This window comes from Xenopus tropicalis, chromosome 8 (genome assembly GCF_000004195.4).
Source record: "Xenopus tropicalis strain Nigerian chromosome 8, UCB_Xtro_10.0, whole genome shotgun sequence".
NCBI lineage: Eukaryota > Metazoa > Chordata > Amphibia > Anura > Pipidae > Xenopus > Xenopus tropicalis.
In genome coordinates, this window is record NC_030684.2 from 143,495,777 (window position 1) to 143,555,699 (window position 59,923).

General features: G+C 53.8%; 4 protein-coding genes across 13 annotated transcripts in view; 3 read left to right on the forward strand and 1 right to left on the reverse strand.

Annotated features, from left to right (window-relative positions):
• The first annotated feature begins 5,924 nt into the window (after positions 1-5,924).
• On the forward strand, positions 5,925-8,160 carry LOC116406865 (tropomyosin alpha-3 chain-like). Its single transcript, XM_031891854.1, has 3 exons — positions 5,925-6,106; positions 7,624-7,774; positions 8,135-8,160. Exons 1-3 carry the CDS (start codon positions 5,993-5,995, stop codon positions 8,158-8,160), a joined length of 291 nt encoding a protein of 96 aa, XP_031747714.1. The 5' UTR covers positions 5,925-5,992.
• A 2,444-nt stretch (positions 8,161-10,604) lies between these two features.
• MGC76092 (uncharacterized protein) lies at positions 10,605-38,364 on the forward strand. Of its 9 annotated transcripts, none has more exons than XM_031890287.1 (10): positions 10,605-10,820; positions 15,637-15,770; positions 16,910-17,027; positions 17,985-18,055; positions 20,180-20,255; positions 21,394-21,456; positions 21,568-21,637; positions 24,870-24,948; positions 25,499-25,581; positions 37,490-38,364. In XM_031890287.1, exons 1-9 carry the CDS (start codon positions 10,683-10,685, stop codon positions 25,563-25,565), a joined length of 816 nt encoding a protein of 271 aa, XP_031746147.1. In that variant the 5' UTR covers positions 10,605-10,682; the 3' UTR covers positions 25,566-25,581; positions 37,490-38,364. The 9 variants fall into 9 exon arrangements, with proteins under 9 accessions (XP_031746147.1, XP_031746151.1, XP_031746153.1 ...); XM_031890286.1 differs by lacking the exon at positions 20,180-20,255 and adding an exon at positions 19,314-19,389 and having other exon boundaries at positions 10,609-10,820; XM_031890291.1 differs by lacking the exons at positions 25,499-25,581; positions 37,490-38,364 and adding an exon at positions 25,288-25,477 and having other exon boundaries at positions 10,606-10,820.
• A 3,940-nt stretch (positions 38,365-42,304) lies between these two features.
• Positions 42,305-49,825, reverse strand: rps27 (ribosomal protein S27.1). 2 transcript variants are annotated; one of them, XM_031890263.1, is made up of 4 exons: positions 49,770-49,825; positions 43,292-43,400; positions 43,050-43,160; positions 42,305-42,493 (listed from the first exon to the last, which is right to left on the reverse strand). In XM_031890263.1, the coding sequence occupies exons 1-4, from the start codon at positions 49,770-49,772 to the stop codon at positions 42,465-42,467; spliced, it is 252 nt and encodes an 83-aa protein (XP_031746123.1). In that variant the 5' UTR covers positions 49,773-49,825; the 3' UTR covers positions 42,305-42,464. The 2 variants fall into 2 exon arrangements, with proteins under 2 accessions (XP_031746123.1, NP_001165122.1); NM_001171651.1 differs by lacking the exon at positions 49,770-49,825 and adding an exon at positions 44,476-44,497 and having other exon boundaries at positions 42,309-42,493.
• A 6,366-nt stretch (positions 49,826-56,191) lies between these two features.
• rab13 (RAB13, member RAS oncogene family) overlaps positions 56,192-59,923 on the forward strand; it is a 10,286-nt gene continuing 6,554 nt past the window's right edge. The window contains exons 1-2 of the mRNA NM_001030508.1: positions 56,192-56,317; positions 59,847-59,907. Of these exons, the coding sequence (NP_001025679.1) occupies positions 56,194-56,317; positions 59,847-59,907 (185 nt within the window). The 5' untranslated portion in view covers positions 56,192-56,193. The remainder of the gene's footprint in view (positions 56,318-59,846; positions 59,908-59,923) is intronic.

Below are 59,923 nucleotides of genomic sequence, written 5' to 3' on the forward strand. Positions count from 1 at the left end.
AAGAGCGACACGGACCCCCCCCCGACCCGCCGTGGTTCTGTCTGATATGTTTGATATTAGGTTGTTTTACTAAAACTCGACTAAATATCATACATATTGCTACAGCGCCCTGGCCACGCCCCCTGCAGCTTCTACGCACTCTGATTGGCTGAGATGTACATGACTATCTATGGTTATTGCCCGCCATGTATATTTGTGTTGCTACATAGAGGGGGGAGCAGACCCCCCCACCTGTGGATTATTCTACTGGTACTGTACGGGGGGTGCCCTGTAATAATAATAATAATAATAATAAAAGTATTCAGCCACTTGAGTTCTGTGTCCAAAGTGCCTGCGCCTGTAGCACCCATAGGCCACCCTGTGCCTATAACTATTAGTATGTTATAGAACAGCCAACACTTAGCAACTTCAACATTGGTCTTCATTATTTATTTTTGATCGTTTTTTAATTATTTCCGTTCTTCTTCTGCCTCTTTGCAAATGGGGGTCACTGACCCGGCCAGCCAAACCCTATTGCTCTGTGAGGCTCCAGTTTTATTGTTTTTGTTACTTTTTATTCCTTATCTTTTCTTTCACGCCCTCCCCTATTCATCGCCTCTCATTCAAACCACTCCCTGGTTGCTAAGGTAATTTTGACCCTAGCAACCAGATATCTGCTATAAATCAAAACAGGAAAAGAGCTGAAGAAAAAGCAAAATAAGCAAGAAAACACTCAAAATAAAAAGTGAAGACCAATTGCAAACTGACTCAATGCGGGTGCCAGGGTGGGTGCCACGGCGGGTGCCACGGCCGGGATGACAGTTAGAGGGAGGTTTGAGAGACTGATGGCTGGAAGCTGAGTCTGAAGGTCATTGAAGATGAGACTTGAGGTGAGTGGGGGGGGGGGGGGGGGGCTTGAACCAAAATAAGTACAGAATAGCCAGACTTATAGTCCACACAACTGTCCATACCTGGAATGTTCGTATGGGGGGGGGCACATTGTGTGACTGTAACAAAAGAAGGGACAACAGGGCTCACACTGCGACATGATAATCCCACAGGTAGGCCCCCCCCCCGGCACCATCATCATCCCAAGTATCTGGCAGCTCAGGGGCCCCACGGCTTCTGTCACCAGCCCCCCCCCCCCCCCCGGGGAGTGCGGCTGGCACAATGGGCAGCTGGGGAACTAGCCTGAACCAGGGCAGGGAGGCCCTAATCTGCCCTATACTGGGGGGGTGGGACTACTCTGCCCCAAGACAATCATGGGGTACCCTACTCAGCACCAGGACAGACAGGGGACACCCTACACTGCCCCATAAAGGGGGGGGGGGGGGCTACTCTGCACTGGGACAGACAGGGGACACCCTACTCAGCCCCATAATGGGGGGGGGCTATTCTGCACTGGGACAGACAGGGGACACCTATCAGCCCATAATGGGTGGGGGGGGGCTATTCTGGCACTGGGACAGACAGGGGACACCTACAGCCCTATAATGGGGGGGGGCTACCCTTACAGCGGGACAGACAGGGAACCCTACTCAGCCCATAATGGGGGGGGTATGGGCCCATATGGGGGGGGCTATTCTGCACTGGGACAGACAGGGGACACCCTACTCAGCCCTATAATGGGGGGGGGCTACCCTACAGCGGGACAGACAGGGGACACCTCTACTTCAGCCTCTAATGGGGGGGGGGGGCTAACCTGCAGCGGGACAGACGGGGGCCCTACTTGCTCAGCCCATATGGGGGGGCTACCCTGCAGTGGGACAGACAGGGGACCCCCTACTCTGCTTATGGAATTAAAGGCTGCACAAGGGCAAAGCTGGGGGGAACTAGCCTGAACCAGGGCAGGGAGGCCCTAATCTGCCCTATACTGGGGGGGTGGGACTACTCTGCCCCAAGACAATCATGGGGTACCCTACTCAGCACCAGGACAGACAGGGGACACCCTACACTGCCCCATAAGGGGGGGGGCTCTCTGCACTGGACAGACAGGGGACAGACCTACTCAGCCATAATGGGGGGCTATTCTGCACTGGACAGACAGGGGACCTACTACAGCCATAATGGGGGGGGGGGGGCTATTCTGCACTGGGACAGACAGGGGACACCCTAACTCAGCCTATAATTGGGGGGGGTCTACCTCTACAGCGGGACGACAGGGGACACCTACTCAGCTATAATGGGGGGGGGGGGGCTACCTCTGGCAGCGGGACAGACGGGGGCACCCAACTCAGTCCATATGGGGGGGAGGGGCTATTCTGCTACTGGGACAGAGCAGGGGACACCCTAACTCAGGCGCCTATAATGGGGGGGGGCTTACCGTATCAGCGGTGAGCTATGACAGGGGACCACATTCTAGCGTCAGCTAATAATGGGATGGTAGGGGGGGCTACCTGCAGCGGGACAGACAGGGGACCCTACTCAGCCCCCTAAATGGGAGGGGCTATTCTGCACTGGACAGGACGGGACGGCCTACTCTGCCCATAATGGGGGGTACCCGCATGGTGGGGGACGACAGGGAACATTGCTCCATAATAGGGTGGGCAGCGCTACAGTTGGAAAGACAGGGGACACCTGGTATCTGCCATAGATTGGTGGGGGCGTAGTCTGTCTCAGTGGACAGACAGGGGACTACATGGCTGCGTGGTGATGGGCGTGGGATTCGGTCTGCGCTCATGATATGGGGAGGGGGGTCAACCCTACAGTGGGAAAGACGGGGACACCTATTCTGCCCATCATGGGGGGTACCCTGCAGTGGAAATAGACAGGAAACCTACTCTGCCATAATGGGGGCTACCTGCAGTGGGACAGACAGGGGACCCCTACCTGTTTTATGGAATTAAAAGGTACTGGTTACTTTGCTCAATATCACATATACGCTTTTATTAATCAGACTGTTTATCTCAATAATATTGTTAGTGATAGATTTTACATCCGGCCACTAGGGGGAGCAGCACTAAAAGTTAGGGGTTAAAGTTACTTTTAGGTGACTCCTGATACTTTATTGCCTCACGAGATACCCCTAACAATAACTGTCCCGGGTTGACCTGCACATCACTGTACAACAGGGGGGTGGGTGCCCAGTCCATATGAGCTGTCAGAGGTGTACTTAGGGCCCTATGCTGTCAGTAGTGTTTAGGGCCATGCTGTCAGTAGGTGTCCTTAGGGTCCGTGGTGTCAGTAGGTATTACTGGGGCTCCGTGGCTGTCAGTAGTAGTGGGGGCCCCATTTTGGCTGTCAGTTAGGTGTCCTTAGGCCCCGTGTGGCTGTCGTAGGGTATTACTGGGCTCCGTGCTGTCAGTAGATTGTAAATTGCGGGCCCCATGGCTGTCAGTAGGTATCACTGGGGGCCCCGTGGAGCTGCCAGTAGGTATCATTGGGCCCCGTGGTTGTCAGTAGCGTGTCCTTAGGGCCCATGGCTTAGTTAGGTTATTACTGGGGCCCCGTGGCTGTCAGTTAGATGTTAATTTGGGGCCCGTTGGCAGTCAGGCTATCCACTTGGGGCCCCGTGGCTGTCAGTAGTATCATTGGGCCCCGTGGCTGTCAGTATGTATCATGGGTGCTTCGTGGCTGTCAGTAGATTGTAATGGGGCCCGTGGCTGTCAGTAGGTATCACTTGGGGCCCCGTGGCTGTCAGTAGGTATCACTGGGGCTTCGTGGCTGTCAGTAGATGTAATTGGGGCCCCGTGGCTGTCAGTAGGTATCACTGGGGCCCCGTGGCTGTCAGTAGGTATCACTGGGGCCCCGTGGCTGTCAGTAGGTATCACTGGGGCCCCGTGGCTGTCAGTAGGTATCACTGGGGCCCCGTGGCTGTCAGTAGGTATCACTGGGGCCCCGTGGCTGTCAGTAGGTATCACTGGGGCCCCGTGGCTGTCAGTAGGTATCACTGGGGCCCCGTGGCTGTCAGTAGGTATTTCACTGGGGCCCTTGTGGCTGATCAGTAGAGTACTCAGTTGGGCCCGTGGCTGTCAGGTAGGTATCCACTGTGCGCCCCGTGAGCTGTCAGTAGGTATCACTGGGGCCCCGTGCTGTCAGTAGGTATCTTTGGGGCCCCGTGGCTGTCAGTAGGATCACTGGAGGCCCGTGGCCTGTCATTAAGTATCACTGCGGGGCCCCGTTGGGCTGTCAGTAGGTATCCCTGGGACCCGTGGCTGTCTGAGTATATCACTGGGCCCCGTGGCTGTCAGTAGGTATCACTGGGGCCCCGTGGCTGTCAGTAGGTATCCCTGGGGCCCCGTGGCTGTCAGTAGGTATCACTGGGGCCCCGTGGCTGTCAGTAGGTATCACTGGGGCCCCGTGGCTGTCAGTAGGTATCCCTGGGGCCCCGTGGCTGTCAGTAGGTATCCCTGGGGCCCCGTGGCTGTCAGTAGGTATCCCTGGGGCCCCGTGGCTGTCAGTAGGTATCGCTGGGGCCCGTGGCTGTCATGTAGGTATCCCTGGGGGCCCGTGGCTGATCAGTAGGTATCCCTGGGCCCCGTGGCTTGTCAGTAGGTATACTGGCGGCCCCGTGGGTCGAGTAGGTATCACTGGGGCCCCGTGGATGTCAGTTAGTATCACTGGGGCCCCGTGGCTGCTCAGTAGTTATCCCTGGGCCCCGTGGCTGTTCAGTAGCGTATCACTGGGTCCCCGTGGCGTCAGTAGGCTTATCCCTGGGGCCCTGCGCTTGTCAGTAGGTATCCCTGGGGCCCCGTGGCTGCAGTAGGTATCCCTGGCGGCTCCCGTGGCTGTCAGCAGTATCCCTGGGCCCCGTGGTTCAGTAGGTATCATGGGCCCCGCTGGCTGTCAGTAGAGTATCACTGGCGGCCCCGTTGGCTGTCATGAGGATTCTCCTGGGTCCCCGGGCTGTCAGTAAGGTATCACTGGGCCATGGCTGTCAGCTAGGTTATCACTGGGCCCCGTGGCTTGTCAGTAGGTATACTGGGGCCCCGTGGCTGTCAGTAGGTTCAACTGGGCCCCGTGGGCTGTCAGTAGGTTCACTGGCCCCGTGGCTGTCAGTAGGTATCACTGGGGCCCCGTGGCTGTCAGTAGGTATCCCTGGGGCCCCGTGGCTGTCAGTAGGTATCCCTGGGGCCCCGTGAGCTGTCAGTAGGTATTCCCTGCGGGCCCCGTGGCTGTCAGTAGGTTATCGACTGGGGCCCGGCTTGTCAGTAGGATCACTGAGGGCCCACGTGGCTGTCAGATAGGTATTCACTGGGGCCGTGGCTGTCAGTAGGTATCCCTGGGGGGCCCTGTGGGCTGTAGTAGGTACCCTGCGGGCCCCCGTGGCTTATGTCAGTAAGGTAATCCCCTGGGCCCCGTGGCTGTCAGTAGGTATCCCTGGGGCCCCGTGGCTGTCAGTAGGTATCCCTGGGGCCCCGTGGCTGTCAGTAGGTATCCCTGGGGCCCTGTGGCTGTCAGTAGGTATCCCTGGGGCCCCGTGGCTGTCAGTAGGTATCCCTGGGGCCCCGTGGCTGTCAGTAGGTATCCCTGGGGCCCCGTGGCTGTCAGTATGTAATCCCTGGCGGCCCCGTGGCTGTATAGGATATCCCCTGGGGCCCTGTGGCTGTCAGTAGGTATCCCTGGGGCCCTGTGGCTGTCAGTAGGTATCCCTGGGGCCCCGTGGCTGTCAGTAGGTATCACTGGGGCCCTGTGGCTGTCAGTAGGTATCCCTGGGGCCGTACCTAGGGGCTAAATAAAGCCACGTTGCCAGCTTTGGGCTCAGTGTGTGGGTTTCAGGTTCTGGCCCATCACTGGGGGGATTAGCGGCTCCGGCCAATGGCACAGCTGGGAATCACTGCCCCCGGGGGGGTATTTTGGGCAGGAATGGGGGGGGGGGGATTTAACAAGAGATTTATGACAATGATGGAACATCCCATCCCTGCAGTTGTCCCTATTGGCCCAAATATGGAGCTGCCCCCCCGGGGGGAGGTGGGGCCACAAAGCTCACAGGGGCCGGGGCCCAAGGGCCGGCATATAACCGAGCAACCGGAGGGCCACCATCCCCACAGCTCCCCCTGCTCATTGCTCCAACATGGAGGCCATAAAGAAGAAGATGCAGATGCTGAAGTTGGACAAGGAGAACGCGCTGGACCGGGCGGAGCAGGCAGAGGCGGAGCAGAAGCAGGTGGAGGAGAAAAGCAAACAGGTATTGGGGTACCGGGCAACTAACGGGGGTCCCCTTAATATTAACTGTCTGTATGATGTCCCCCCATCCCTCCCCGAAGCCTCCGCTTCTTACCCCCCATCCCTCCCCGAAGCCTCCGCTTCTTACCCCCCATCCCTCCCCGAAGCCTCCGCTTCTTACCCCCCATCCCTCCCCGAAGCCTCCGCTTCTTACCCCCCATCCCTCCCCGAAGCCTCCGCTTCTTACCCCCCATCCCTCCCCGAAGCCTCCGCTTCTTACCCCCCATCCCTCCCCGAAAGGCCTCCGCTTCTTACCCCCCATCCCTCCCCGAAGCCCTCCGCTTCTTACCCCCCCATCCCTCCCCGAAGCCTCCGCTTCTTACCCCCCATCCCTCCCCGAAGCCTCCGCTTCTTACCCCCCATCCCTCCCCGAAGCCTCCGCTTCTTACCCCCCATCCCTCCCCGAAGCCTCCGCTTTCTTACCCCCCATCCCTCCCCGAAGGCCTCCGCTTCTTACCCCCATCCCTCCCCGAAGCCTCCGCCTTCTTACCCCCATCCCTCCCGAAGCCTCCGCTTCTTACCCCCATCCCTCCCCGAAGCCTCCGCTTCTTACCCCCCATCCCTCCCCGAAGCCTCCGCTTCTTACCCCCCATCCCTCCCCGAAGCCTCCGCTTCTTACCCCCCATCCCTCCCCGAAAGCCTCCGCTTTCTTACCCCCATCCCTCCCCGAAGCCTCCGCTTCTTACCCCCCATCCCTCCCCGAAGCCTCGCTTCTTACCCCCATCCCTCCCCGAAGCCTCCGCTTCTTACCCCCCATCCCTCCCCGAAGCCTCCGCTTCTTACCCCCCATCCCCTCCCCGAAGCCTCCGCTTCTTACCCCCCATCCCTCCCCGAAGCCTCCGCTTCTTACCCCCCATCCCTCCCGAAGCCTCCGCTTCTTACCCCCCATCCCTCCCCGAAGCCTCCGCTTCTTACCCCCCATCCCTCCCCGAAGCCTCCGCTTCTACCCCCCATCCCTCCCCTAAGTCTCCGCTTCTTACCCCCCATCCCTCCCCTAAGCCTCCGCTTCTTACCCCCCATCCCTCCCCGAAGTCACTGCTTCTTTCCCCCCATTCTATCCCCGAAGTCACCTCTTTACCCCCCATCCCTCCCCGAGCCTCCGCTTCTTACCCCCCCATCCCTCCCCGAAGTCACTGCTTCTTTCCCCCCATCTATCCCCGAAGTCACCTCTTTACCCCCCATCCCTCCCCTAAGCCACCTCCTCTTACCTTGAAGCCCCTTAGCCTGACCCCACTCTCGCTTGACCCCCTACCTGCATTACTATGAGTTTTCTCCCCTCTGAACTTTACCTGTAACCCTTTGTTACCTGCTACCTGACTATCTACCCCCGTGCCCCTCTGGCATCTCACCTGCCTCTCTATGGCTTCTCACCTGACCCTTCTGAGTCCTCCATTACCCCGCTTTCCCTCCCCTGTGTCCCGGGGCCCCTTACCCCCAGGCATTGCCATTGCCCCCCAGTAACCCAGTTGCCCCTCTCAGCTGGAGGATGAGCTGCTGGGGATGCAGAAGAAGCTGAAGGGGACCGAGGACGAGCTGGATAAGTACCTGGAGGCGCTGAAGGACGCGCAGGAGAAGCTGGAGGTGGCGGAGAAGAAGGCAGCGGATGTGAGTATCTCTTACTGCCCCTGGGGTAGAACTGCCCCTCAACTACAACTCCCAGCAGCCGCCATCAGGGAGCAGGAAATGTGTCTGTGCGGCTGCCTCCCTATCAGCCGGGGGTTTATACCCCCCCCCCCTGTGCCCCAATGAGATAGAGAGGGGCACCTGTGGGGTCCCAGCAATGGGGTGTGGGTAACTGGCAGATAGGGTCTCCTAAATGCCCCCAATAATCCTCAGCTGTCACCCCTTCCCAGGGGTGTCACCCCCTCCCTTAGGGACACTGACCTACTATAGGGCCCCAGGGCCCCAATAGGCTGAGCCAAAGCTACACAAACCAAATCAGCCAATCAGACTGTGCCGATAAACTATAAATCCTTTCCCTGTGTCACAGCCGCTGAGCCCAAAACCATAGGCTGACCCCAAAACCATAGGGTGACCCCAAAACCATAGGCTGACCCCAAAACCATAGGCTGACCCCAAAACCATAGGCTGACCCCAAAACCATAGGCTGACCCCAAAACCATAGGCTGAGCCCAAAACCATAGGGTGACCCCAAAACCATAGGGTGACCCCAAAACCATAGGCTGACCCCAAAACCATAGGGTGACCCCAAAACCAGAGGCTGAGCCCAACACCACAGGGTAGAACAAGCTGTGGGGCTGGGGGGCTCCTGGGGTAGAACAAGCTGTGGGGCTGGGGGGGGGGGTAGAAACAAGCTGTGGGGCTGGGGGGCTCCTGGGGTTAGAACAAGCTGTGGTGGGTGGGGGGCTCCTGGGGTAGAACAAGCTGTGGGCTTGGGGGGGGGGGTAGAACAAGCTGTGGGGCTGGGGGGCTCCTGGGGTAGAACAAGCTGTGGGGCTGGGGGCTCCTGGGGTAGAACAAGCTGTGGGGCTGGGGGGCTCCTGGGGTAGAACAAGCTGTGGGGCTGGGGGGCTCCTGGGGTAGAACAAGCTGTGGGCTGGGGGGCTCCTGGGGTAGAACAAGCTGTGGGGCTGGGGGGGGGCTCCTGGGGTAGAACAAGCTGTGCGGCTGGGGGCTCCTGGGGTAGAACAAGCTGTGCGGCTGGAGGGCTCCTGGGGTCGAACAAGCTGTGGGGCTGGGGGGGGGGCTCCTGGGGTAGAACAAGCTGTGGGGCTGGGGGGCTCCTGGGGTAGAACAAGCTGTGTGGGCTGGAGGGCTCCTGGGGCAGAACAAGCTGTGGGGCTGGGGGGGGGGGGTAGAACAAGCTGTGGGGCTGGGGGGCTCCTGGGTAGAACAAGCTGTGGGGCTGGGGGGGGGCTCCTGGGGTAGAACAAGCTGTGGGGCTGGGGGGCTCCTGGGGCAGAACAAGCTGTGGGCTGGGGGGCTCCTGGGTGAACAAGCTGTGGGGCTGGGGGCTCCTGGGGTAGAACAAGCTGTGGGGCTGGAGGGCTCCTGGGGCAGAACAAGCTGTGGGGCTGGAGGGCTCCTGGGGTTTAGAACAAGCTGTGGGGCTGGGGGGCTCCTGGGGTAGAACAAGCTGTGGGGCTGGGGGGGGGCTCCTGGGGTAGTAGAACAAGCTGTGGGGCTGGGGGGGGCTTCCTGGGGCAGGAACAAGCTTGGGGCTGGGGGGGGGGGGGGCTCCTGGGGTAGAACAAGCTGTGGGGGCTGGGGGCTCCTGGGGTAGAACAAGCTGTGGGGCTGGAGGGCTCCTGGGGCAGAACAAGCTGTGGGGCTGGGGGGCTCCTGGGCAGAACAAGCTGTGGGGCTGGGGGGGGTAGAAACAAGCTGTGGGGCTGGAGGGCTCCTGGGGTAGAACAAGCTGTGGGGCTGGGGGGCTCCTGGGGTAGAACAAGCTGTGGGGCTGTGGGGGGTTAGAACAAGCTGTGGGGCTGGGGGGTATTAGAACAAGCTGTGGGGCTGGGGGGGGTAGAACAAGCTGTGGGGCTGGGGGGGGGGTAGAACAAGCTGTGGGGCTGGGGGGGGGGTAGAACAAGCGTGGGGCTGGGGGGGTTAGAACAAGCTGTGGGGGCTAGGGGGGGGTAGAACAAGCTGTGGGGCTGGGGGGGGGGTAGAACAAGCTGTGGGGCTGGGGGGGGGGTAGAACAAGCTGTGGGGCTGGGGGGGGTAGAACAAGCTGTGGGGCTGGGGGGGGGGTAGAACAAACTGTGGGGCTGGGGGGGGTAGAACAAGCTGTGGGCTGGGGGGGTAGAACAAACTGTGGGGCTGGGGGGGGGGGTAGAACAAGCTGTGGGGCTGGGGGGGGGTAGAACAAACTGTGGGGCTGGGGGGGGGGTAGAACAAGCTGTGGGGCTGGGGGGGGTAGAACAAGCTGTGGGGCTGGGGGGGGGTAGAACAAACTGTGGGGCTGGGGGGGGGGTAGAACAAGCTGTGGGGCTGGGGGGGGGTAGAACAGCTGTGGGGGCTGGGGGGGGGGGCTCCTGGGGTAGAACAAGCTGTGGGGCTGGGGGGGGGGGTAGAACAAGCTGTGGGGCTGGGGGGGGTAGAACAAGCTGTGGGGCTGGGGGGGGGGTAGAACAAACTGTGGGGCTGGGGGGGTAGAACAAACTGTGGGGCTGGGGGGGGGTAGAACAAGCTGTGGGGCTGGGGGGGGGGGCTCCTGGGGTAGAACAAGCTGTGGGGCTGGGGGGGGGGTAGAACAAGCTGTGGGGCTGGGGGGTAGAACAAGCTGTGGGGCTGGGGGGGGGGTAGAACAAGCTGTGGGGCTGGGGGGGGGTAGAACAAGCTGTGGGGCTGGGGGGGTAAACAAGCTGTGGGGCTGGGGGGGTAGAACAAGCTGTGGGGCTGGGGGGGGGGCAGGTTGTACAGAAGCAGTCGGGGCTGCAGTCCCACCCTCAGACACCAGGGGGCGCACCTCCCTCCCCGCTTCCTGGATTTAAGGGAGTGGCAACCGGAAGTGCGGGGAGAGCGGGAGCGGAAGGGAGTCAGTCAGTCTCTGAGAGAGAGAGAGAGAGAGGGAAATGTCGGGCGGAGGGATGAGCAGTATCGAGGCGGTGAAACGTAAGATCCAGGTGCTGCAGCAGCAGGCGGATGAGGCGGAGGAGAAATCCGAGCGGCTCTGCCGGGATCTGGAGGGAGAGAAACGGGCCCGGGAGACGGTCAGTACCGGGAGGGGAAGGGGGGGCTGGTATGGGGGGTAATTCCGGGTAGGGTTGGCCGGGTACATGGGGGGGTATGGGGGGGGGTACTGGCCGGGGTACATGGGGAGAGTATGGGGGGGGTACTGGCCGGGGTACATGGGGACAGTATTGGGGGTACATGGGGAGAGTATGGGGGGGTACTGGCCGGGGTACATGGGGACAGTATGGGGGGTACATGGGGAGAGTATGGGGGGGGTACTGGCCGGGGTACATGGGGAGAGTATGGGGGGGTACTGGCCGGGGTACATGGGGACAGTATGGGGGGGTACTGGCCGGGGTACATGGGGACAGTATGGGGGGGTACATGGGGAGAGTATGGGGGGGGTACTGGCCGGGGTACATGGGGAGAGTATGGGGGGTACTGGCCGGGGTACATGGGGACAGTATGGGGGGGTACATGGGGTGAGTATGGGGGTACTGGCCGGGGTACATGGGGAGAGTATGGGGGGGTACATGGGGAGAGTATGGGGGGGTACTGGCCGGGGTACATGGGGAGAGTATGGGGGGGTACTGGCCGGGGTACATGGGGACAGTATGGGGGGGTACTGGCCGGGGTACATGGGGACAGTATGGGGGGTACATGGGGGAAGTATGGGGGGGTACTGGCCGGGGTACATGGGGAGAGTATGGGGGGTACTGGCCGGGGTACATGGGGACAGTATGGGGGGGGTACATGGGGTGAGTATGGGGGGGTACTGGCCGGGGTACATGGGGACAGTATGGGGGGGTACATGGGGAGAGTATGGGGGGGTACTGGCCGGGGTACATGGGGACAGTATGGGGGGGTACATGGGGAGAGTATGGGGGGGGTACTGGCCGGGGTACATGGGGAGAGTATGGGGGGGTACTGGCCGGGGTACATGGGGACAGTATGGGGGGGTACATGGGGTGAGTATGGGGTGGCCGGGGTACATGGGGAGGATGGGGTACTGGCCGGGTACATGGGGAGAGTATGGGGGTACTGGCCGGGGTACATGGGGAGAGTATGGGGGGTACTGGCCGGGGTACATGGGGAGAGTATGGGGGGTACTGGCCGGGGTACATGGGGAGAGTATGGGGGTACTGGCCGGGGTACATGGGGAGAGTATGGGGGGGTACTGGCCGGGGGTACATGGGAGAGTATGGGGGGGTACATGGGGAGAGTATGGGGGGGGTACTGGCCGGGGTACATGGGGACAGTATGGGGGGGTACATGGGGGGTACTGGCCGGGGTACATGGGGTGAGTAGGGGGGGTACTGGCCGGGGTACATGGGGAGAGTATGGGGGTACTGGCCGGGGTACATTGGGGGGAGTACATGGGGAGAGTATGGGGGTACTGGCCGGGGTACATGGAGAGTATGGGTACTGGCCGGGGTACATGGGGAGAGTATGGGGGGTACTGGCGGGGGTACATGGAGAGAGTATGGGGGGGTACGGGGTACATGGGGAGAGTATGGGGGGGTACTGGCCGGGGTACATGGAGAGAGTATGGGGGTACCGGCCGGGGTACATGGGGAGAGTATGGGGGGTACTGGCCGGGGTACATGGGAGAGAGTATGGGGGGGGTACTGGGTCCGCCGGGGTACATGGGGGACTAGTATGGGGGGTACATGGGGAGAGTATGGGGGGGTACTGGCCAGGGTACATGGGAGAGTATGGGGGGGGGGGAGGGGGGGTCACTGTTTAAATTCTGGGATGGGGGTCGGTTTAGAAGAGGTAATGGGGCTGCTGTCTTCTTAAGAAAATGGGGGAGGGGGGTAGGATTGAGGGCAGGTCTGACTCCCCTTTTTTTAATTGCCCCAGTCTAGTGATATAATGGCAAATATCGTCTCAGCCAACCAGTCACTGCCCCAAGGAGCTTACACTCTAGTGGTATAATGGGAGGCCCTGCCCCAAGGAGCTTACACTCTAGTGGTATAATGGGAGACCCTGTCCCGAGGAGCTTACACTCTAGTGATGGGAGACTGTTTCTAAGGAGCTTACACTCTAGTGGTATAATGGGAGACCCTGTCCCAAGGAGCTTACACTCTAGTGGTATAATGGGAGGCCCTGCCCCAAGGAGCTTACACTCTAGTGATATAATGGGAGGCCCTGTCCCAAGGAGCTTACACTCTAGTGGTATAATGGGAGGCCCTGCCCCAAGGAGCTTACACTCTAGTGGTATAATGGGAGGCCCTGTCCCAAGGAGCTTACACTCTAGTGATATAATGGGAGACCCTGCCCCAAGGAGCTTACACTCTAGTGATATAATGGGAGACCCTGCCCCAAGGAGCTTACACTCTAGTGATATAATGGGAGACCCTGCCCCAAGGAGCTTACACTCTAGTGGTATAATGGGAGACCCTGCCTCAAGGAGCTTACACTCTAGTGGTATAATGGGAGGCCCTGTCCCAAGGAGCTTACACTCTAGTGGTATAATGGGAGGCCCTGTCCCAAGGAGCTTACACTCTAGTGGTATAATGGGAGGCCCTGTCCCAAGGAGCTTACACTCTAGTGATATAATGGGAGGTCCTGCCCCAAGGAGCTTACACTCTAGTGGTATAATGGGAGACCCTGCCCCAAGGAGCTTACACTCTAGTGATATAATGGGAGACCCTGCCCCAAGGAGCTTACACTCTAGTGGTATAATGGGAGGCCCTGCCTCAAGGAGCTTACACTCTAGTGGTATAATGGGAGGCCCTGTCCCAAGGAGCTTACACTCTAGTGGTATAATGGGAGGCCCTGTCCCAAGGAGCTTACACTCTAGTGGTATAATGGGAGGCCCTGCCCCAAGGAGCTTACACTCTAGTGGTATAATGGGAGACCCTGCCCCAAGGAGCTTACACTCTAGTGGTATAATGGGAGACCCTGCCCCAAGGGGACAACAGAGGTGTGCCAGTGCCTGCAGTACCCAGAGAAGGTGTATGCCAGTGCCGTGGGGAGCTCGGGTGCATATACACAGGCCTGGCATTCAGACTGCGGGTACAGGAGGAGTCATAGCTGTTTGGGTTGTTGGAGGAGGCTGAAGTGGCGTATGGAGTGCAGCAGGGCCCGTGGGTAGGGGAGTGGGAGGAGTCTGGCAGCCCATTCGGGCACATAGCTGTTTGGGTTGTTGGAGGAGGCTGAAGTGGCGTATGGAGTGCAGCAGGGCCCGTGGGTAGGGGAGTGGGAGGAGCCTGGGTCCCTGCCTAACCGGCTCTGGGCTCGGTATCAGTGGCAGCGCTGCCAACATTTCTGGGCCTCTCCCCGCACCCTGGCGCTGCCGGAGCACAATGGGCCCAGTGATAGGCCAGCGGCCCCGCTGCTTTATATCCCGGCCCCTTCCCTTTTATAGCAGCGCCGGCGCTTTATCCCGCTCCCTTGTTTGCACTAATTGTCTATTAGGGATAATGGATGGGATTGTGCCTTCCCGACCTTGTATGGGCACGAGCCGCTCTGTTCCTTGGCACTGCCCGCTCTTCTGCCCCACGGCCTGCAGCCTTCCCTGCCCCACGGCCTTCCCTGCCCCGCAGCCTACCCTGCCCCGCGGCCCGCAGCCTACCCTGCCCCACTGTCACGCAGCTAGCACTCCAGCCCAGGGTACCCATAGGGGAAGGCATTTCCTTTGCACTCATAATGTGGCTTGATTTTCCCTTTAATCTGCCCACACACCCGCAGATTAGATTGTTTGATTAATGTAAGTGTGATTATTCAGTAGCGGCAAGGGTAACCGCAAAGGTCACATGTAGGGAAATTCAGTTGGCCGCCCAATCATGCATGAATCCCTAACATGCAGGGAACCAATCGGGAACACCGGTTGCGCTCACCTGGTATTTAGTCTGACTGGGTGTGAACTGTTACCCACAGCCTCTGTCTCCTTTTCCCCTGTACTGAGAGATACCGTAGCACTATCCCAGCATAGGGACTCCCCTGTACTAAGCACAATTCAGCAGGAACAGCCTCCTAAGTTTGCTCATAGCCTGTACAGAGAGATACCATAAAACTATGGCACATAGGGATTCCCCTGTACTAAGCACAATTCAGCAGGAACAGCCCCCTAAGTTTGTCTTGGTACCCCAATGTTTCTATATATCTGTAACCTTGTTATGGGCTAAGGGGGCCCAGCCTGAAGGCCAGTTAGGGGGGGATTTGGGGTGAGTGCTTATTTGTGCCCTGGGTACCCCTGGAACTATAGCGGGGTGACTGTTACCCCAATGTTTCTATATATCTGTAACCTTGTTATGGGCTAAGGGGGCCCAGCCTGAAGGCCAGTTAGGGGGGGATTTGGGGTGAGTGCTTATTTGTGCCCTGGGTACCCCTGGAACTATAGCGGGGTGACTGTTACCCCAATGTTTCTATATATCTGTAACCTTGTTATGGGCTAAGGGGCCCAGCCTGAAGGCCAGTTAGGGGGGGATTTGGGGTGAGTGCTTATTTGTGCCCTGGGTACCCCTGGAACTATAGCAGGATGACTGTTACCCCAATGTTTCTATATATCTGTAACCTTGTTATGGGCTAAGGGGGCCCAGCCTGAAGGCCAGTTAGGGGGGGATTTGGGGTGCTTATTTGTGCCCTGGGTACCCCTGGAACTATAGCGGGGTGACTGTTACCCCAATGTTTCTATATATCTGTAACCTTGTTATGGGCTAAGGGGGCCCAGCCTGAAGGCCAGTTGGGGATTTGGGGTACAGTGGAGGGAAGCATGGTCTCCCTCATATGGATATTATATAGTTGCAGTGATCCAAGATGGATGAAGGGTTCTGGGAGTTGTTTCTGGGTAAGTGGCAGAATGGCCAGTGAGTGTTCCTTATTGCCCCCTGCTTCTCTCCTGCCCAGGCTGAAGCCGAGGTTGCCTCTCTGAACCGCCGTATCCAGTTAGTAGAGGAAGAACTGGACCGGGCCCAAGAGCGCCTCTCTACTGCACTACAGAAACTGGAGGAGGCAGAGAAGACGGCTGATGAAAGCGAGAGGTGAGTGATATTGGGGCCCGTTGCAAGGCATGATGGGACTTCCCCTATGGTGCCAGGCACACACTTTGCTGCTGGCCAATCCCAGGAGAAGGCTTTTACCCCTTGTGTCAGTACTCGCCCTGTTTCATGTTGGTTCCTCCTTCCTGCTCGGACAGGAAATGCCTGCTCCCCTGCTGCTTCCTGTTCTCCAGGAAGCTGTCAGACCGGGAAGTTCTGTTTATACTGGGTTGTCCCCTTATCAGTAGTGCCAGAGCCTCGCTAAAGGGATCCGTGTCAGCACTGCTGCTCATTTATTGGGGGGGGGGGGGGGTCACCTTTAAGTTAACTGTCAGTGTGTTATAGAATGGCCAATTCTAAGCAACTTTTCAATTGGTCTTCATTATTTATTTTGTACAGTTTTTGAATTGTTTGCCTCCTTCAGACTCTTTACAGCTTTCAAATGGGGGTCACTGACCCCGGCAGCCAATTTATTGCTCTGTGAGGCTCCAGTTTTATTGTTATTGTTACTTTTTTTTTTTACTTATCTTTCTATTCAGCCCCTCCCCTATTCATTTTCCAGTCTCTCATTGCAGTTGTACCTTTGCAAGTCCCTGGTTGCTAAGGTAATTTGAACCCTAGCAATCAGATAACCGCTAAAACTTCAAACGGAGCTGCTGAACAAGAACTGAAATAATGAAAAAATTAGAAATAATCAAAAATGAAGACCAATTGCAAATTGTCTCAGAATATCACCCTCTACATCATACTAAAGGCTTCAAAGACTTCATAGCTCAGTGAACCAATGGGTGTCCACTCTGTATCCTGTCCCTAGGCCTCGCCCCCACACCTTCCAACCTTGGGGCATTATACGGAGAGCGGAGTAGTATCTGCCCCACCCAAATGTGAATTGCCAGGCAAACAGGCTTTGAGCCCTCGGGTCGGCACTAGCCTGGGGCGAGTATAGTACATACCACAAGCACTCATTAGGCTTTTATGACTGCTCTACACAGGGAGGCATACAGCAGCCTTTATATACATGAAATAAAGCAGATTTGCAGTGAGATACTGGGTGCCCTCCAGCCTGTCTGTGTGTGAATCTGCCATGTTTGTATGCATTGGGGGTTATAGTGACGGCTCCTCTTCTATTCTCTGTCTCACAGGGGGATGAAGGTGATTGAAAACAGAGCCCTGAAAGATGAGGAGAAAATGGAGCTGCAGGAAATCCAGCTGAAAGAAGCCAAACATATAGCAGAAGAAGCAGACAGGAAATATGAGGAGGTGAGGGGTCTCCTGCGAGAGACATACATTAGCCTGGTATAATATAGCTGCACTGTCGCTTTAAATCTATAGGGCGGCCCTGGTATAATATAGCTGCACTGTCGCTTTAAATCTATAGGGTAGCCCTGGTATAATATAGCTGCACTGTCGCTTTAAATCTATAGGGCAGCCCTGGTATAATATAGCTGCACTGTCGCTTTAAATCTATAGGGCAGCCCTGGTATAATATAGCTGCACTGTCGCTTTAAATCTATAGGGCAGCCCTGGTATAATATAGCTGCACTGTCGCTTTAAATCTATATGGCGGCCCTGGTATAATATAGCTGCACTGTCGCTTTAAATCTATAGGGCAGCCCTGGTATAATATAGCTGCACTGTCGCTTTAAATCTATAGGGCAGCCCTGGTATAATATAGCTGCACTGTCGCTTTAAATCTATAGGGCAGCCCTGGTATAATATAGCTGCACTGTCGCTTTAAATCTATATGGCGGCCCTGGTATAATATAGCTGCACTGTCGCTTTAAATCTATAGGGCGGCCCTGGTATAATATAGCTGCACTGTCGCTTTAAATCTATAGGGCGGCCCTGGTATAATGTAGCTGCACTGTCGCTTTAAATCTATAGGGCGGCCCTGGTATAATATAGCTGCACTGTCGCTTTAAATCTATAGGGCGGCCCTGGTATAATATAGCTGCACTGTCGCTTTAAATCTATAGGGCGGCCCTGGTATAATATAGCTGCACTGTCGCTTTAAATCTATAGGGTGGCCCTGGTATAATATAGCTGCACTGTCACTTTAAATCTATAGGCTAGCCCTGGTATAATATAGCTGCACTGTCGCTTTAAGAGAGATGCCCATACAGTAGCGCAGCTGCATCATGTGACTACTTACTTGCCCTTTCCTGCTTACCAATGTACCAACCTGTATTTCCCCCCCCCCCCCCCCCCCCCCCCCAGGTGGCCCGGAAGCTGGTCATTATCGAGGGGGACCTCGAACGCACGGAGGAGCGGGCAGAACTGGCCGAGTCGTGAGTATCCGCGCCCCCCCCCTTGTGCCCAAGTACCCCCTGTTTGTTTGTGTGTGCGCTACACAAGGCCTGAAAGTTTGGGGGAGGGGCTCTGAGCAGGGGGCGGGGTTTGAATTTGTATCTGAATGGCTGACTGACAGGTGTGCAGAGAAGCATATACCCACCCACATATATATATACAGTATAAGTATAGCAGGAAGGGACTCTGAGGGGGGGGCAGGCGTGGGTGGTAGTTTCCGTAGCAGGGCTGGGGCAATATTGTATGTATTGCATAGACACAGTACATTCCCCCCCCCAGTAGGAAATGTAGCTGTATAACAAGGTTCCTGGCTATAAGGGAATATTGGTGCTAATGGGAAAGTGGGGGTGCAATGAGGGTGTGACCCTGTGACCCCCCCCTACATACATACACCCCCCCCCCCCATGGGACAGACAATATCTGGAGGGCGGGGGGCAGACGAGGGTGGTAGCTTCCGTAACAGGGCTGGGGCAATATTGTATGTATTGCATAGGCACAGTACATACAACACCCCCCCCCCCCCCAGTAGGAAATGTAGCTGTATAACAAGGTTCCTGGGTGTGACCCCTACATACATACAACCCCCCCCCCCCCCCCCCCATGGGACAGACAATATATGGAGGGCGGGGGGCAGACGAGGGTGGTAGCTTCCGTAACAGGGCTGGGGCAATATTGTATGTATTGCATAGGCACAGTACATACAACCCCCCCCCCCAGTAGGAAATGTAGCTGTATAACAAGGTTCCTGGGTGTGACCCCTACATACATACAACCCCCCCCCCCCCCCATGGGACAGACAATATATGGAGGGCGGGGGGCAGACGAGGGTGGTAGCTTCCGTAACAGGGCTGGGGCAATATTGTATGTATTGCATAGGCACAGTACATACAACCCCCCCCCCCCCCCCCCCCCAGTAGGAAATGTAGCTGTATAACAAGGTTCCTGGCTATAAGGGAATATTGGTGCTAATGGGAAAGTAGGGGGTGCAATGAGGGTGTGACCCCCCCCTACATACATACAACCCCCCCCCCCCATGGGACAGACTATATACAGGCAGGGGGGCTATTTCAGGCCTTGTTTACATTACATCCTCACTTGCATGACATGAATTTTGATTTTTGTTTTTGCCCTTCCTTCCTCTCCCGTTCATCCCGGCTTTCTGTATTGTGCCGCTGGCCCCTCCGACCCCCCCAAACCCCCCCCTCTCCCACGTGACCCCCCCGCCGGCCACTAACCCAGCCGATGCCGAGACCTGGAGGAGCAGATCCGCATGTTGGACCACAGCCTGAAGTGCCTGAATGCCACAGAGGAAAAGGTACTAACCGTGCCCCCCCCCCCCCCGGATATCCTGCTGTCTCCTCCCGGCTGCTCCCTCTCTATCTCCATCCACTCGGAGTCCCAGATGGCTGCCCCCCGGCCTCTCGCACTCTCGCCCAATCCAAACAGCAGCTTCCTGCTCCGCCCATTTAGCCTCAGCCTCTCACTGCTGAGAAACCCTCTATATGGGGCTTCCTGAATGGCTCAATTAAAGGTGTACTTCACCTTTAACTCTTCGTATGTTATAGAGTGGCTAAGCAACGTTTCCATTGGTCTTCATTTGCCATTTTTAAATGGGGGTCACTGACCCCGGCAGCCAAACCCTATTGCTCTGTGAGGCTCCAGTTTTATTGTTATTGTTACTTTTTATTCCTTATCTTTCTATTTAGCCCCTCCCCTATTCATATATCAGCCTCTCATTCAAACAGCTCCCTGGTTGCTAAGGTAACTTGGACCCTAGCAACCAAATAGCTGCTAAAATGAATTAACTAAAAAACTACGAATAATATTAAATGAAGACCAATTGCAAATTGTCTCAGAATATCTGTCTCTGCATCATACGAGCAGTTAACTCAAAGGTGAGCAAGTGGGTTGTGCTGGGGCCAATCAGAACGTGCCCCAGTAGTATCGGGCCAAGCGGCGCAGGCTGAGGGGGCCTCTGGGAAGCCCCTCCATGTTCCTGTCCCTCGTTAGGACTGAGCCGGTCTCATCTCCTGCTGCTTTTTTCTCCTTTTTTTCTTTCTTTTCTCTCTCGCTCACCCCCTGCCTCGGCTCCCGTCCCTCCCCAGCAAATGTGCCGAGCTGGAGGAGGAGCTGAAAAATGTCACCAACAACCTGAAGTCCTTAGAGGCTCAGGCTGAGAAGGTAAGGACCCCACAGTGCATTATGGGCCTCCTGAGCGCGTGGGACTGGGGGCTGCATGTTGGGCTCGGACACGTTGGCCCACAGCATTCCCACCACTGCCCAGGTTCTACCACCATAATGGGGATTCTCTTAAAGTCCCGGTGTCTCCATTTTTAGCTCCCCCTTTCTACGTTTTATAATGGAACTGGTTGGAGATATATCCCCCTCAGTGGGGGGGTCAGTGCCCCCCGTGTATCTATACATCTGTAAGCAACGCTTATCGTTTAAAGGGGCAGTTCACCTTTAACTGTTAGCATGTTATAGAAAATCCAGTTCTAAGCAACTTTTCAATTGGTCTTCATTTATTTTTCATAATTACAGCTGTCAAACGGGGGGTCACTGACCCCGGTAGCCCACAACGACTGCTCCGTAAGGCTCCGGTTTCATTATTCTTATAATATCTCTCTATTCAGCCCCTCTCCTATTCATATACCGGTCTCTCGTTCTAACCACTCCCTGGTTGCTAAGGTCATTGTGATCCTAGCAACCAGATAGCAGCTGAAACTCCAAACTGCAGAGCTGCTGAACAAAAACTAAAATGATAAAAAAAAAAAAAAACTTAAATGAAGACCAATTGAAAATCGTCTCAGAATATATCTATCTATACATCATACTGAAAGTTAACTCCTAGGTGGGCAACCGCTTTAAGCACCCTGCCATTGTGCCCATGCTGCCCAGCCCTCCTGTTGTGTTATTAGCGCCCCCCCCAGTAAGAAGAATCCAGAAATGAGCGCTCAGCTAGGGTGATGTTAGGGGCGTGGCCATAACAACGTGACTGCAAAAGAAGGCTGGGCTTCTGATTATTACCCCTGCATTATTTGCCCCCTCCTATTTGCTACTGAGACACAACGGCTGCCACAGGCCTCCATTTATACAGCATTAAAGGGGAAGTTCACCTTAAATTAACCTTTAATATGATGTAGACATTGATATTCTGAGAATTTGCAATTGGTCTTCGTTTTTTTTAATTGATGATAATGAAAACCAATTGCAAAGTTTCTAGGGCATTCAGGTTTCCGCTCTCTGTCCCGGCGCCGGGGCTGCGGCTTCTGCTCGAACGTTTATCGGTAAATGCTGATAGGTTTCCCTTCCCTTGCAGTACTCCAAAAAGGAAGATAAATATGAGGAGGAAATCAAGATTCTGACTGACAAGCTCAAAGAGGTATTAGCTCCTTTTTTTTTTTTTCTGGCAAATATTTTGCCCCCCCTATCCTGATTGGCTACCTCTCTAACCAGTCAGCTGCTTACCATGTAGTTTCTCCTCTCTCCATAGGCTGAGACCAGAGCGGAGTTTGCCGAGCGGTCCGTGGCCAAGCTTGAGAAGACCATCGATGATTTGGAAGGTAATTTCCTCATCTGTTGCACAGCCATTGACTCCATTCTGCTTATACACCTTGCCTTAAAGGGACAGTAACACCAAAAAATGATGTGTTATAAAGTAATTAAAAAAACACCCCAGCTGTACCAGTGCAGGAATGGCTGCCCCCGGGGCTACACAGCGGGGTATTTATATAAACTATAGTAGGGTTTCTGTAGCAAACACCCCAGCTGTACCAGTGCAGGAATGGCTGCCCCCGGGGCTACACAGCGGGGTGTTTATATAAACTATAGTAGGGTTTCTGTAGCAAACACCCCAGCTGTACCAGTGCAGGAATGGCTGCCCCCGGGGCTACACAGCGGGGTATTTATATAAACTATAGTAGGGTTTCTGTAGCAAACACCCCAGCTGTACCGGTGCAGGAATGGCTGCCCCGGGGCTACACAGCGGGGTATTTATATAAACTATAGTAGGGTTTCTGTAGCAAACACCCCAGCTGTACCAGTGCAGGAATGGCTGCCCCCCGGGGCTACACAGCGGGGTATTTATATAAACTATAGTAGGGTTTCTGTAGCAAACACCCCAGCTGTACCAGTGCAGGAATGGCTGCCCCCGGGGCTACACAGCGGGGTATTTATATAAACTATAGTAGGGTTTCTGTAGCAAACACCCCAGCTGTACCGGTGCAGGAATGGCTGCCCCGGGGCTACACAGCGGGGTATTTATATAAACTATAGTAGGGTTTCTGTAGCAAACACCCCAGCTGTACCGGTGCAGGAATGGCTGCCCCCGGGGCTACACAGCGGGGTATTTATATAAACTATAGTAGGGTTTCTGTAGCAAACACCCCAGCTGTACCGGTGCAGGAACGGCTGCCCCCGGGGCTACACAGCAGGGTATTTATATAAACTATAGTAGGGTTTCTGTAGCAAACACCCCAGCTGTACCAGTGCAGGAATGGCTGCCCCCGGGGCTACACAGCAGGGTATTTATATAAACTATAGTAGGGTTTCTGTAGCAAACACCCCAGCTGTACCAGTGCAGGAACGGCTGCCCCCGGGGCTACACAGCGGGGTATTTATATAAACTATAGTAGGGTTTCTGTAGCAAACACCCCAGCTGTACTAGTGCAGGAATGGCTGCCCCCGGGGCTACACAGCGGGGTATTTATATAAACTATAGTAGGGTTTCTGTAGCAAACACCCCAGCTGTACCAGTGCAGGAACGGCTGCCCCCGGGGCTACACAGCGGGGTATTTATATAAACTATAGTAGGGTTTCTGTAGCAAACACCCCAGCTGTACCAGTGCAGGAATAGCTGCCCCCGGGGCTACACAGCGGGGTATTTATATAAACTATAGTAGGGTTTCTGTAGCAAACACCCCAGCTGTACCGGTGCAGGAATGGCTGCCCCCGGGGCTACACAGCGGGGTATTTATATAAACTATAGTAGGGTTTCTGTAGCAAACACCCCAGCTGTACCAGTGCAGGAATGGCTGCCCCCGGGGCTACACAGCGGGGTATTTATATAAACTATAGTAGGGTTTCTGTAGCAAACACCCCAGCTGTACCAGTGCAGGAACGGCTGCCCCCGGGGCTACACAGCGGGGTATTTATATAAACTATAGTAGGGTTTCTGTAGCAAACACCCCAGCTGTACCAGTGCAGGAATGGCTGCCCCCGGGGCTACACAGCGGGGTATTTATATAAACTATAGTAGGGTTTCTGTAGCAAACACCCCAGTGCAGGGCAACAGTACATTATATTGTATTTTGATGCATTCTCATTTTTTGTTACTGTTCCTTTAAAGCGGTAATGGGCTGCCTCAAAAGGAACTGCAACTCCCAGCATCCCAGCAGGAGCCCAGTATATGGGATGGTAGGATTGGCAGTGCCCCCAACCTTTATACCCCAGGGAGTATTTAGAAGAGACAGCGAATGTCCGTGATCCTTATGGCAGTGCCTGGGGGTTTGGCTTTGGTAGCTGCCGGGGGTTAGTCCCAAATAGCCGTAGGATTTCCTGCTTTTCCAGGTCGCTCATATCCTGTTGAACAGTTTGGGGGTCGTTTATCAGTGAGAGAGAAGAGAAGTCGCTGTGGGCAGTTAGTGGTTAATAATAATAATAATTCGACACGCTATAAAGCATGATAATTGCATTTACTCTTTTAATCTGCCCCCACCCCCCCGGGCTGCGCACTCTCCGACAAGGCAGCTTTGTGCCGCTCTTCCAGTAAAATCATTGTCTGCTTTTCCTTCACCCCTAAAAAGGCAAAAAATTATTATTAGGATAAATATGCGCCGCCGCCCGTGTAAGGCCGCCCGTGTAAGGCCGCCCGTGTAAGGCCGCTGCTATGAATAAAGGCCAAGGGGCTTCCTCTCATATCTGCTGCTTTCACCTCGGCAGCACCACTTACTGACGTTTGGAGAGTCACCTTTATTGCTTGCTTTTCATGCCTATTTCACGGAACGTAAAGGGGAAGTAAACCCAATATAAACACATATATAAGCACAATATAAACACATATAAGCACAATATAAACACATATAAGCACAGTCAAAGTTGTTGGCAAACGCTATTGCTGTTTAAAGATGGTCTTATCTCTTCCCTGCTGGTCCCGACTACACCACTGTGTGTGTGCTTTACTGCCGTCCCACAATGCCTTGCATGATGTTGGTTGCGCCTCCTTTACTGGTCTGTTAAAGTAACTTCTCAGTGTAGTAGAAATGAGTATAGATGTCGCCTAATGGTAACAATAACACTTAGATGCCATGTCTAGTCCCTTCCGATAGGCTTCTGGGGCACAGAGAAGGGGCGTGGCCATAGGCTGTGAGACCAGGGTACTTGTAGTCGGAACCAGCAGTGCAGGGAATAGCAGTTGGTAGCTAGACACCGCTTTACTACATGCAAGCGACATTTTATATTCAGTGGGACCTCCCCCTTTAGTTTCCATGGTTTCGACCATATAGATAGGTTTATTTCCCCTTTACGGGGAATTGTGCTCTTACTTGCGCCGCCAGATAAACAAGATCCTTCTTGTTGGGGAATTGGTACAACGATGAGGGGGGGGGGGTGAGAGCAATTTAACCCTCCGATAGCCTGAGGCAGTGGCGAGACAGCCACCCCCTCCCTTGTGCTGGGGCAGTTCCTAATGGTTTGGCCGTTGTTGGATCGGAATGGGGGGGGGGGTACTTTCTGCTGGGGGGGTATGTACCTAGCTGGTTTAACCCTCTCTCTCCCGCCCTTGTTCCTCTCCGTCAGACGAGCTGTACGCTCAGAAACTCAAGTACAAAGCTATCAGCGAGGAGCTGGACCACGCCCTCAATGATATGACGTCCATGTAAATACCCCTGTGTGCTGGGGGGGGGGGGGGGGGTGCTGTTTTGCCTTCTGACTAACACCCCGAGTGCTGCTTGTGTGACTCCCGGGGTAGTGGGGTGGGAGACTAGTCCCTAGTTGGGGGGGGAGTGGTTAACAACATGGCTGCGCCTCATTGCTTGGGGTTGTACCAACACTGCCCTGGGGGGGGGGGGGTATTAAGGTGGCTCCTGTGCTCCCTGCTGTCTGGGTTCCAGGGCACCCCCCTGACTAGTGTGCAACTCCTGCATGCCCCCCTACACCCCTCTCTCTGACTCCGCCTCTTCTCTCTGACTCCGCCTCTTCTCTCTGTCTCACACAGATGAACCCAGGGACTCTCCTGAGCTGCTCCTCCTTCTGCCGTCTCTTCTCTCTCTCCCTCTCTCTCTCGCGCTCTCTCACACTCTCTCTCCGTACGCCTCACCAACATGGCAGGGAGCGCTCACATTCTCATGCAGGAAACCCTCCCTATCTGTAAAAAAGAGAGAAAAAAAAAAAAAAAAGAAATGTGACTGTGTGTTTTGTATCATTAGCGCCAATGCCGACTTTGGGGGGGTTGATAGGAGAACCCCCTGCCGCTTACGTTGGAAAGAGCTGTAACCCGCCGGCACAAACGGTGTGTAAATCTCTCGGGTTTGTATGGTTAGCCGCTGGCCGGTGCCTGCTGCCCCTCCCCCGAGCCTGTTTAAAGGGGAAGTATTACCTCCTGCGGTGCTTATAGTACTGTGGGGCAGATTTCCGACAGATGGAATGGGGCAGGGATAATAGATTTAGGGGCGGTTCCCCCCTGGGGCTCGGGTGGGAGTGGCAGGCACCGGTTTGGCCGTGGGCGGCGGCTTGTAACTGGATTGGCCCCGTTCCCTCTCACGGGGCACATTCCTTGGCTCCCTCACACAGGGCACTTATGTCCCTGCATGCCATTGGCCGCTGTCAGTCCCCTCCCTATTGCCTTCACTGTCACAAGCAGTAAGCACCCAAATGTCACGCCTGGCCAATGTGCCCAATAATGCCCACTCTGTCTTCCGGCACGGGATTGGCCCCCCCGTTCCCGCCTGCCTGCAACCACCTACTGTCCCCATACTCACAATAGTCACTTCTAGTGATATAGGGGCGGTTAGCCCCCCTTCATATGATGTAGAGAGTGATATTTAGAGACGATTTACAATTGGTCTTTTTTTTTTTGCACTTTTTTGGAGTTTTAGCATCTATCTGGTTGCTAGGGTCCAAACTGCCTTAGCAACCAGGGAGTGGTGTGAATGAGTGTGGGTATATGAATAGGGGAGGGGCTGAATAGAAAGATAAGGAATAAAAAGTAACTAACAATAAAACTGGAGCCTCACAGAGCAATAGGGTTTGGCTGCCGGGGTCAAATATACTGTTGCTAGGGCTCAAATTACCTTAGCAACCAGGGAGCTGTTTGAATGAGAGGCGGGTATATGAATAGGGGAGGGGCTGAATAGAAAGATAAGGAATAAAAAGTAACAATAACAATAAAACTGGAGCCTCACAGAGCAATAGGGTTTGGCTGCCGGGGTCAGATATACTGTTGCTAGGGCTCAAATTACCTTAGCAACCAGGGAGCTGTTTGAATGAGAGGCGGGTATATGAATAGGGGAGGGGCTGAATAGAAAGATAAGGAATAAAAAGTAACAATAACAATAAAACTGGAGCCTCACAGAGCAATAGGGTTTGGCTGCCGGGGTCAGATATACTGTTGCTAGGGCTCAAATTACCTTAGCAACCAGGGAGCTGTTTGAATGAGAGGCGGGTATATGAATAGGGGAGGGGCTGAATAGAAAGATAAGGAATAAAAAGTAACAATAACAATAAAACTGGAGCCTCACAGAGCAATAGGGTTTGGCTGCCGGGGTCAGTGACCCCCATTTAAAAGCTGCAAAGAGGCAGAAGAAGAAGGCAAATAATTAAAAAAAAACTATAAATAAATAAAGACCAATTGCAAGTTGCTTAGAATTAGCCATTCTATAACATACTGAGTTACCTGGAAGGTGACCCCCCCCCCCTCCCCGAGTAAGGCTCAATAAAGGCCAAGAATATCCTATCACTTTGCAATTGGTCTATATTATTTTCGGTAGTTTTTCAATTACTTGACTTTCCAGCTTTCATTTAAGGGTCGCTGACCCCGGCAACCAAAAACAAAGTTTGCTCCTATGAGCTTGCAATTACATTTCTGTTACATTATCTTCCTTCTCTTTATAGTCCCTCCCTCTTGTTTTCATATCCCAGGGTCTTGTTCCAACTGCTGCTTGGTTGCTAAGGTAAACAGGAGCCTAGCAACCAGAGAGCTGCTAAAATCTCCGACTGGAGAGCTGCTGAAAAACTGAAAAACCAAAAAAAATGAAGACCAATTGCAAATTGTTGCCCCTTCCTCCCTTGTCAGGGTCCCCGGGGGTCTGTATTGTGCATCTGTCTATTAAAGGGGAGGTTTCCCTTTGAATTAACTGTTAGTAGGTTATAGAATGGCTAATTCTCAGCAACTTTTCAATTGGTCTTCATTATTTTTGTATTTTTTTTTTTTTAATTATTTGCCTCTCGGACTCTTTCCAGCTTTCAAATGGGGGTCACTGACCCCATATAAAACGACTTTATATTACTCCTTGTTCTATTCAGCCCCTTCCTATTCATATTCCAGTCTCTCATTCAAATCAATACGCGGTTGCTAGGGTCGTTTGGATCCTAGCAACCAGGTTGCCAAAATTGCAAACTGGAAAAAGGTAAATGACTCAAACCATAAATAAGAAAGAATGAAAAACAATAGCGAGTTGTCTCGGAATATCACTCTACATCATCCTAAAAATGATTTTAAAGGGGAACTATCCCTTTAGCATGCTGAAAGTAGGCAGCGCCACCTACTGCCTGTTCTGCCAACTGCAACTTGGCCCCATTACATGGTCTCTATACATAAGCCCCTCCCACCTCACGCATCTGCTTCATGAATCATTTGGAAATGCAGTGAAACTACAACTCCCAGAATCCCCTGGCAGCCATTGTCTTATTATTGGCAGACAGAACACGTTACTGAGAGGCTATGGGAAGAACTTCAGCAGTAGTCGCTTCGGCCTTGAAAACTGTTCCTTTTTCCCCTTTTAGTCCTACAGCTTGCAAAGGATTGTGGGAACTGTAGTCTTGGCTGTTACGCCGTTTGAATGGTGTATGTAGTCGGGACAAGCAGCGGAGTGTCTTACAAATGAGGTTAAAGCTTTAAAGGGGTTGTTTAACCTTTAATGTGAGGTGAGTTTGCAGTTGGTCTTCATTTTTTTTTTTTGTTTCACTTTTTTTCATCAGCTCTTCAGTTTGAAATTTCAGCAGCTATCTGGTTGCTAGGGTCTAAGTTACCTTAGCAACCAGGGAGTGGTGTGAGTGAGAGGCGGGTATATGAATAGGGGAGGGGCTGAATAGAAAGATAAGGAATAAAAAGTAACAATAACAATAAAACTGGAGCCTCACAGAGCAATAGGGTTTGGCTGCCGGGGTCAGTTCTCCTGTTGCTAGGGCTCAAATTACCTTAGCAACCAGCGAGCTGTTTGAATGAGAGACTGATATATGAATAGGGGAGGGGCTGAATAGAAAGATAAGTAATAAAAAGTAACAGTAACAATAAAACTGGAGCCTCACAGAGCAATAGGGTTTGGCTGCCGGGGTCAGATATACTGTTGCTAGGGCTCAAATTACCTTAGCAACCAGCGAGCTGTTTGAACGAGAGGCTGATATATGAATAGGGGAGGGGCTGAATAGAAAGATAAGGAATAAAAAGTAACAGTAACAATAAAACTGGAGCCTCACAGAGCAATAGGGTTTGGCTGCCGGGGTCAGTGACCCCCATTTGAAAGAAGAGGCAGGCGAATAACTGTAAAAACTTTAAAAATAAATCATGAAGACCAATTGAATAGTTGCTTAGAAGTAAGCAAACTAAACATTTACTTAAATTTGAACCGCCTCTTTAACCATTTATTTGGGGGTAATGTATATGGGGGCGTGGCTTAGCGCTGGTTATGGGGGGAGTTGCCTTGGATGAGGGGTAGTTAAGTTGTTGGTAGGGCCCAGGTGGGCTGCTTCTCTCTATAGTGTATGAGGTGTGACGAGGGTGGGAGTAGCCACAGTGCTCAGCCTCTTGAGCTGATTGGCCAAGGCCCCATGTGCAGTGGGGGGGCGTATGGCTCTGTAAGTGAGCCCTAAAGTGCTGGGGCTGTGGCAGTAGGCTCCGCCTCCACGGTGTCATGGAGCCGCTTAGCAATCAGTGTAGCACCTATGGACTTTTGGGGTGGGGGGGTTGTTTCTTTGCCCCTTCTGGGCTAATACATGGGGCCCTTCATTGCCCCTATATATATATATATATATATATATATATATATATATATATATATATATATATATATATATATATATATATATATATATATATATATAAATATGGGGGGGTCAGTGTGTATTTGCTAATGTGGGTCCTTACGCCTTTATCTCTGCATAAAGCCTGTGGTCTCTCCGGGCAGCAGTGCTGCACATAAAGGGCTGCCCCCTCCCTGGTGTTTATATCCGGAATCACTGCCCGATGGTTTCCCCTGGAAAATGAGTAGCCCCCCCATTATTTTATCCTTCATTGGGTGTTAGGGTGCCATGTGGGGGGCACTCCCAGTAAGCCCTACTGTCAGGCTTGTTTTAGGGTCACATGGTGCGTTTGGGGTGCCTGACCTTACCGTTGCACTTCCAGGGGAGCCTTGGGCACCCCAAGTATGTCCAACCCAATTCCCTAATTACAGGGAGCCTTGGGCACCCCAAGTATGTCTAACCCAATTCCCTAATTACAGGGAGCCTTGGGCACCCCAAGTATTTCCAACCCAATTCCCTAATTACAGGGAGCCTTGGGCACCCCAAGTATTTCCAACCCAATTCCCTAATTACAGGGAGCCTTGGGCACCCCAAGTATGTCCAACCCAATTCCCTAATTACAGGGAGCCTCGGGCACCCCTAGTATGTCTAACCCAATTCCCTAATTACAGGGAGCCTTGGGCACCCCTAGTATGTCCAACCCAATTCCCTAATTACAGGGAGCCTTGGGAACCCCAAGTATTTCCAACCCAATTCCCTAATTACAGGGAGCCTTGGGCACCCCAAGTATTTCCAACCCAATTCCCTAATTACAGGGAGCCTTGGGCACCCCAAGTATTTCCAACCCAATTCCCTAATTACAGGGAGCCTTGGGCACCCCAAGTATTTCCAACCCAATTCCCTAATTACAGGGAGCCTTGGGCACCCCAAGTATTTCCAACCCAATTCCCTAATTACAGGGAGCCTTGGGCACCCCTAGTATGTCCAACCCAATTCCCTAATTACAGGGAGCCTTGGGAACCCCAAGTATTTCCAACCCAATTCCCTAATTACAGGGAGCCTTGGGCACCCCAAGTATTTCCAACCCAATTCCCTAATTACAGGGAGCCTTGGGCACCCCAAGTATTTCCAACCCAATTCCCTAATTACAGGGAGCCTTGGGCACCCCAAGTATGTCCAACCCAATTCCCTAATTACAGGGAGCCTCGGGCACCCCTAGTATGTCTAACCCAATTCCCTAATTACAGGGAGCCTTGGGCACCCCAAGTATGTCCAACCCAATTCCCTAATTACAGGGAGCCTCGGGCACCCCTAGTATGTCCAACCCAATTCCCTAATTACAGGGAGCCTTGGGAACCCCAAGTATTTCCAACCCAATTCCCTAATTACAGGGAGCCTTGGGCACCCCAAGTATTTCCAACCCAATTCCCTAATTACAGGGAGCCTTGGGCACCCCAAGTATTTCCAACCCAATTCCCTAATTACAGGGAGCCTTGGGCACCCCAAGTATGTCCAACCCAATTCCCTAATTACAGGGAGCCTCGGGCACCCCTAGTATGTCTAACCCAATTCCCTAATTACAGGGAGCCTTGGGCACCCCTAGTATGTCCAACCCAATTCCCTAATTACAGGGAGCCTTGGGAACCCCAAGTATTTCCAACCCAATTCCCTAATTACAGGGAGCCTTGGGCACCCCAAGTATTTCCAACCCAATTCCCTAATTACAGGGAGCCTTGGGCACCCCAAGTATTTCCAACCCAATTCCCTAATTACAGGGAGCCTTGGGCACCCCAAGTATTTCCAACCCAATTCCCTAATTACAGGGAGCCTTGGGCACCCCAAGTATTTCCAACCCAATTCCCTAATTACAGGGAGCCTTGGGCACCCCTAGTATGTCCAACCCAATTCCCTAATTACAGGGAGCCTTGGGAACCCCAAGTATTTCCAACCCAATTCCCTAATTACAGGGAGCCTTGGGCACCCCAAGTATTTCCAACCCAATTCCCTAATTACAGGGAGCCTTGGGCACCCCAAGTATTTCCAACCCAATTCCCTAATTACAGGGAGCCTTGGGCACCCCAAGTATGTCCAACCCAATTCCCTAATTACAGGGAGCCTCGGGCACCCCTAGTATGTCTAACCCAATTCCCTAATTACAGGGAGCCTTGGGCACCCCAAGTATGTCCAACCCAATTCCCTAATTACAGGGAGCCTCGGGCACCCCTAGTATGTCCAACCCAATTCCCTAATTACAGGGAGCCTTGGGAACCCCAAGTATTTCCAACCCAATTCCCTAATTACAGGGAGCCTTGGGCACCCCAAGTATTTCCAACCCAATTCCCTAATTACAGGGAGCCTTGGGCACCCCAAGTATTTCCAACCCAATTCCCTAATTACAGGGAGCCTTGGGCACCCCAAGTATGTCCAACCCAATTCCCTAATTACAGGGAGCCTTGGGCACCCCAAGTATTTCCAACCCAATTCCCTAATTACAGGGAGCCTTGGGCACCCCAAGTATGTCCAACCCAATTCCCTAATTACAGGGAGCCTTGGGCACCCCAAGTATTTCCAACCCAATTCCCTAATTACAGGGAGCCTTGGGCACCCCAAGTATTTCCAACCCAATTCCCTAATTACAGGGAGCCTTGGGCACCCCAAGTATTTCCAACCCAATTCCCTAATTACAGGGAGCCTTGGGCACCCCAAGTATTTCCAACCCAATTCCCCTAATTACAGGGAGCCTTGGGCACCCCAAGTATTTCCAACCCAATTCCCTAATTACAGGGAGCCTTGGGCACCCCAAGTATTCTAACCCAATTCCCTAATTACAGGGAGCCTTGGGCACCCCAAGTATTCCAACCCAATTCCCTAATTACAGGGAGCCTTGGGCACCCCAAGTATTTCCAACCCAATTCCCTAATTACAGGGAGCCTTGGGCACCCCAAGTATGTCCAACCCAATTCCCTAATTACAGGGAGCCTTGGGCACCCCAAGTATTTCCAACCCAATTCCCTAATTACAGGGAGCCTTGGGCACCCCAAGTATTTCCAACCCAATTCCCTAATTACAGGGAGCCTTGGGCACCCCTAGTATTTCCAACCCAATTCCCTAATTACAGGGAGCCTTGGGCACCCCTAGTATTTCCAACCCAATTCCCTAATTACAGGGAGCCTTGGGCACCCCTAGTATTTCCAACCCAATTCCCTAATTACAGGGAGCCTTGGGCACCCCTAGTATGTCCAACCCAATTCCCTAATTACAGGGAGCCTTGGGCACCCCAAGTATTTCCAACCCAATTCCCTAATTACAGGGAGCCTTGGGCACCCCAAGTATTTCCAACCCAATTCCCTAATTACAGGGAGCCTTGGGCACCCCTAGTATTTCCAACCCAATTCCCTAATTACAGGGAGCCTTGGGCACCCCTAGTATGTCCAACCCAATTCCCTAATTACAGGGAGCCTTGGGCACCCCAAGTATTTCCAACCCAATTCCCTAATTACAGGGAGCCTTGGGCACCCCAAGTATTTCCAACCCAATTCCCTAATTACAGGGAGCCTTGGGCACCCCAAGTATTTCCAACCCAATTCCCTAATTACAGGGAGCCTTGGGCACCCCAAGTATTTCCAACCCAATTCCCTAATTACAGGGAGCCTTGGGCACCCCAAGTATTTCCAACCCAATTCCCTAATTACAGGGAGCCTTGGGCACCCCTAGTATGTCCAACCCAATTCCCTAATTACAGGGAGCCTTGGGAACCCCAAGTATGTCCAACCCAATTCCCTAATTACAGGGAGCCTTGGGCACCCCAAGTATGTCCAACCCAATTCCCTAATTACAGGGAGCCTAGGGCACCCCAAGTATTTCCAACCCAATTCCCTAATTACAGGGAGCCTTGGGCACCCCAAGTATTTCCAACCCAATTCCCTAATTACAGGGAGCCTTGGGAACCCCAAGTATTTCCAACCCAATTCCCTAATTACAGGGAGCCTTGGGCACCCCTAGTATTTCCAACCCAATTCCCTAATTACAGGGAGCCTTGGGCACCCCTAGTATTTCCAACCCAATTCCCTAATTACAGGGAGCCTTGGGCACCCCTAGTATGTCCAACCCAATTCCCTAATTACAGGGAGCCTTGGGAACCCCTAGTATTTCCAACCCAATTCCCTAATTACAGGGAGCCTTGGGCACCCCTAGTATTTCCAACCCAATTCCCTAATTACAGGGAGCCTTGGGAACCCCAAGTATGTCCAACCCAATTCCCTAATTACAGGGAGCCTTGGGAACCCCAAGTATGTCCAACCCAATTCCCTAATTACAGGGAGCCTTGGGCACCCCAAGTATTTCCAACCCAATTCCCTAATTACAGGGAGCCTTGGGCACCCCTAGTATTTCCAACCCAATTCCCTAATTACAGGGAGCCTTGGGCACCCCTAGTATGTCCAACCCAATTCCCTAATTACAGGGAGCCTTGGGCACCCCAAGTATGTCCAACCCAATTCCCTAATTACAGGGAGCCTTGGGCACCCCAAGTATGTCCAACCCAATTCCCTAATTACAGGGAGCCTTGGGCACCCCAAGTATTTCCTGTATATATTAGGGTGGGGGTTCCCTATGGCGTGTATGTATCGCTGTGCCCCCTGCTGGTTTATATGCAGGCTGTAGCTAATGCAGTCGGGATTCCCTCCAGTAGTCGCTCTCTCAGCCAGCCCCCCTGTATATATTAGGGTGGGGGCTCCCTATGGCCTGTATGTATTGCTGTGCCCCCTGCTGGTTTATATGCAGGCTGTAGCTAATGCAGTCGGGATTCCCTCCAGTAGTCGCTCTCTCAGCCAGCCCCCCTGTATATATTAGGGTGGGGGCTCCCTATGGCCTGTATGTATCGCTGTGCCCCCTGCTGGTTTATATGCAGGCTGTAGCTAATGCAGTCGGGATTCCCTCCAGTAGTCGCTCTCTCAGCCAGCCCCCCTGTATATATTAGGGTGGGGGTTCCCTATGGCGTGTATGTATGGCTGTGCCCCCTGCTGGTTTATATGCAGGCTGTAGCTAATGCAGTCGGGATTCCCTCCAGTAGTCGCTCTCTCAGCCAGCCCCCCTGTATATATTAGGGTGGGGGCTCCCTATGGCCTGTATGTATCGCTGTGCCCCCTGCTGGTTTATATGCAGGCTGTAGCTAATGCAGTCGGGATTCTCTCCAGTAGTCGCTCTATCACAGTAGGCCTGTATATAAGAATCGTGGGACACGCATGGCATTGTGGGTATTGCCCTCCGGGGGCAGGAAACGCCAGGGCGGCCATCTTTCATTCTCCCTCTTGCTCGTTACTTCTCATTAACGCACAGTCTTTTCTCTCTCTCTCACTAACATCTGGTCTCTTTCTCTCTCTCTACCCCCCCCTCTCTCCTCCCCCCCCCCCCCCCCCTCCCCTCTCGCCCGGCCCGACCCGTTTCCCTCCCACAGAGCGACTGTACTGCCAAATGGAGAAGAACCGGCTTCTCTCCTGTGAGCTGAAGGTCACCCTTCATGACCTGTGTGATTGAGCCCCGGCTCTCCGTTCCCATCCGGGGGCCCCCCCGCGAGTCTGGGCGGCGGTGGGCGGAGCGTACGGGGCAAGGGGGCGGCGGCTATGGAACTGTACCTTGTGGCATGACTTCCCTCTTGTTGTATCTCTAAGGAATGGAACTGATTTGTCTCCTCTGTGCCGGGGCCCCTCCCCACGTATTAATAAGGTGCATGCCTATTGGCCCCCGGGGGCAGGAACAGCTTCTCTATTCGTTACCTCCGTGGGGAACGGTCACTGTAGCTCCTCAGTTTGTGGGAGTTCCAAAATGGCCGCCACCGTTATATCCCTTTTCATCAGAAAGGCATTAGCGCTGACCTTGGCCTCGTACCCCTTTGGGGTTCTGTAGGTTGGGGGGCCACTGTAGAGCCTTCTGGGGTTACTATGTAAAGTAGTAACTTTTTATTGCACTTTAAGAAGAAAGAGCGCCACCTGCTGACGTACCCACAGTAAGGGCAGTAATGTAGCTATGGGGGCAGGTAGCCCCCTCTATTCCTTATGGTGAAGCCTGTGGCCCTATTATATAACGGGGTGTTGCACATAGGCCACGTCATATACATTTTATATAAGAAGTTCCCTCCCACCTGTGTAATCATTGGGCGGGGCAAGGTCTTTACTTCCTGCCTGGCTAAAACACAGCAGTCCAGTCTTGCTTTACGGCAGGGATTCTGAATCGGTTCAGACCTGTAGTCTCCCTTTATACGTATCAAACCCTGTAGCTACTCGGTCACTGGCCGGGGGTCAGCGGGTTTAGACTGCCCGACGCTCTCGTGGAATCTCGTATGATAGTGGCAGAACGTTCTCTCATACAATAGTAGTATGAGTGCTACCGGCCCTTTAAGACACGGGTGCAGGCAGCAGCATTGCGTCCGTCCCAGCATGGGGGGGGGGGTAACTAGGAACAAGGCAGCCCCTTCATACTGTGTTGTATTAGTGCCTGTGCCAAGCTTGTACCCTGCGCCGCCCTCGCGTGTTGGCATCTTTACTTGCCCTTTACTTGGAAATGACCTAATAAAATCCCGTGTTGAAATGCATTGTGGGCCATGTCCTTGTTCTGTGCCGGATCATGGGGGGGGGTATACTGGGTGCAGGTGTGTTGGGGGGGTAATACTGGGTGCAGGTGTGTTGGGGGGGGTAATACTGGGTGCTGGTGTGTTGGGGGGGTATACTGGGTGCTGGTGTGTTGGGGGGTATACTGGGTGCTGGTGTGTTGGGGGGTATACTGGGTGCAGGTGTGTTGGGGGGGTATACTGGGTGCAGGTGTGTTGGGGGGGGGGTATACCGGGTGCAGGTGTGTTGGGGGGGGGGTTATACCGGGTGCGGGTGTGTTGGGGGGGTATACTGGGTGCGGGTGTGTTGGGGGGGGTATACTGGGTGCAGGTGTGTTGGGGGGGTATACCGGGTGCAGGTGTGTTGGGGGGGGTATACTGGGTGCAGGTGTGTTGGGGGGGGGGGTATACTGGGTGCAGGTGTGTTGGGGGGGGGGTATACCGGGTGCAGGTGTGTTGGGGGGGGGGTATACCGGGTGCGGGTGTGTTGGGGGGGTATACTGGGTGCGGGTGTGTTGGGGGGGGGTATACTGGGTGCGGGTGTGTTGGGGGGGGTATACTGGGTGCGGGTGTGTTGGGGGGGGTATACTGGGTGCGGGTGTGTTGGGGGGGGGTATACTGGGTGCGGGTGTGTTGGGGGGGGGTATACTGGGTGCGGGTGTGTTGGGGGGGTATACTGGGTGCGGGTGTGTTGGGGGGGGGGTATACTGGGTGCGGGTGTGTTGGGGGGGGGTATACTGGGTGCAGGTGTGTTGGGGGGGGTATACCCGGGTGCAGGTGTGTTGGGGGGGTATACCGGGTGCAGGTGTGTTGGGGGGGGGGGGTATACCGGGTGCAGGTGTGTTGGGGGGGGGGGTATACCGGGTGCAGGTGTGTTGGGGGGGGGGGGTATACCGGGTGCAGGTGTGTTGGGGGGGTATACTGGGTGCAGGTGTGTTGGGGGGGGGTATACTGGGTGCAGGTGTGTTGGGGGGGTATACTGGGTGCAGGATCCCCAACTCAAGGCAAAGTAATACGGGGGGGCTGAGCCCACTATACCCCAGATCTACCCGCCCCCTTCTAAATCATGGCTCCGCCCACGCTGAGACCCCTGGGGCTGCCATTTCTGTGCGTAGCCCCCATACACAGTGACCCCCCTCTATATCAGTGTTGGTACTGGGAACTGGCTCAACCAGTCCTAGCGGCCTCGCTCAATAGCCCCGGGGGGGGGGGCACAGTCATGTGATGTCACCATTTCCCCCTGTGTTTATTGGTTATGTTCCTAACTGGGGACGGGGAGCTGAGGGAGGGCACTTTGCTTGGCATTTGCCCCCCAGGGATCACATGATTACAGCAAGGGAGTCTGGGTAGCTTGTTAGGCTTTATATGGCCAAGGGAATTCGCCCCTTCAGCTTTTTTTCTATTGGACAAGTCACAAGCCCATATTTTGGTGATTGGTTGAGGACCTGCCTGTAGGAACAAGGCCTTATAATGCATCACAGAAGCCCAGCCCCGCCCCCAGACTGCCAGCCAATAGAAGGCAACCTGCTCATTGCCCCGCCCCCATCCGTGACCTCTCTCTCTTGCCTCCAATCAGATAAGCTGCGACTCACCAAGGACGAGAACGCTAAGATGCAGACGATGTTGGACGACACCCTGCAGCAACTCAACAGCTTGTAGATATAGGGCCGGGGAGCCCCGCCTCCTCCTGCCGCCACATTCCTCCCGCCTCTCCTCCCCCCGCCCACTTCCTCCGACTGGGATCAGTCGCCGACTGCCTTGGCCCCTCCCACGGGCGTTTTTTCTTATTGTGTGAACTCTTTGCAAATGACCAATTGTGTGAGATTTTCTATGCCCCGCCCCCCCAAACTGAAGTCACCCGAGGGAGTGTCCGCTTTTTATGGACCAAATTGTGCTGCTGTATTGGCATCTCCATGGGTGCTCACCGGTGCCATATGTGAGGATAGGGTCTCTATTCCCGTTAACGTAGGTTTTACCCATAATGCCTAGCCGGCCCCGTTCCTTCCCCCGACACAAGAGACTGCCGTAAGGCTGGTTTGGCTCCTCCTCCTCCTTCTACCTGTACCTTTCCCGCTCAGTACTGGTCCTCTACCTGTTGCCCCCGCCGTACATGGGTTGGCATAAGCAGCTGACTCCGCCCCTCCAGACCGAGTCAGCAGCTTATTGGCCCACGTATGGCGCCTTCCATATGCCCCATCTGGCGTATATCTGTGGGGCAGGTTAGAGAATGACATTGGGTGGGGACCACATAGATACAGACCAATGACTAAGGGTGGGAATGTATTTGCCCCTCACCCTACTGGGTGAACGTATCACTGCCGCCATCTTGTCTCCTTTATACACGTGTCCGTTCTGCTTACTGTATTGGCGTGGGGGGGAGAGGGGGGCTTACTGGGATCTGCTTTGGTGCAATTAGAACAAATAAAAATTCATGTGCCACTTTTCAAACGACTGCTCGTGTGTCATATCTGCCCCGTGGGGGGGTAAAATCATGCCAGGGCAATTATTAGCCTGCCCTGGGGGGATACCCTGTGAGCAGCCATGTTTGTATCCATATAGGAAAGATATATTTAATCATTTGGGTTTTGGTAGAATGTTGGTTTTTGGGTTTCTGGGGTCAACTTAGTGTTTGGGGCGTCTTGTAGGAGTAAAAACACCTTGTTATCCCCTTTTGGATTCGTCAGAAAGTTTATTCTGTTAACTGTTAGTGGCCCCATAGATGGGCAGATAAGGACCCAGATCGGCCACCTTTAGTCTGAAGTCCAATTAGATACTGGGATTTAGGCCCAATGCCTATTTGGTTTGCTAGATACTCATGGGAGCCGAGCATGATGGGAAAATAAGGGTAGGGGTTGGGGGCAGGGCACGTATATGCTCTTCTATTGTTGGACGAATAGCAGAATTGCTTTTTACTTTAGCAGCTCCCACTGAAAAGCTCCAACAGCCTCTGCTGTAGGGCAGTAGTAAGTATCACCTAGAGGTGGGCAGTCCTATGAGTCACATGCAGATGAACTGAGAAAGGTGATTGGCTGAGGATCTGCTCACTTTGAGAACTTGGCCTGTAGGCACTATTAGTTTACAGATGAAGCTCTGCCCTTCTCGGGCTGCCAGCCAATAGAAAGCCTCCTCATTCTGAAGGCAAAACCCGCCCCTGTTGGGCCCTTCCCTTGCCTCCAATCAGAGAAGCTTCCACTCACCGAGGATGAGAAGGCCACAATGCAGATGATGATGGTCGACACCTTGAAGCAACTCAACATCTTGTAGACTTTGGGCTCCTCCTCTTAGTGCCACCCCATTCCTTCTGCACTATCTCACCCTGCCCACCTACCCGCCCACCCACCTTTGTTGCAGTTCTGCCAATGGCCTACAGAACCAGTTGGCTGCCATAGGCTGGTTTGGCTCCTCCATATCTACCTGTACTTCTTCCTCTCATTTCCTTGGTACCAATTGTTCTGAATGGATGAAGTTTCTAGGTGACCCCAGAACCCCCTCAGTTTCAGCCCCCCCCCCCCCCCCCATGACCTGTGCCAGGAACATACGCACTTTTCCTTGTTTGGACCTGTACTTGGTCCCAGCACCCAAGCAATGACCTAGGGAACATAAGCTTATAATGGCTCACCTCAAGTGCTGGGGGGCAACCAAAAGTTCTGCCCCAGTCCCCCCAGAGTCGGCCTTTGGATTTGCCAAACAGAAGGTCATTAGAGACTTTGTTTGACCAACTACATTCAACTGAAATTGTCCCAAAGTCTCTAATGACCTTCTGTTTGGCAAATCCAAAGGCCGACTCTCCTAACGCTCCTTGACCTCTTGCCTGGGCCACCTGGTCCTTCCTTGGCACGGAGGGTACAGCTCTCCCAGCTCATACCTGTCTAACTGGCCCATAGCCGTCTCTTTCCTGGAGAAACCCCCCCCCCCCATGCGGGCACCATGTCTCTCAGGAGACTCATTGGCTCCTTTGGCTGCTGGTACCATCAGGTGCCCCTCAACTCCTCTTGTCCTAAACTCACTTGTACTTCCACCAACCCCATTGGTTAGGCTGCAGGTGGTCCCTCAAACTCGCCTCTTACACCGAGCCTGCACCCCAACCTCTCGGCTCCTACCGACTCCCACACAACTTCTCACATGTCCTGTGTCTCCTTTAGCCCCGCCCAATGTACAACCCCCTTTGGAAACCCGTACTGCCCCTTACTCTCTGGCACTGTGTGGGGAACAAATAGTGCAACAATGAAAGTAACCAATCCCAACTGGGCCAGCCTTTCCCCAAACTGAGCCCATTCCCTTTATCAGCTTAGTCGCTCTTCCCTGTACTTTCTCTATTTCATTACTGCCCCCCCCTTATATATTTATATATAGTGACCCCCCCATAACTGCCCCCCCCCCCAGTGTAACCAATCCCAACTGGGCCAGCCTTTCCCCATAACTGAGCCCATTCCCTTTATCAGCTTAGTCGCTCTTCCCTGTACTTTCTCTATTTCATTACTGCCCCCCCCTTATATATTTATATATAGTGACCCCCCCCCCTTAACTGCCCCTTCCCCAGTGTAACCAATCCCAACTGGGCCAGCCTTTCCCCATAACTGAGCCCATTCCCTTTATCAGCTTAGTCGCTCTTCCCTGTACTTTCTCTATTTCATTACTGCCCCCCCCTTATATATTTATATATAGTGACCCCCCCATAACTGCCCCCCCCCCCAGTGTAACCAATCCCAACTGGGCCAGCCTTTCCCCATAACTGAGCCCATTCCCTTTATCAGCTTAGTCACTCTTCCCTGTACTTTCTCTATTTCATTACTGCCCCCCCTTATATATTTATATATAGTGACCCCCCCTTAACTGCCCCTTCCCCAGTGTAACCAATCCCAACTGGGCCAGCCTTTCCCCATAACTGAGCCCATTCCCTTTATCAGCTTAGTCGCTCTTCCCTGTACTTTCTCTATTTCATTACTGCCCCCCCTTATATATTTATATATAGTGACCCCCCCCCCAGTGTAACCAATCCCAACTGGGCCAGCCTTTCCCCAAACTGAGCCCATTCCCTTTATCAGCTTAGTCGCTCTTCCCTGTACTTTCTCTATTTCATTACTGCCCCCCCCCCCCCCTTATATATAGTGACCCCCCCCCCCCCCAATGTAACCAATCCCAACTGGGGCCAGCCTTTCCCCATAACTGAGCCCATTCCCTTTATCAGCTTAGTCGCTCTTCCCTGTACTTTCTCTATTTCATTACTGCCCCCCCTTATATATTTATATATAGTGACGACCCCCCCCCCCTAACTGCCCCTTCCCCAGTGTAACCAATCCCAACTGGGCCAGCCTTTCCCCATAACTGAGCCCATTCCCTTTATCAGCTTAGTCGCTCTTCCCTGTACTTTCTCTATTTCATTACTTGCCCCCCCTTATATATTTATATATAGTGACGACCCCCCCCCTTAACTGCCCCCCCCCCAGTGTAACCAATCCCAACTGGGCCAGCCTTTCCCCATAACTGAGCCCATTCCCTTTATCAGCTTAGTCGCTCTTCTCTGTATATAATATGCCCATTAGTGTAAATGGGAGCTGCCATGTCCCTTGCCCCAAGGTGCCCCCACAGACTCTGCCATACTGTGACCACTAGATGTCGCTCTAACACCCCCCCATTACATGGTACCTTTACATGGTTGAGCCCGAATCCAGCAGAGACTCCAGTTAAAGTTGCAGTAAACACAAGTATTGTACCCAGTGTGACCCCCAAATACCATAGGGAGGTGCCCCCTGTTCCACCGATAAACTCAAACCTTGTGATTGGTCTCCGGCGCAGGCAGTGTGTATGGGAACCAGTGCCGGTATAATGGCCCATAGAGCAGGGAAGTGACGTCTCTGCATGCAATGAGCTTATGTTCCATTAGGGCCACGATGTCCAACCCTGGGCCAATGGGAAATTATACCGGCCAATTAATGGGAAATACCGGCCAATGGGAAATACCGGCCAATGGGAAATACCGGCCAATGGGAAATTATCCCGGCCAATGGGAAATTATCCCGGCCAATGGCCCCATGTATATTTCCTGCACCCTATATACAATAACAGACCCACCCGTGTGTGTAGAGAATAACGGAACATTCCGTACCCCCTGGCACCTTTCTCCCAATGAAGGTGGGACCCCTTGTTACCCCTTTACCCCACTGTTAAGCCCCATGGGCCCCATTCCCACTGCCCCCTAATCCAGCCCATCCCCACCCCCATGTTTAGTACAAGCCAGTGGAACCAGTGTAAACCCCAGTGGGTACCATTACAATCTACTCCCCAAACTTCCCCTTTAAAATTACGAGTCCCCCCCAAATCCAGGGCAGAATGTTCCATCTCTCAGAGTTTCGCACACAAATCCCCGGAAATAACGCGGTGAGAGCCGAAAGCAATTTGTATCCAAAATTTATTGACAGACAGGGGTAAGGCTACGGGGTCCAGATAGGATACGGGGGGGCCCCCCCCCACTCTGTACTGCTTCCCATTGGGCAGTCAGGTCCTTACGCACAGCTTACTCCCCCCGCGAGCCGTCTCCTCGCCAGGAACGGTTAGTGCTGCTTTCGTCGGAAGGAACATCCTGCAATGGGAGAAAGGGGGTCACTCATAGGGTCCGGCGCCCCCCCCAGCTAGCGGCTCCTTCCTGCCTACATACAGCGGGGGTCACTCATAGGGTCCGGCGCCCCCCCCAGCTAGCGGCTCCTTCCTGCCTACATACAGCGGGGGTCACTGGTAGGGTCCGGCGCCCCCCCCAGCTAGCGGCTCCTTCCTGCCTACATACAGCGGGGGTCACTCATAGGGTCCGGCGCCCCCCCCAGCTAGCGGCTCCTTCCTGCCTACATACAGCGGGGGTCACATGCCCCGCCCACAAGGTATTGGGGGGCTGCTTCATTATAAGTGCGTATGGGCAAGCTCTGAAACAATGGGGAGCAGCAGGTTGGAGCCCCCCCATTAAGCGGTTTGGGCAGTGCCCAATGTATCACAAATTTGGTCCAGTCCCAAAAAAAAGGCACTAGTGGCCCCTGGGGGCCCAGTTACCCAAGCCACATCTGTTCTTGCCCCTGTGTCCTTAGCTGCCCCCCCCCCCCCCAGTCCCATCAGTTCTCCCTTCCCAGGTTAACCCCTTGCCCCCTTACCTTCTGTGAGCCTTGCCTTGCCCCCGGTGGGCTGACACAGGACCGTGGAGCAGCCCACACACAGTACCACCGTCTGAGCGTGACTGAACACCGTGGTGATCTTGTAGCAACCTGCAAGCAGAGAGGAGCCAATCAGATACAGAGTAATGCCGGGCAAATACCCCCCCCCCCGACTGTTGCCGGGGTCACAGACCCTAGTGATACAGGGATGAAGGCAGGCGGGTACCCGGGCCCCTACCTACCTGGGCATTTTACGTCCATGAAGTAGGAGTTTGGGCTCTGGACCAGGCGCTTCTTCTTGTGTTTCCTCTTCTCCTCCTCGGGAGAGGGGTGCAGGAGATCCTTAGCGAGCTGTTGGGGGGCAAACAGAGGGGTTAATATGGGGAATATTCCCACAGGCCCAGTATATTAGAGAGTAAGGTACAACATCAATAGAGTAGTAGGTGCCAGGGCAGTGCCCCCAGCTGAACCCCCTCCTACCCTGGCACCCCCCCCAGCAAGGACTCAAGACAGACAATTCTGCCCTTATAGCCCTATATATACCCCCCCCCCCCAGCAGTACCAACCCTGGCAGCCCCTACCCCCAGCCCTACAGTGAAGGCCCCCCCCAGCCCTACAGTGAAGGCCCCCCCAGCCCTACAGTGAAGGCCCCCCCAGCCCTACAGTGAAGGCCCCCCCAGCCCTACAGTGAAGGCCCCCCCCCCAGCCCTACAGTGAAGGCCCCCCCCCAGCCCTACAGTGAAGGCCCCCCCCCCAGCCCTACAGTGAAGGCCCCCCCCAGCCCTACAGTGAGGCCCCCCCAGCCCTACAGTGAGGCCCCCCCAGCCCTACAGTGAGGCCCCCCCCAGCCCTACAGTGAGGCCCCCCCAGCCCTACAGTGAGGTCCCCCCCAGCCCTACAGTGAGGCCCCCCCCCAGCCCTACAGTGAGGCCCCCCCAGCCCTACAGTGAGGCCCCCTTGACCCCGGACATGCCGTGATGCCCACCACATGAGCCTGAGAAGCTGCCCACCACATGCCCCTGGCAGTTACCCCCATACTGTATAATGCAGGATATTCCCCCGGCCCCATGGTGCCCCAACAGCCCCCGGTGTTTATCGGAACAAGATGCCCCCCCCCAGCCCGGGATGTTACCCAATAACAAAGCCCAGTGGGACGGAGAGGAGCCCGTATGTAACCCAGTGCCGCCGGCTGAAAGCAATGTGGGCCCCCCGGCACTGACCCGGGCCCCCCGCTAGGCCTCGCCGCTTCCTGCGCCATATTGGCCAGCCTGGGCCTGCGCTTCCCTTCCGCTCCATAAACACTCGGGGCCCCTGGGAGCCGCACTGAGAGCCCCCGGACCCCCGTACCCACCCCCCCGAGAGCCCGGGGCTAATAATCCCGCCGCACCGAGGCCCCCAGGCCCCACGCCGCGCTCCCCGCACTCACAGGCATGTTTCTCCGGATGCGGCCGCCGCAGAAAAGGAGGGAGACCGGAAGCTGAGTCCTGTATATAAGGCAGAAGGCAGGGACCGCCCAGAAGTGACGTTGTGGAAGGAAAGCGACGCCATTTTGAGAAGGTCGCTGCTAATACCCGGGCCGCTTTACCATGATACCCAATGATAGATAGATGGGAGTTCCGGGTCAGCGGCCTTAATGGGAGAATGGGGGTCACTAATGGGCACAAGGGGGCGCTGTTTGTACCTTAGGGCCCGTGTATTGCGCCTTATATTATATTCCCTATGTCTGATAGCGGCGGGGAGCAAGTCCGGGCATGTTCTGCCGGCTCATAAACTGCGTCAGTTCTGCGTGATTTCATTGGCTGTCACTCATCCGCTATCTGATAGGGATCTGGTGATGTAATGGGAGACCCTGCCCCAAGGAGCTTACACTCTAGTGGTATAATGGGGGCCCTGTCCCAAGGAGCTTACACTCTAGTGGTATAATGGGAGGCCCTGTCCCAAGGAGCTTACACTCTAGTGGTATAATGGGAGGCCCTGCCCCTAGGAGCTTACACTCTAGTGGTATAATGGGAGGCCCTGCCCCAAGGAGCTTACACTCTAGTGGTATAATGGGAGACCCTGTCCCAAGGAGCTTACACTCTAGTGGTATAATGGGAGACCCTGCCCCAAGGAGCTTACACTCTAGTGGTATAATGGGAGACCCTGCCCAAGGAGCTTACACTCTAGTGGTATAATGGGAGGTTCTGTCCCAAGGAGCTTACACTCTAGTGGTATAATGGGAGACCCTGTCCCAAGGAGCTTACACTCTAGTGGTATAATGGGAGACCCTGCCCCAAGGAGCTTACACTCTAGTGGTATAATGGAAGGCCCTGCCCCAAGGAGCTTACACTCTAGTGGTATAATGGGAGGCCCTGCCCCAAGGAGCTTACACTCTAGTGGTATAATGGGAGACCCTGCCCCAAGGAGCTTACACTCTAGTGGTATAATGGGAGACCCTGCCCCAAGGAGCTTACACTCTAGTGGTATAATGGGAGGCCCTGCCCCAGGAGCTTACACTCTAGTGGTATAATGGGAGACCCTGCCCCAAGGAGCTTACACTCTAGTGGTATAATGGGAGACCCTGCCCCAAGGAGCTTACACTCTAGTGGTATAATGGGAGACCCTGCCCAAGGAGCTTACACTCTAGTGGTATAATGGGAGGCCCTGCCCCAAGGAGCTTACACTCTAGTGGTATAATGGAGACCCTGCCCCAAGGAGCTTACACTCTAGTGGTATAATGGGAGACCCTGCCCCAAGGAGCTTACACTCTAGTGGTATAATGGGAGGCCCTGCCCCAAGGAGCTTACACTCTAGTGGTATAATGGGAGACCCTGCCCCAAGGAGCTTACACTCTAGTGGTATAATGGGAGACCCTGCCCCAAGGAGCTTACACTCTAGTGGTATAATGGGAGGCCCTGCCCCAAGGAGCTTACACTCTAGTGGTATAATGGGAGGCCCTGCCCCAAGGAGCTTACACTCTAGTGGTATAATGGGAGACCCTGCCCCAAGGAGCTTACACTCTAGTGGTATAATGGGAGCCCTGCCCCAAGGAGCTTACACTCTAGTGGTATAATGGGAGGCCCTGCCCCAAGGAGCTTACACTCTAGTGGTATAATGGGAGACCCTGCCCCAAGGAGCTTACACTCTAGTGGTATAATGGGAGACCCTGCCCCAAGGAGCTTACACTCTAGTGGTATAATGGGAGGCCCTGCCCCAAGGAGCTTACACTCTAGTGGTATAATGGGAGGCCCTGTCTCAAGGAGCTTACACTCTAGTGGTATAATGGGAGACCCTGCCCCAAGGAGCTTACACTCTAGTGGTATAATGGGAGACCCTGTCCCAAGGAGCTTACACTCTAGGACTCTAATTTTGGCCACTGGTCACAGAGTGCATCTTTATGGTGATAGGGTCCCCTCTCACTGACCCTCCCTAAGCCCCACCCCCCATTATGATGCAGTTGTTGGCCTGGGGCCAAAATGATCATAAAAATCCCAGTATGTCCCAGTGCTAGGGAGATCCCCAAACCAGCAGATCCTACAGGGCGGGGCCGGCTAGAGACATGTCTGGGCAAGTCCTGAGATATCTGTAGCAATAAACTGCGCCCGGTCCAATGGGACAAAGTTCTGATTGAGCTCAGCAGCCTTCTCTTACCTTGTTTTCTAATGGGGGACCCTGCCCCAAGGAGCTTGCACTCTAGCACTCTAATGGGGGACCCTGCCCCAAGGAGCTTGCACTCTAATGGGGGACCCTGCCCCAAGGAGCTTGCACTCTAGCACTCTAATGGGGGACCCTGCCCCAAGGAGCTTACACTCTAGTGGTATAATGGGAGGCCCTGTCCCAAGGAGCTTACACTCTAGCGATATAATGGGAGGCCCTGTCCCAAGGAGCTTGCACTCTAGCACTCTAATGGGGGACCCTGCCCCAAGGAGCTTACACTCTAGCACTCTAATGGGGGACCCTGCCCCAAGGAGCTTACACTCTAGTGGTATAATGGGAGGCCCTGTCCCAAGGAGCTTACACTCTAGTGGTATAATGGGAGGCCCTGCCCCAAGGAGCTTACACTCTAGTGGTATAATGGGAGGCCCTGTCCCAAGGAGCTTGCACTCTAGCACTCTAATGGGGGACCCTGCCCCAAGGAGCTTACACTCTAGTGGTATAATGGGAGGCCCTGTCCCAAGGAGCTTGCACTCTAGCACTCTAATGGGGGACCCTGCCCCAAGGAGCTTGCACTCTAGCACTCTAATGGGGGACCCTGCCCCAAGGAGCTTGCACTCTAGCACTCTAATGGGGGACCCTGCCCCAAGGAGCTTGCACTCTAGCACTCTAATGGGGGACCCTGCCCCAAGGAGCTTACACTCTAGTGGTATAATGGGAGGCCCTGTCCCAAGGAGCTTACACTCTAGTGGTATAATGGGAGGCCCTGTCCCAAGGAGCTTACACTCTAGTGGTATAATGGGGGACCCTGCCCCAAGGAGCTTACACTCTAGTGGTATAATGGGAGGCCCTGTTCCAAGGAGCTTGCACTCTAGTGGTATAATGGGAGGCCCTGTCCCAAGGAGCTTACACTCTAGTGGTATAATGGGAGGCCCTGTCCCAAGGAGCTTACACTCTAGTGGTATAATGGGAGGCCCTGTCCCAAGGAGCTTACACTCTAGTGGTATAATGGGAGGCCCTGTTCCAAGGAGCTTGCACTCTAGTGGTATAATGGGAGGCCCTGTCCCAAGGAGCTTACACTCTAGTGGTATAATGGGAGGCCCTGCCCCAAGGAGCTTACACTCTAGTGATATAATGGGAGGCTCTGCCCCAAGGAGCTTACACTCTAGTGGTATAATGGGAGGCCCTGCCCCAAGGAGCTTACACTCTAGTGGTATAATGGGAGGCCCTGCCCCAAGGAGCTTACACTCTAGTGGTATAATGGGAGCCCTGTCCAAGGAGCTTACACTCTAGTGGTATAATGGGAGGCCTGTCCCAAGGAGCTTACACTCTAGTGGTATAATGGGAGGCCCTGTCCCAAGGAGCTTACACTCTAGTGGTATAATGGGAGGCTCTGCCCCAAGGAGCTTACACTCTAGTGGTATAATGGGAGGCCCTGTCCCAAGGAGCTTACACTCTAGTGATATAATGGGAGGCTCTGCCCAAGGAGCTTACACTCTAGTGGTATAATGGGAGGCCCTGTCCCAAGGAGCTTACACTCTAGTGGTATAATGGGAGGCCCTGTCCCAAGGAGCTTACACTCTATGGTATAATGGGAGGCCCTGCCCCCAAGGAGCTTACACTCTAGTGGTATAATGGGAGGCCCTGTCCCAAGGAGCTTACACTCTTAGTGGTATAATGGGGGCCCTGCCCCAAGGAGCTTACACTCTAGTGGTATAATGGGAGACCCTGTCCCAAGGAGCTTACACTCTAGTGGTATAATGGGGGCCCTGTCCCAAGGAGCTTACACTCTAGTGGTAATAATGGGAGGCCCTGTCCCAAGGAGCTTACACCTCTAGTGGGTATAATGGAGGCCCTGCCCCAAGGAGCTTACACTCTAGTGGTATAATGGGAGGCCCTGCCCCAAGGAGCTTACGCTCTAGTGGTATAATGGGAGGCCCTGCCCAAGGAGCTTACACTCTAGTGGTATAATGGGAGGCCCTGCCCCAAGGAGCTTACACTCTAGTGGTATAATGGGAGGCCCTACCCCAAGGAGCTTGCACTCTAGTGGTATAATGGGAGACCCTGTCCCAAGGAGCTTACACTCTAGTGGTATAATGGAGGCCCTGCCCCAAGGAGCTTACACTCTAGTGGTATAATGGGAGGCCCTACCCCAAGGAGCTTGCACTCTAGTGGTATAATGGGAGGCCCTGCCCCAAGGAGCTTACACTCTAGTGGTATAATGGGAGGCCCTGCCCAAGGAGCTTACACTCTAGTGGTATAATGGGAGGCCCTACCCAAGGAGCTTGCACTCTAGTGGTATAATGGGAGACCCTGTCCCAAGGAGCTTACACTCTAGTGGTATAATGGGAGACCCTGCCCCAAGGAGCTTGCACTCTAGTGGTATAATGGGAGGCCCTGCCCCAAGGAGCTTACACTCTAGTGGTATAATAGGAGACCCTGCCCCAAGGAGCTTGCACTCTAGTGGTATAATGGGAGGCCCTGCCCCAAGGAGCTTACACTCTAGTGGTATAATAGGAGACCCTGCCCCAAGGAGCTTGCACTCTAGTGGTATAATGGGAGGCCCTGCCCCAAGGAGCTTACACTCTAGTGGTATAATGGGAGGCCCTGTCCCAAGGAGCTTACACTCTAGTGGTATAATAGGAGACCCTGCCCCAAGGAGCTTACACTCTAGTGGTATAATAGGAAATCCTGCCCCAAGGAGCTTACACTCTAGTGGTATAATGGGAGACCCTGCCCCAAGGAGCTTACACTCTAGTGGTATAATGGGGGACCCTGCCCCAAGGAGCTTACACTCTAGTGGTATAATGGGGGACCCTGGCCCAAGGAGCTTACACTCTAGTGGTATAATGGGAGACCCTGCCCCAAGGAGCTTACACTCTAGTGGTATAATAGGAGACCCTGCCCCAAGGAGCTTACACTCTAGTGGTATAATAGGAGACCCTGCCCCAAGGAGCTTGCGCTCTATTGCAGTTGTACTGAATAACATCCCCACAGAAAGCTAACACACAAACAAGTGAGAGGGATATGAAGTTTCCGTATGTAACTTGCCGGGCAAACCCGGTGCAACTGAAATATGATACATACCATAGTCTCTCGCAGTCACGGCACGAATTCTCAGTATCGGGGGTATTGGTACCGGCGGGTATTGGTATCAGGGGGTGTCGGTATCGGCAGGTATCATGCAGGTGAGATGAAGAAGTAAACGAGAAGCACATGGAATATAAAGAAATATTCCAGCCAATAGGATCGTCCTGTGAAGTGATGACGTGACAGCCAGCCAATGGGATCAGTCCGTGGGTTTAAAGTCCACATTCCAGGCTGCTGGTTTAAAGGGCCCCTTCCTCTCTGTATGGGGAGTAATGATTGGCCACTTACTGACTGGAACACACGGACTTAGTACTGATATCTATTGGGTACCATGTGACCCTGCAGGCAGGTATTCATCCAATCACACGGCCAGCCCGCACTGTAGGGTGGGAAACACATGAAACAGTACCCACGGGGATCCAGTTATTTCCTTATCTTCCCCGGCCCCCCGAATTTATTCAGCCTGACCCCCACCCCAAGTTTGACTCTCAAACTTAGGGGGCTGTTCCTGCTGAATTGTGCTTAGTACAGGGGCATCCCTATGTGCCATAGTTTTATGGTATCTCTCTGTACAGGCTATGGGCAAACTTAGGGGGCTGTTCCTGCTGAATTGTGCTTAGTACAGGGGAATCCCTATGTGCCATAGTGTTATCGTATCTCTCTGTACAGGCTATGAGCAAACTTAGGGGGCTGTTCCTGCTGAATTGTGCTTAGTACAGGGGAATCCCTATGTGCCATAGTTTTATGGTATCTCTCTGTACAGGCTATGAGCAAACTTAGGGGGCTGTTCCTGCTGAATTGTGCTTAGTACAGGGGAATCCCTATGTGCCATAGTTTTATGGTATCTCTCTGTACAGGCTATGGGCAAACTTAGGGGGCTTTTCCTGCTGAATTGTGCTTAGTACAGGGGAATCCCTATGCTGCCATAGTTTTATGGTATCTCTCTGTACAGGCTATGGGCAAACTTAGGGGGCTGTTCCTGCTGAATTGTGCTTAGTACAGGGGAATCCCTATGCTGCCATAGTTTTATGGTATCTCTCTGTACAGGCTATGAGCAAACTTAGGGGGCTGTTCCTGCTGAATTGTGCTTAGTACAGGGGAATCCCTATGTGCCATAGTTTTATGGTATCTCTCTGTACAGGCTATGGGCAAACTTAGGGGGCTGTTCCTGCTGAATTGTGCTTAGTACAGGGGAATCCCTATGCTGCCATAGTTTTATGGTATCTCTCTGTACAGGCTATGGGCAAACTTAGGGGGCTGTTCCTGCTGAATTGTGCTTAGTACAGGGGAATCCCTATGTGCCATAGTTTTATGGTATCTCTCTGTACAGGCTATGGGCAAACTTAGGGGGCTGTTCCTGCTGAATTGTGCTTAGTACAGGGGAATCCCTATGTGCCATAGTTTTATGGTATCTCTCTGTACAGGCTATGAGCAAACTTAGGGGGCTGTTCCTGCTGAATTGTGCTTAGTACAGGGGAATCCCTATGTGCCATAGTTTTATGGTATCTCTCTGTACAGGCTATGGGCAAACTTAGGGGGCTGTTCCTGCTGAATTGTGCTTAGTACAGGGGAATCCCTATGTGCCATAGTTTTATGGTATCTCTCTGTACAGGCTATAAGCAAACTTAAGGGGCTGTTCCTGCTGAATTGTGCTTAGAACAGGGGAATCCCTATGTGCCATAGTTTTATGGTATCTCTCTGTACAGGCTATGAGCAAACATAGGGGGCTGTTCCTGCTGAATTGTGCTTAGTACAGGGGAATCCCTATGTGCCATAGTTTTATGGTATCTCTCTGTACAGGCTATGGGCAAACTTAGGGGGCTGTTCCTGCTGAATTGTGCTTAGTACAGGGGAATCCCTATGTGCCATAGTTTTATGGTATCTCTCTGTACAGGCTATGAGCAAACTTAGGGGGCTGTTTCCTGCTGAATTGTGCTTAGTACAGGGGAATCCCTATGTGCCATAGTTGTATGGTATCTCTCTGTACAGGCTATGGGCAAACTTAGGGGGCTGTTCCTGCTGAATTGTGCTTAGTACAGGGGAATCCCTATGTGCCATAGTTTTATGGTATCTCTCTGTACAGGCTATAAGCAAACTTAAGGGGCTGTTCCTGCTGAATTGTGCTTAGAACAGGGGAATCCCTATGTGCCATAGTTTTATGGTATCTCTCTGTACAGGCTATGAGCAAACTTAGGGGGCTGTTCCTGCTGAATTGTGCTTAGTACAGGGGAATCCCTATGTGCCATAGTTTTTATGGTATCTCTCTGTACAGGCTATGGGCAAACTTAGGGGGCTGTTCCTGCTGAATTGTGCTTAGTACAGGGGAATCCCTATGCTGCCATAGTTTTATGGTATCTCTCTGTACAGGCTATGAGCAAACTTAGGGGGCTGTTCCTGCTGAATTGTGCTTAGTACAGAGGAATCCCTATGTGCCATAGTTTTATGGTATCTCTCTGTACAGGCTATGGGCAAACTTAGGGGGCTGTTCCTGCTGAATTGTGCTTAGTACAGGGGAATCCCTATGTGCCATAGTTTTATGGTATCTCTCTGTACAGGCTATGAGCAAACTTAGGGGGCTGTTCCTGCTGAATTGTGCTTAGTACAGGGGAATCCCTATGTGCCATAGTTTTATGGTATCTCTCTGTACAGGCTATGGGCAAACTTAGGGGGCTGTTCCTGCTGAATTGTGCTTAGTACAGGGGAATCCCTATGTGCCATAGTTTTATGGTATCTCTCTGTACAGGCTATAAGCAAACTTAAGGGGCTGTTCCTGCTGAATTGTGCTTAGAACAGGGGAATCCCTATGTGCCATAGTTTTATGGTATCTCTCTGTACAGGCTATAAGCAAACTTAAGGGGCTGTTCCTGCTGAATTGTGCTTAGAACAGGGGAATCCCTATGTGCCATAGTTTTATGGTATCTCTCTGTACAGGCTATGAGCAAACTTAGGGGGCTGTTCCTGCTGAATTGTGCTTAGTACAGGGGAATCCCTATGTGCCATAGTTTTATGGTATCTCTCTGTACAGGCTATGAGCAAACTTAGGGGGCTGTTCCTGCTGAATTGTGCTTAGTACAGGGGAATCCCTATGTGCCATAGTTTTATGGTATCTCTCTGTACAGGCTATGGGCAAACTTAGGGGGCTGTTCCTGCTGAATTGTGCTTAGTACAGGGGAATCCCTATGTGCCATAGTTTTATGGTATCTCTCTGTACAGGCTATAAGCAAACTTAAGGGGCTGTTCCTGCTGAATTGTGCTTAGTACAGGGGAATCCCTATGTGCCATAGTTTTATGGTATCTCTCTGTACAGGCTATGGGCAAACTTAGGGGGCTGTTCCTGCTGAATTGTGCTTAGTACAGGGGAATCCCTATGTGCCATAGTTTTATGGTATCTCTCTGTACAGGCTATGGGCAAACTTAGGGGGCTGTTCCTGCTGAATTGTGCTTAGTACAGGGGAATCCCTATGTGCCATAGTTTCATGGTATCTCTCTGTACAGGCTATGGGCAAACTTAGGGGGCTGTTCCTGCTGAATTGTGCTTAGTACAGGGGAATCCCTATGTGCCATAGTTTTATGGTATCTCTCTGTACAGGCTATGAGCAAACTTAGGGGGCTGTTCCTGCTGAATTGTGCTTAGTACAGGGGAATCCCTATGTGCCATAGTTTTATGGTATCTCTCTGTACAGGCTATGGGCAAACTTAGGGGGCTGTTCCTGCTGAATTGTGCTTAGTACAGGGGAATCCCTATGTGCCATAGTTTTATGGTATCTCTCTGTACAGGCTATGGGCAAACTTAGGGGGCTGTTCCTGCTGAATTGTGCTTAGTACAGGGGAATCCCTATGTGCCATAGTTTTATGGTATCTCTCTGTACAGGCTATGGGCAAACTTAGGGGGCTGTTCCTGCTGAATTGTGCTTAGTACAGGGGAATCCCTATGTGCCATAGTTTTATGGTATCTCTCTGTACAGGCTATGAGCAAACTTAGGGGGCTGTTCCTGCTGAATTGTGCTTAGTACAGGGGAATCCCTTTTCTAGTGGAGAAATATCTAAAGAAGGGTTAGTTGGCCTTTAAGGAAATGGATGATTCCCAGTAACTCAGAGTTACCCTATTGGTCAAACTTTCCATGAACACTAAGCCCCGCCCCCATCCTGCTCAAAGGAACGGGGGGGGGGGGGGGGGGGGGGGGGGTTAACAAGTGAGTGAATATACACTGTGCTGGGGGGCCCTCCCGTTGCTGGGGTACAGGTTACAGGTACCCCCATGACCCCCGGGCAGGTCGCTGGGAGTTGGGGGGGTTGCGCAGGAATCAGTAAAGGAATCAGCGCTGCTCCTGCCCGAACTGACAGGAAATAGGATTGTGCTATTTACTAACAAGGGCAGCGCCAATCACTGCCTGCTGATTGGTTGCTATGGGTTAGAGTGGCGGGGACAAGCCCTGTACTGCCTCCATCAGCCTACTGGTGCTGCATTGCTCCGGGTATTCCTACTATATATGAGTCAGGTACAGTGAAACTACAATTCCCATAATCCTCTGCCAGAGGAGACTGTTTCTCTATACAGAAATAGAGCTAATATCCTATATGATGGGAAACTACAAACCCTCTCTCTATGGTAAACACTCACACAACTACATCTCCCAGAGTCCTCTGTTGGACCCTTCTGGGCACCTTCTGCTCATCTGAAACTCTCAGGATCCCCAGTGAGAGAATGAGAACTACAACTCCCAGAATCCCCAGTTAGACCTATCTGGGCACCTTCTGCTAAACTGAAACTCTCAGGATCCCCAGTGACAGAAGAGAACTACAACTCCCAGAATCCTCCTTGAGTGTATCCTTTTCCTACAAGCTGCAAACTCCCAGATTCCTCAGTGATGTGTGAATGTCTTTTTATCCCATCCACTGCAACTCCCACTGAGGGGCGAGTACCTGACTGCCCTACTGCAGGACTACAACTCCCAGTATGCCTCTCTGTCCCTACTGCAGGACTACAACTCCCAGTATGCCTCTCTGTCCCTACTGCAGGACTACAACTCCCAGTATGCCTCTCTGTCCCTGCTGCAGGACTACAACTCCCAGTATGCCTCTCTGTCCCTACTGCAGGACTACAACTCCCAGTATGCCTCTCTGTCCCTACTGCAGGACTACAACTCCCAGTATGCCTCTCTGTCCCTGCTGCAGGACTACAACTCCCAGTATGCCTCTCTGTCCCTACTGCAGGACTACAACTCCCAGTATGCCTCTCTGTCCCTACTGCAGGACTACAACTCCCAGTATGCCTCTCTGTCCCTGCTGCAGGACTACAACTCCCAGTATGCCTCTCTGTCCCTACTGCAGGACTACAACTCCCAGTATGCCTCTCTGTCCCTACTGCAGGACTACAACTCCCAGTATGCCTCTCTGTCCCTACTGCAGGACTACAACTCCCAGTATGCCTCTCTGTCCCTACTGCAGGACTACAACTCCCAGTATGCCTCTCTGTCCCTACTGCAGGACTACAACTCCCAGCATGCCTCTCTGTCCCTGCTGCAGGACTACAACTCCCAGTATGCCTCTCTGTCCCTGCTGCAGTACTACAACTCCCAGTATGCCTCTCTGTCCCTGCTGCAGGACTACAACTCCCAGTATGCCTCTCTGTCCCTGCTGCAGTACTACAACTCCCAGTATGCTCCGGGGTGCCTCTCTGTCCCTGCTGCAGGACTACAACTCCCAGTATGCCTCTCTGTCCCTGCTGCAGTACTACAACTCCCAGTATGCTCCGGGGTGCCTCTCTGTCCCTGCTGCAGGACTACAACTCCCAGTATGCCTCTCTGTCCCTGCTGCAGTACTACAACTCCCAGTATGCTCCGGGGTGCCTCTCTGTCCCTGCTGCAGGACTACAACTCCCAGTATGCTCCGGGGTGCCTCTCTGTCCCTGCTGCAGGACTACAACTCCCAGTATGCTCCGGGGTGCCTCTCTGTCCCTGCTGCAGGACTACAACTCCCAGTATGCTCCGGGTGCCTCTCTGTCCCTGTTGCAGGACTACAACTCCCAGTATGCCTCTCTGTCCCTGCTGCAGTACTACAACTCCCAGTATGCTCCGGGTGCCTCTCTGTCCCTGCTGCAGGACTACAACTCCCAGTATGCTCCGGGGTGCCTCTCTGTCCCTGCTGCAGGACTACAACTCTCGCACAGTTTATACAAGGGAAAGTTGTTTGTAGAGAGAGAAGGGAAAGTGACAGTAAGTGGCAGAGTGGCATTTAGTAGCCAACACTTCCTCCTCCTCCCCCCCCCCCGCTCTTTGTGTTGGTTTCTCCCTCCCTGTATTATTGTCCCAGTAAAACTTCCCAACTATTCCCCCCCCCCCGCGTTGGGCCATTCCCGGCCCCGCCCCTATCCCATCCCGATCCCTCCCTCCCACCCAGTATAGTCTCCCTCCCAGGCAACATGGCGAAAGCCTACGATCATCTCTTCAAGCTGCTGCTGATCGGGGACAGCGGGGTGGGCAAGACGTGCCTCATTGTGCGCTTCTCGGAGGACAGCTTCAACAGCACGTACATCTCTACTATAGGTGAGTGTCAGCTCTGCGGCCCAGCCCTCTCCCACTACTCCCTGGGAAACTTCCCTCAACTGCCCGCTGCCCCCCCCCATCTATAGGCACAGGCCTGCCCAGCCCCCATCTGCACTCCAACTCCCAGCGTCCCCTGCTGCACTCCAACTCCCAGCGTCCCCTGCTGCACTCCAACTCCCAGCGTCCCCTGCTGCACTCCAACTCCCAGCGTCCCCTGCTGCACTCCAACTCCCAGCATCCCCTGCTGCACTCCAACTCCCAGCGTCCCCTGCTGCACTCCAACTCCCAGCATCCCCTGCTGCACTCCAACTCCCAGCGTCCCTGCTGCACTCCAACTCCCAGCATCCCCTGCTGCACTCCAACTCCCAGCGTCCCCTGCTGCACTCCAACTCCCAGCGTCCCCTGCTGCACTCCAACTCCCAGCGTCCCCTGCTGCACTCCAACTCCCAGCGTCCCCTGCTGCACTCCAACTCCCAGCGTCCCCTGCTGCACTCCAACTCCCAGCGTCCCCTGCTGCACTCCAACTCCCAGCGTCCCCTGCTGCACTCCAACTCCCAGCATCCCCTGCTGCTCTCCAGCTACAAGTGTCCCACCCAGACAGTGGGTAGGGATAAGGGCACTGGCACAGGGGAGTTCCCAGGCTTTGGCACTAACAGGTCAGCTGACTATGCAGGGGATTTCCAGGGGCACCTACCTACTGACTTGGGGTGAGTGTCACTCCCTTTCCACTGGGGCTTAACCCCTTATACCTTCCTGATGCACTTACCCCTCCCCTCCCCCCCCATGCCCCAGGGGCCCCTGGGTAGGTATATAGAGCTCCCTGCATACACAGCGCTGGGCTGAATAGCTGTGGCCCCTGTGGGTGCTAGCCCCCCCCCCCATGCCCCAGGGGCCCCTGGGTAGGTATATAGAGCTCCCTGCATACACAGCGCTGGGCTGAATAGCTGTGGCCCCTGTGGGTGCTAGCTCCTCCCCCCATGCCCCAGGGGCCCCTGGGTAGGTATATAGAGCTCCCTGCATACACAGCGCTGGGCTGAATAGCTGTGGCCCCTGTGGGTGCTAGCCCCCCCCCCATGCCCCAGGGGCCCCTGGGTAGGTATATAGAGCTCCCTGCTGGACTCATTGGATGCTTCACTCACACCCCATTGGTTACTTGGCATCACTTGACTCCCTCTGTGCCATTGTATCACAGCCGCACTACAGCTCCCAGCATCCTCCCTGGTAACTGGGGCAGGAAAGGCTTTTATTGTGTTACTTCCTAACTGTATGGCCCCCACTTCCTTCCCACTCTTCCTTCCTGCACTCTGACCTCATTTCCTGTGTGACCCCTCATTTATATTCCCCCACTGTCACACCTGCACCCAGAACCTGCCCCCCTCCTGCCCCATAGCAACGGGAGAGCTGGAACTAACGCCAGGTCTCTATTTCTCACCGGAGATTTGTCTCATGTTTCCTCCTTCCCCCTCTGTGTCTGTCTGCAACTCCTCCCGGCTAATCAGCAACTGTCTATCCACAGCCTGGTTACTATAGGTAATTACTCCTACAGTAACCCTCCCCATGCCCCTACAGTAAGGAACCCCTTCCTATGCTGATGGTGAGATCCCCTTTCCTCCCCACCCCAAATGTATCACTCATTCCCCCTCTCTGGGTAGGGAATCCCATAACCTGACTGCCCCTACAGTAAGGAACCCCTTCCTATGCTGATGGTGAGATCGCCTTTCCTCCCCACCCCCAATGTATCACTCATTCCCCCTCTCTGGGTAGGGAATCCCATAACCTGACTGCCCCTACAGTAAGGAACCCCTTCCTATGCTGATGGTGAGATCGCCTTTCCTCCCCACCCCCAATGTATCACTCATTCCCCCTCTCTGGGTAGGGAATCCCATAACCTGACTGCCCCTACAGTAAGGAACCCCTTCCTATGCTGATGGTGAGATCCCCTTTCCTCCCCACCCCCAATGTATCACTCATTCCCCCTCTCTTGGTAGGGAACCCCATAACCTGACTGCCCCTACAGTAAGGAACCCCTTCCTATGCTGATGGTGAGATCCCCTTTCCTCCCCACCCCCAATGTATCACTTATTCCCCCTCTCTTGGTAGGGAATCCCATAACCTGACTGCCCTTACAGTAAGGAACCCCTTCCTATGCTGATGGTGAGATCCCCTTTCCCCCCCACCCCCAATGAATCACTCATTCCCCCTCTCTTGGTAGGGAACCCCATAACCTGACTGCCCTTACAGTAAGGAACCCCTTCCTATGCTGATGGTGAGATCCCCTTTCCTCCCCACCCCCAATGTATCACTCATTCCCCCTCTCTTGGTAGGGAACCCCATAACCTGACTGCCCTTACAGTAAGGAACCCCTTCCTATGCTGATGGTGAGATCCCCTTTCCTCCCCACCCCCAATGTATCACTCATTCCCCCTCTCTTGGTAGGGAACCCCATAACCTGACTGCCCTTACAGTAAGGAACCCCTTCCTATGCTGATGGTGAGATCCCCTTTCCCCCCCACCCCCAATGAATCACTCATTCCCCCTCTCTGGGTAGGGAACCCCATAACCTGACTGCCCTTACAGTAAGGAACCCCTTCCTATGCTGATGGTGAGATCCCCTTTCCTCCCCACCCCCAATGTATCACTCATTCCCCCTCTCTTGGTAGGGAATCCCATAACCTGACTGCCCTTACAGTAAGGAACCCCTTCCTATGCTGATGGTGAGATCTCCTTTCCTCCCCACCCCCAATGAATCACTCATTCCCCCTCTCTGGGTAGGGAATCCCATAACCTGACTGCCCTTACAGTAAGGAACCCCTTCCTATGCTGATGGTGAGATCTCCTTTCCTCCCCACCCCCAATGAATCACTCATTCCCCCTCTCTTGGTAGGGAATCCCATAACCTGACTGCCCTTACAGTAAGGAACCCCTTCCTATGCTGATGGTGAGATCCCCTTTCCTCCCCACCCCCAATGTATCACTCATTCCCCCTCTCTTGGTAGGGAACCCCATAACCTGACTGCCCTTACAGTAAGGAACCCATTCCTATGCTGATGGTGAGATCCCCTTTCCTCCCCACCCCCAATGTATCACTCATTCCCCCTCTCTGGGTAGGGAATCCCATAACCTGACTGCCCTTACAAAAAGGAACCCCTTCCTATACTGATGGTGAGATCTCCTTTCCTCCCCACCCCCAATGTATCACTCATTCCCCCCCATCACATTCCCATCAGCCCCTGCCCCAGTGAGCTTACAATCTAAGGTCCCTATCCCATTCCCATCAGCCCCTGCCCCAGTGAGCTTACAATCTAAGGTCCCTATCCCATTCCCATCAGCCCCTGCCCCAGTGAGCTTACAATCTAAGGTACCTATCACATTCCCATCAGCCCCTGCCCCAGTGAGCTTACAATCTAAGGTCCCTATCCCATTCCCATCAGTCCCTGCCCCAGTGAGCTTACAATCTAAGGTCCCTATCCTACATCTATTTGCTATTGGTCCCTATGATTTATAATGTTTCCCCCCCCCCCCCCCCCAGGTATTGACTTTAAAATCAGAACCACAGAGATCGAGGGGAAGAAAATAAAACTCCAGGTCTGGTGAGTAATTAACCCC

What these genes read in the sequence shown, in the direction of transcription:
- LOC116406865 (XM_031891854.1), top strand. Translation starts at nt 5,993, where the DNA reads ATGGAGGCCATAAAGAAGAAGATGCAGATGCTGAAGTTGGACAAGGAG. An exon ending in TGGAGGAGAAAAGCAAACAG is followed by an intron (nt 6,107 to 7,623) that starts GTATTGGGGTAC and finishes TGCCCCTCTCAG; the next exon opens with CTGGAGGATGAGCTGCTGGG. An exon ending in TATCTCTTACTGCCCCTGGG is followed by an intron (nt 7,775 to 8,134) that starts GTAGAACTGCCC and finishes CCTGTGTCACAG; the next exon opens with CCGCTGAGCCCAAAACCATA.
- MGC76092 (XM_031890287.1), top strand. Translation starts at nt 10,683, where the DNA reads ATGTCGGGCGGAGGGATGAGCAGTATCGAGGCGGTGAAACGTAAGATC. An exon ending in AGAAACGGGCCCGGGAGACG is followed by an intron (nt 10,821 to 15,636) that starts GTCAGTACCGGG and finishes TCTCCTGCCCAG; the next exon opens with GCTGAAGCCGAGGTTGCCTC. An exon ending in CGGGCAGAACTGGCCGAGTC is followed by an intron (nt 18,056 to 20,179) that starts GTGAGTATCCGC and finishes GTCCCTCCCCAG; the next exon opens with CAAATGTGCCGAGCTGGAGG.
- rps27 (NM_001171651.1), bottom strand. An exon ending in CATGGACGTAAAATGCCCAG is followed by an intron (nt 43,161 to 43,291) that starts GTAGGTAGGGGC and finishes CTCTGCTTGCAG; the next exon opens with GTTGCTACAAGATCACCACG. An exon ending in CAAGGCAAGGCTCACAGAAG is followed by an intron (nt 42,494 to 43,049) that starts GTAAGGGGGCAA and finishes CTCCCATTGCAG; the next exon opens with GATGTTCCTTCCGACGAAAG.